Below are 54,894 nucleotides of genomic sequence, written 5' to 3'. Positions count from 1 at the left end.
GCCGCTGCAGTGGCGTCGCGGCGGCGGGAGGAGTGGAGGTCGCGGCCTGAGAGGATGGCGGTGGCATGGTGCGTGCTGGTGGTGGTGCTCCTTCTCCCCCGGTGTTCGGCAGTGGCGCGTGAGGCTCCGTGGGCTGGATGGGGGCTCCGATTGCACGAGAGCTCGTCGGAGCGGGGTACCTCGCCATTGCTGCTCTCTGTTGCTGCGACACGTGAGGATTCCCGGTCGGAGTCGGGATGGTCGGAACGCCCGGCGACATTGCCATTGACGGAGCTCCCTGAGCGTTCGACAATGGCGCGTGGGGCCTCACGGTGGACAGTACTGCTGTATGAGAGCTCCTCGGAACCATGGCCTGCGCCATTGCAGCTCGCGCTCCCCGCATCCGCTTGTGTTGCAACGGTGCGGCCGGGATGCCGGTCACAGCTATGTGGGAGCTCTGACCTGCCGGCACCATCCCAGCCGGCGAAGCTCCCTGCATTGGTGGCGCCGCCCAGGGAGCCCTGATAGCGCCTCTCATCGACGGAGCGTTCTGCACGGGCAGTGATGGCGAAGGACCCCTAGCGGTGGTAGCGGCAGCGCCGGAAGCTCCAAAGCTCGCCGGCCGCGGCACGCCGGTCATCGGTGTCGCGTTCTGCCTCTGCATTGTCGGAGAAGGCGAGGGAGCCCTTGCGGCCGTACCACGAGCAACGGGAGCCCCAAGGTTCACCGGCCGCGGCCCGCCGGTCATCTGTGGCGCGTTCTGCGTGGAAGGGGAAGGAGATGAAACCCTCGCGGCCGCGGCGCCAAAGCTCGCCGGGCGCGGCACGGCGGTCATCTGTGGCGCGTTCTGCACGGGCGGGGAAGGCGTCGCGGCCGTAGCAGCGCCAAGGCTCGCCGGCCGCGCCGCGCCGGTCATCGGCGGCGCGTTGTGCGCTTGGGAGGAAAGCGGTGGAGGCTTCGCGGCCGTTGGAGCACCGGCGCCGGGAGCAGAGAGCGCCGCCATGTTCGCCTCCGTGATCGTGGTGAAGTGGAAGGAAGGATACGTGTTGTGTCACGAAACGTCGAGGCCGTGTTGGCGACTTAAACCGAAGCCATGTCGAAACCGAGTTGATCTCGCTATGCTCCGAGTCGGATTCCAGCTTGGCACACGGAAGCCGCGAACGAAAGCGTATTTTGTGATTACGTTTAGGGTGGCTCTATTTTGATTTCTACGGAATACGTATTCCTTGTTTGAACACGGCTTTAGTTAGTAACACTCACCAATTGGGACGAACACCTCGACTCCTCGAGTCACCAATGGCGATTCCCCGTCGCCTCGCCGCCGCCGCGGCCGCCGAAACCACCAAACGCTCGGCGGCAGGTCTCGCCGCCGCCCTCGGTGGAAGCGGAGGGAAGCCCGCAACAGCCGACCTGGCCGCTGCCGCGACGGCCGCGGCGGCCGCCGGTCGCGCCTCCGAATGCCAGTCCCTCCTCCTCCGCATGTCGCGCCGCCGCGGCGCCTGCCGTCGCGAGATCGTCTCCTCCCTCCTCGGCTCCTCCCCCACCCCGCAGCCGCGGGTGTTTGACCTCCTAATCCGCACCTACACCCAGTCCCGCAAGCCCCGCGAGGCCTTCGAGGCATTCCGCCTCATCCTCGACCACCGCGTCCCCATCCCCGCCGCCGCCTCCAACGCCCTGCTCGCCGCCCTCTCCCGCGCCGGATGGCCCCATCTCGCCGCGGACGCCTACCGCCTTGTCTTCTCCTCCAACTCCGAGGTAAACACGTACACGCTTAACATAATGGTCCACAACTACTGCAAAGCCCTGGAGTTCGACAAGGTTGACGCTGTCATCTCCGAGATGGAGAAGAGATGTGTCTTTCCTGATGTGGTTACACATAATGTGATGGTTGATGCTAGATTTCGCGCTGGGGACGCGGAGGCAGCAATGGCGTTGGTTGACTCAATGGTTAGTAAAGGGCTAAAGCCTGGGATTGTGACGTATAATTCGGTTCTGAAAGGGTTATGTAGGAGTGGGATGTGGGATAAAGCATGGGAAGTGTTCAAAGAAATGGATGATTTTGGTGTTGCGCCTGATGTTCGGAGTTTTACCATTTTGATTGGGGGATTTTGTAGAGTTGGGGAGATTGAGGAGGCGTTGAAGATTTACAAGGAGATGCGGCACCGTGGTATTAAACCAGATTTGGTGAGCTTTAGTTGCTTAATTGGATTGTTTGCAAGGAGGGGGAAGATGGACCATGCGATGGCGTACTTGAGGGAGATGAGGTGCTTTGGATTGGTACCCGATGGTGTGATTTACACAATGGTAATAGGCGGATTTTGTAGGGCTGGGTTAATGTCAGATGCTCTGAGAGTTAGGGATGAGATGGTTGGCTGTGGATGTTTGCCAGATGTGGTAACTTACAATACTTTGTTGAATGGGCTCTGTAAAGAGCGCAGGTTGTTAGATGCAGAAGGGCTTTTGAATGAGATGAGGGAGAGAGGGGTTCCACCAGATTTATGTACCTTCACAACTTTGATTCACGGGTATTGCATAGAGGGTAAACTAGACAAGGCGCTGCAACTGTTTGACACAATGTTGAACCAGCGTTTGAGGCCAGACATAGTAACATATAATACTTTGATCGACGGAATGTGCAGACAAGGTGATCTTGACAAAGCCAATGATCTATGGGATGATATGCATTCTCGTGAAATCTTCCCCAATCATGTTACGTACAGTATCCTAATCGACAGTCACTGTGAGAAGGGACAAGTGGAAGATGCATTTGGTTTTTTGGATGAAATGATAAATAAGGGCATTTTGCCAAACATCATGACATATAATTCCATCATTAAGGGCTATTGCCGGTCTGGAAATGTTTCAAAGGGGCAGAAGTTCTTGCAAAAGATGATGGTCAACAAGGTGTCACCTGATTTAATTACTTACAACACCCTAATCCATGGTTATATCAAAGAAGATAAGATGCACGATGCTTTTAAGTTGCTTAACATGATGGAGAAGGAAAAGGTTCAACCAGATGTTGTCACATATAATATGCTCATAAATGGGTTTTCTGTACATGGTAATGTGCAAGAAGCTGGTTGGATTTTTGAGAAAATGTGTGCTAAAGGAATTGAACCAGATAGATATACATACATGTCTATGATAAATGGTCATGTCACAGCTGGCAACTCGAAGGAGGCATTCCAGCTTCATGATGAGATGCTTCAAAGAGGGTTTGCTCCTGACGATAAATTCTGAGGGTCCTCATTTTCTTCTTTATTGGATTCCGTAGAGCCATTGGATAATTTAGGAAAGAGAAACGCAGGGCTGCAGGCACTGTGCAGTTTGTGAATATTCAGAATTCTGCTGAAAGTCTGAAACAAATGCCTATGGATTTGAAGGTGAGAAATTTTAATATTCTGCAGTTGGCACTATAACATCTTCTAGTCTCTTCATGCCACTCTTCTACTTATTGACCTAGTGGAACCAACCATGATAAATGATACCAAGTTACTATTTTGAGTATGACTTGGTAAGATGTAATGCTATCCATTTTCTGACCAGCAAGAAGCTAAACATCTACTGAGTATTATTTTTCTCTTGACAACAGTGGTGCTTGGTTGAGTTACTTTTTTCCTTTTCTTTTTTTTTGCATTCCATCCCTCAATAATTTTGTTTGAGATTTGGTACCATCACACTGAGGCTGTGTTTAGTTCCATGCTAAAATTGGAAGTTTGAAGAAATTGGAGCGATGTGATGGAAAAGTTGGAAGTTTGTGTGTGTAGAAAAGTTCGATGTGACGGAAAAGTTGGAAGTTTGAAGAAAAAAGTTGGAATCTAAACAGGGCGTGACTGTAATTTCCATAGGCTGCTGGTTAATTTTGTGGAAGTCTCTCCCATCAGGTAACATGTTCCATATACTTCTTCGCCAAGACCCAGGAATTTGCTATCCGGGGTTGTGCTTTTGTTTTCGGGGCACTGGAGAAATCAAGTACACCTTTAAATTTTCAGGTACTCTTCAAACCAAACTCGTCTCTCTCTCTCTCTCACACACACACACACACACCAAAAAAAAAAAACTGTGCTTCCTCCCTTCTATGTTTTGTCAAGACATTGTGTAGTGGTAGTACATTGTGTAGTCCCACAGTGATCTGAACCACCGTTTGAGATCAGGAAAAGGATTCAATTTGGCAATGACTGTACAGTTTATTCTCACTTGTATTAATTACTTATCTTCACTTCAGTTGTTTGTTCCTGTTCAGGGAACCAGAAGTTTGGAAGATCACTGGAAAATCCTAGTTGGTGAGAGATATTAGTACACAAAGCATCGTGATGTCTGAGATATCTACATATAACATACAGATTCCATAATGATCTGCGAGGTTATTTGCTATTACTGGATCTTCCTTACGTCAAAGATGTTTCTTTTAGTCATGCCATGATACAGACAGACGAGTACTGCTTGCTAAGGAGTCACAATCAACAGAACGTGATTGATCAGAAGGAAACGGCAAGTGAGTTCAGGAAAAGGTAACATTCAAAACAATTATAAAAAAGATGTCATATTGAAAACAACTCTGCACAAATCAGGGCAATCAAAACTTCTGTACAAAAAGAACAAATGAATTGGCTGTGGAGGGTTAAAAGGGCTCCTTAAGAATAACCTCTAGAAGAACAGGAAAAGAACAGAAAAGAAAGAAAAAAAAAATGAATATTGTACATGTACATGTTTCAAAGCTCTCATGGTGTTTGGCATCTTCTTCCAGGATTGTTAGGATCATTGGTGCATCCAGATGCACCTGGCTTTGCTGAAGTTAAGAACACCGTGCTTCCCTGTCGTGGCTGCGATCTCGCTCCCAGCAATCTGGATGCATGACTGATGGTGATTGTGGTGCTGAAGATCAGCATGAAAATGAGAGCTAGAGGCAGAACTTGCTGTCTTCTGATCGGCATAGTTGAGCAGCTGACCTCCTGGTATGTTCTGAATTCTTGTGGAAGGCGAGTTACGAAGGCTGAAAAACTGGGGTGAATATAAAGACTGTGTCAACACGTATATGTTCATATGTTGTATAAATTTATAATGCTCTTGAGCGCGTTTGGTTCCTTGTGTGTCAAGCTTCGATGTGCCTACCCGAGGGCTCGACGCGTTGTCGCGGTCAGCTACGACTTGCAAAACCATTCATCACGTGGTTTTCATGTAATTGTAAACCTTGACCTTCGCATAAGAGAGCTTGACCTTTGGCATAAGAGAGTCTTCGTGTAGAATTCATACGAAATCCCTTTCACAGTTTCAACATTCCAGAGTTTTAAGTGCATGATCATTCAATACTATTCCGTACTCTCCAAGGCTCAGTAAGGAATGCTAAATCTCTCGTTTTCTTCATGTTAAAGAGGATGCAGCTTGAATGGTCGAATTCACAATTGACGGCTCCACCCCAAAAAAGTTCAGGATGACTCGAAGTCGAATCCGCGTAATACGCTGGCGAAAATTGAATGGGCCAAATGTAGCCCATATCCATTTTATTCATGGGTCTTTGAACAATTGAGCTCGAAAGCCCAGCTCTCTCTCGTGAAAAGCTTAACCGACCTAGCTCTCGAGGGCGCGCTCAGAACCAAAAATTTCGAAAAGGTAAGGCCGAAATCGCCGCCTCCTCCCTCCGGTTTCTCCCCCTCCCAGAGCGTAGCCTGCGCCTCCTCTCGCGATGCACCACGGCGGCGGCGGCGGCGCGATCCGCGTGCTGAATGTGGCGGAGAAGCCGTCGGTGGCGAAGTCCGTCGCGGAGATCCTGTCGCGGCCGTCGGGCGGGATGCGGTCGCGGGAGGGGCGGTCACGGTACAACCGCGTCTTCGAGTTCGATTACTCCATCGGCGGCCGCGCCTGCCACATGCTCGTCACCTCCGTCACGGGGCACCTCATGGAGCTCGAGTTCGACGACCGGTTCCGCCGCTGGCACTCGTGCGACCCCGCTGATCTCTTCCACGCCCCCGTTCGCAAGTCCGTACCCCAGGTACGGCTCTCTGTTTCCTGCTACCCATTTCTCCGAACAGTTGGTGCGCAACGCGCGGTGTCCTGTGAATTGTGCCCTCACCAGTCACGTGTCGTTTTTTGCATGGTGTGGTCTCTTAGTGTCTTGCGTCCATGGAGTTGGCTGTGTTTAACTCACGGTGAAATGTGCGGCACTGAAATTTCGTTGACTAGTTTATGTTCGTGCGTTTGGTGGTGTACTGTACCTGGATTCCAGTTCGTGGGGGCCTGAGGGTCTAATAATGAGTACCTGATTTGTACTATCAATGGATGCGTCTGCTGATTTTGTTTAGGGTACTGCACTTAAGGAACTCTATTCTAGGGTTCTTCAGGAGCTTGATCGGGGGACATCGCATGATTGCTACTCGTTTTTGAATTGGGAACCACTAGTGCTGCTGGTCATTTGCACTGTTGCGCAGCAGCAATCTGGTTCCAGTCATATACGTCTGTGTGTTGTACTATACATGTGATACATTAAGTTATTGTTATTGTGATAGGAAGAGGGATACAGTAATGCATAAACTGTCCTATTTGGTTATTTTGAAAAACTGAAGGCTATACTTGCTATTGCTGGTATAAGAGGGTAGTTGTATGCCGGGCTGGCCGACCTAGTATGATTATATGAACACCCTGGCAGATACTATTCTCAGGCCTCAGGAAGTCGGGCTTTTGTTCTGAAATTAAAGTTTATCCTACAACATCATTTATCTTGCAGAAAAATTAGTAAACTAGAGGCAGAAGTTAAACAGATATACAAGTTTCCTCTCATTCTTCCGTTCTTCCAGCATCAGGAGAACAAGATGCTACTCTTTTTGTCGGTTGCACTGCCACAACCATGCTGGAGCTTGCTTGTTGTATGTGATTTGGTGTAGCAGTATGTTTTCTCCATAGTCATCATTGATCTGATAGATTGCCTATGTATCTTTTCCTTTTGTCTTTTTAGAATCTCCTATCTTAGATGGATTTATTGGGTAACATGCAGGCATGCCTTAAATTGCTGAGAATGACCATGCTCATTTGTCTATTTGCCCAAACACGTGATCTGTTTTTGTGTTTTGATGCTAGTGGTATGGTCTGATGGTAATGAAGTTATAATTACTGCTCCAGTTTCTTTTTTTTTCAGCTGAGGTATATTCATTTTTTTAATTAATTGCAGGATAAGCAAGACATAAAAAGAACATTGGAAGAGGAAGCCAGGAAGTGTCAGTGGCTTGTGCTTTGGCTTGATTGTGATAGAGAGGGTGAGAATATCGCATATGAAGTGATTGATATATGCGCAGGTGCCAACAGCCGCCTCAACATTTGGAGAGCTCGTTTCTCAGCTTTGATTGACAGGTATTTGTTGCTACTGATGACTTTCTCTTCTTGATTGCAAAGATGGCATATCCATCTCCTGCATCGCACGGGTATCCCCATTCACTTCACATCCGGCCCGATTGGTGTTACTTTGAGTTAGTTGTATGGAGATGAACTATGGTGTTCAAGTTGACTGGATAAACCCGACCCACAGTCCCACACTCATCCCAAATCTCCTGTTAATGTCTTAAAGAAATGAAACTGCAGGGAAATCCATGAAGCTGTGCAACATCTTGACAGACCCAACAAGCTCTTTGCTGATGCTGTTGATGCAAGACAGGTAATTAAATTATCATTCCAACCTTTGTTGATGTTGCATTCTCTTGCATCACATCTACTGAGAAGTACTACAGCAACTCTAGCAAACTAAGGTCCTCGAAGAGCCTCTGCCACATGTTCTGACTATAATATTATAGCTTTTGTACTGGTATAGGAATGGAATGGGACGACGGTATATTTTCTCCTTCTTATATTATTCTTCTCAAATGAAAAGCATTTTCTTGCACCTTCTTAGTGTCTTGAAGATCTCCGATGATTATTAAGAATTTTGTACAGGAAATTGACCTTCGCATCGGTGCCTCCTTCACAAGGTTCCAGACAATGCTGCTGAAAGATGCATTTGTTCTTGATGACACTGGTGATGATAGGAATATAATTCTGAGTTATGGTCCTTGCCAGGTACTTCACTATAGAGTATGAACAGAAGATACTAAATGATGCCTACTTTCATCTTGGTGTAACATGTTCTTTGCATTGCAGTTTCCAACCCTAGGATTTATTGTTGAGCGTTTCTGGGAGATTCAAGCTCATGAACCTGAAGAGTTCTGGACAATAAATTGTTCCCACACTTCAGATGAAGGCACTGCATCTTTTGGTTGGATGTAAGATGCACTCGACATGTTGTACTGATTCTTTCATTACAAACGTCATCTGAGATTATTTCTTGTTTGGCAGACGTGGTCATTTGTTTGATTACTCATCTGCTGTTGTGATCTATGAAATGTGTGTTGAAGAACCAATGGCGACAGTGAGCCCTTGACATCTTTTATTTCAACACCAATGTTCACGAAATAATAACGATAAGTATCTTTGATGACAGAACAAAAGTACCAGTTTAGTTGTATTTTTTCCCTGCAGGTGCAAAATGTAAGGAATCAAGAGAAACTAAAATACCCCCCATATCCACTAAGTACCATAGAGCTTCAGAAACGTGCCTCTAGGTACTTCAGAATGAGTTCCGAGCACACAATGAAGGTGTTAAAAATAATTCTATTTTGGTAACCTTGTATACCTAGAACAGTTTTGCTAGCCAATTATGGCCACATATCACTGAACTGATTGTTTTGCTGAGTGCTCTCTTGTCCTGTCTATATCAGGTGGCTGAGGAACTTTATCAAGCTGGATTTATTAGTTATCCCAGGACAGAGACTGATAACTTCTCTCCAAACACTGACCTACATGTATGTTTTCAAATTTACTAGTTCCTCTTGTCCATTCTTATTTCATGGTTTGATGATTCGGATTACATGTTATTGAATATTTGCACCTATAACTTTCATTTTTACATAATTTACATGATAAAGAATATGTTCTCAAAGTCAAATACTCCCTCTGTTCCTAAATATAAGCATTTATAGCAATTCAAACTTTGTACACAAATATAAGCATTATCTTGGACACAGTTTTCAAAGTAGGGGAATCTAAGCAATTTCAGCCAGTCAGATGATTGGGAGGGAATCCAAGCAAGGGCATTTGAGTTTCGCCTAAACCCTTAATCTTTTCTAAACAACCTATAAATACTTATATCTGGGAACAGAGAGAGTAATTGGTTTGTTACTTTTTTTTTTGGTAATTGGTTCCCCTTTTCATTTTGTGTGGATATGCTAACACATGATGATCCCCGTCACGTTTAAATATTTGATTTATAAAATTCTAATCATATGTCATTCATGAAATGCCACTAGAAAATATTAAAAGCGTTTTCTACACTCTGATAAATACCTGCGATGGTTATACCATTTTAACCTTCCCTTGTTTGTTTGTTTTTTCAAAAAGAATATATCTATTTTTTCCGACATGTTTGGGTACTTTTGATGTAGTCCATCGTACATGAACAAGTGGCTCATCCAAATTGGGGAACATATGCTCAGCGTCTTTTGGATCCTGAAGCAAGACTTTGGAGAAACCCCAGCAATGGTGGTCACGATGACAAGGCACATCCTCCTATTCATCCAACAAAATTTTCAGCTGGGGAAACAAATTGGACTGATAATCACAAAGTATGTGTCTTTCCTATATAGCAGATACTATAGCATTTTTAATATTTTTTAAAGGCAGTATTTCTTATGTTCTACAAGTGTGTAATAAAACTCTTCATATTTGTCTTCTTGTGTCCAGAAATTGTATGAGCTTGTTGTTCGCCATTTCCTTGCTTGTTGCTCCCAACCTGCAGTTGGAGCTGAAACAACTGTGGAAATTGACATTGCTGGTGAACAGTTCAATGCATCAGGGCGCGTTGTTCTTGCTGTGAGCATCCTCAAACCTTGCTGGAATCGTCTATTGTTTCATAGGTGTTGCAAACGTGTAAATAGGCAGTATCCATACAGGACATGTAAATATGTTACATATCCTATACCTCTAATTCTGCTTGTTCTTTAGTTCTTTAAACACTTTGCTCCACTAATAAATCTGGTAAACAAGAGTAGGAGAAAGTGTATTTCAATCAGTAATAGAAACAACTTGATCTTATGTACAGAGGTGACATAGTCTTAACTTTTAAGCTCTGAGAAGCGTCTTCTTTGTGTTGAAGCTTCAATGTGAGTCTTGGGTTGCCATTCCTCCTTTAGTTTACATTAATTGGTTCTTTAATAGCATTGTTCTGAAAAAAAAATCATAAAACAATTAACTGTGCCAGTTGTGGTGCACTGCAATTAATATTTATTGGGAAGGGAAACATAAAGGATGATAAAATGTTTAGTCAGTAAACAAGAATGAAATGCTAGGAGAACTCATGAAAAATTTAACTTTGCCAATTTTGATGTACTTTAACTGCTTTGATATTTATTGGAAGGGAAAGAAAGGAGGAGCATTTAAATAGAAAGTGAATTACACAGCCAATATGCTTAACTGTTTACATTGCCAGGTATTTAGGTAGCATATTTAGGAAATGGACCTTCTGCTGGTACAGGTGGAAATGCTGTGCCCAGGAGTTCAGGAATGCAGTGTCTTTAATTTAATACTCCAGAATACATTTTCCTTTCTAACGTTAGTTCTAGTGCAATAGGATTATTTCATTTCTGGGTTACTTATGGCAAAATTCCTTTTCTGCATGTCCTATAAAATATGTTATATACTCTCTTCTAGAAAAATTATTTGGACGTATATCGGTTTGACTCATGGGGCGGTACATTACTTCCGACATACATCATTGGACAACAGGTTTGCTTCATTTGTACCAACACTTTCTCATTCATTTTATAGTGTCTTCTGTGCTATGTGGGTAAAAATACCTGTGTGGAATGTTCTTATAAAAGCCTGCAATTTAAGGATGACTGTAAATTTATATTCCCAATTAAAAAATTGATCCTTCTGATATGTTGTAACAGTTGGTGATTTATAGGGAAACTGTGCAATTCTGTATAGCAGTGTATTAGTCGCTACAATTTGTATGCATTGCTTGCTCAATATTTAGTAACTGCAGTATATATGAATCAGTTGTTCATTTTTTTTGAAAGAATATTCTGGTTGCTTTTTAGTTGTTTACCATGAGGAGTTGATGACCTTGCAGTTTGTTCCAACAACTTTAACGCTTGATTCTGGAATGACTCGCCCACCTCCTCTGCTTGCTGAAGCTGACCTCCTTGGTTGTATGGATAAAGTACACTTCTTGTCAATCTGCAACATAATATTTTCTTGTGGCAATATCATATGTATATTGAGTTGTGCCACTAAAATATTTGACTGATTGACTCCTTTCGCTTCCAGGCAGGAATTGGCACTGATGCAACGATGCATGATCACATAAAAAAGTTACTTGACCGTTGTTATGCAACCAAAGATGCAAATACACGGTTCTCCCCAACAAATCTAGTATGTTTCATCACAACTAAGTTTTCATTAGATCATTGCATGTAGCACAATATTCATTGTTTGCAATTATTTACATGTTAGTGTTATTATGACATGGCATCTAACAGAACTTCAGCTATCTAATCTCATCTTATGATAATACAATTTGTTTGATTACCTGGCTAGAATATTCTGAATATAAGTTTTTGCCCGCATTGAGAGAATTATATTAAGGCCCTCTTTGTTTAGGCTTAGGCTTATTGGCTTAGACTTTTAAGTCAGCTTATTGGCTTATACGATTTATAAGCCGGTGAATTTAATGTCTTAAATTTAATGGTGGAGTCATACATCTACCTCATATAAGCCAAAAAAGCTTCTCCAACCTAGCTTTTGGCTTAATAGTGTTAGAGTGGCTTATGGCTTCAAAAAAGCCAAACGAAAAAGCTGCATCTTTGTTTAGGTTTAGACTTTTCGGCTTATAAGTTGGCTTATAAGCCTAAACAAAGAGGGCCTAAGCCTGTGTGCAGATTGTCATACCTTAAGTCATAACATAAGATAAATAAACAGAATTCCCATTTCAAATATAATACTCTGTAGTAGCATGTTGCCCAGATGATTTTTTTACCACAACAACTCCATTGCTTTTCTGAAGAAATCTCTTATTATCATGTGGGCACTGCTGTTTGGTATGAAAGTAAGGATTCTATTGAGAACCAGGGCTACCAACCAGGGCTTGAACCTTGGTTCTCACAGAAAAAAAATGCCCCTTGTTGTTGTGTTCCCCTAAAGTACAGGTTAAGACACGGGCTGTGTCAACGAGTTCCCGTACGAGTAAGACCTGGCTTTTGGGGCATTTTCTCGACCTTAAATGCAATGCGTTTGGGACGTCTCTTCCCTTGTGTTGAGCTTTTCTTTTGAATGTCAGATTCATCAACATTTTTCATGCTTATAGTCATACGTAATGCATCCACACTTTTGGACAAAATAGCTGAAAGTATTACTTCTAATGACATATTCTATTTATTTCCGTTACATATACCTTCTGTGATTTCTATTGGACTAGTCCTGATAAGACAGTTTAGGGGTTTGTGCTGACCCGGCAAAAGTTTAGTGGGTTTTTTAGCCAGGCCGGCCTAAGATAGGCTGACCAAATTTACTTAAGAAAAGGAGTATTTACACACATACAAGTTTCAGACTTCGACAAGAAGCTGTCGAAGTGAAAGGATGTTGCCACAGCGGCAACTTCCTAAAAAGAAAAAATACAAGTTACAGAAGGTTGTTACTCTCCTAAAACATTGAAAACCCCAGCTTCTTTCCAGATCGCTGCTTCGTCTTTAATTGCGCCAAAAAGGAACCCCGCTGTTCGGCTCTGATTCTGGAATACTCGCGTGTTTCTCTCCTTCCAAATCATCCAACAGACCAGCAGCACCAAAGTGTCAAATGCGCTAAAAGTTTAGTGGGTTGTAAAATATATTTATCTGGTTCACAGGAAATACTGTTCTCTGTAATATATTTTTTCTCCAGTGCAGATAGTACTTGTCCATGAGATACTTTTTCTCCATTGTACTGAAAATGAAGCTCATCTGCTAATTTCACACGTGTCTTTTGTTTCTTTTTTCTCTAAATGCAGGGCGAGGCATTGGTGATGGGTTACGATGAAATGGGGTAAGTTGATTCTTAAACCTCACTTACTGAACCCATGTAATATGTTTGGTTTCTTGAAATAATTTAAGTCATTTTAGGTATGAGCTTTGGAAACCTTATTTAAGATCAATGATGGAAGCTGATATGAAATCAGTTAGCATTGGTACAAAGAGTAAATCAGAAGTACTTGAGAATTGTTTGCAGCAAATGAAGGCTTGTTTTCTTGATGTAAGTTCTTTTTTATGTATGTATAAAAGTAACAATATGGCGCAGGAAGTGAAGCATAGAAACTGTTCATCATCTATTGAATTGCTCTGACCTCTGAGTTTATATCTAGTAGTTAACCACTTATCATTGGTATAATGCAGGCAAGGGCAAACAAGGTGAAACTCTTTGATGCAATGGGAACATTCTTTGCAAGGTTTGATTGGATCCATTTGGCTTTCTTCTTTCATTGCTACAAATTTCTAGCTTCACTTTGACTTTTGATCTAGGTCAAGTAGACCGGTCAATGAGACACAGAACTCCATAGAAACTGTGAGACCATGTGCTGCATGCAATGAATCTGAAATGTTTCTGAAGCAAAGGCCGGTAAAATTATCTTCCCATACATCTTTTCTTTCTTGAAATGGTTCTGAAGCTTAGGCATATTGGAAGTGTCGCACTATGTCCATGCTTGAGCTTTGCTTTTCTTTCCTCAGACTGGCGAATTTATGGTTGGGTGTCGGGGCTTCCCTCAAGTGAGTAACATGTGTGCTTTGCTTAGTTACCAGACCTCTTGTTAGTAAAAAAGGAAATAAGAAACAATTCATTAATCTTGCCAGAAAAGAGCATATGGAACTAATAATGCAGCCAAAATAATTGAACTCCGACGAAAATTTTGATATTAATAGTCTTCCTGAACTTTCAGTGTAGAAATGTAGTTTGGCTCCCACGATCTCTTTCAGGGGCTGCTGTGACTGATCAAGTTTGTCCTACCTGTGCTCCAGGTGAATAATTTAGTTCCCCAATTATTGAAATTGTACCACTAGTATGATCAATGATTTTCACTGATGGACTGTTCCTTTGCTGATTCTCCTTTGAATATTGATAATCTGTTAAATTTACAGGTCCGGTTTATAAGATTCAATTTAAGTTTCGGCGAAGGGATATTCCACCAAATTTTGATGTCGATCACCTCGGTATACTCTCCTATTTCAATTGAAGTTCCATACTCACTTTAGTTTTTCAGTTAAAACTTATATGACCAAAAAACAAATCCTTCTTTCCTCTCAACACGTACACATCTTTTGTTTGGTTACATACTAAGGTGATTCGGACATATTTCATGCTGTTATAGGTTGTATTGGTGGATGTGATGACATACTCAAAGAGCTCATGGAATTAAGTAGATTTGGAAGTCATAGCCAGACTGCAACACCAGGTATCCGCAAAATGTTGAGTTCATCTTTTTAACCGCTACAAGTCAAGTTGTAGAGAATTAGATTCATTAGGGGTAATCGCAATCTTATGCTTATTGCAACTCAAAATATATAGAATCTAAAACAGGCTTGTTTTGTGGATTCACCTTATTTTGTCTCCCATGTTTTGCTTACTACTTCCTCCGTCTTTTAATAGATGACGCCGTTGACTTTTTCTCACATGTTTGACCATTCGTCTTATTCAAAAATTTTATGCAAATGTATAAGATATAAATCGCACTTAAAGTACTATGAGTGATAAAACAACTCATAACAAATAAATTATAATTACATAAATTTTTTGAATAAGACGAATGGTCAAACATGTGAGAAAAAATCAACGGCGTCATCTATTAAAAAAGGGAGGTAGTATATCGAAAGTAGGCCTTGTTGTCATTTGTTAAAAAACATGTATATTTTATGATCATATTTGTTGTTTCACAGCAAGAAATCAGAGCCAGACTGCAAGTGGTGTAAGGCAGGGGTCTTCAAGGCAAGATTTACATACTAGCTTTCATCCAGCCGTGCAATTTACTAACGGACAAACACCTGTTGTGAATCCTCAAGGTTTTCGTTCAACCCATACCCAAAGCTCAGGAAATGCATCAGGTGACTGTACTACTCAGTAATGTCTACAAATTGTTATGCAAGCCAATCTTCAGCTGGCCTGGCAACGAAAAAGAAGAGGTAATGCAAGCTCATGAATTGATCTTGAGCTATTTTCACACGCAGGTCAAGTACAGTGCACATCATGTCGAGAACCCTGCGTATTGCGAACTGCTAATACAGAGGCTAACAGGGGGAGGAAGTTCTATAAATGCCAGAATCTTGCATGCGGCTTTTTCGCGTATGTGAATCCTTTTAGTAACAGTGTTATTTTATCACACGATATTGATCTGCAGGGTGCATTTGCATCTGATCTATCCACTTGAAACTATCTAAGCATGCAGAGTATCACTAGTTATGCAGCTATCTCAGTTATGTTTTTCATAAATCTTATGTGCACATACTCCTATTCCGAACTAGGCAATAAACAGATTTATCTTAGCTTTCCCCCTGGTGTGATATTTTGCTCTAATCTCTATCAAGTTAAATAGCTAAAAACATAATAAGGAATATGATGCGAAAAGAGAAGCTGTCAATTATAGGGGTTTGTTTTAGCTATCTATGCATTGCGTTGCCTGATGTCTCTGTGTGCAACGCAGATGGGAAGACGATGTGGAGAACTCTGCGCCGAGGGGCCGTGGCGGGCGTGGGCGGGGCGGGCGCAGTAGCAGCAGGCAATCATCTGCATCTGCATCTGCAGGGCGGAGAGGCGGCACCCAAGGGCGAGGCAGGAGGGGCAGAGGACGGAATGCTGATGGCATGATGTTCGTTGCGGCGACGGGCGAGCCCGTTTACGGCAGCTGCTTCATCTGCGGCGACCCTACCCACTTCGCTAATGTCTGCCCCAACCTCGGGAGATAGATCTCAGGCCAATTGGTCCGCGATGCCCGTACAGATTGGCAGCGTAACGGCGTTGGCACGGTAAGTTGACCCCCCCCCCCTCTTATGCATTAGTAATAATCATGATGACTAGTTTATGGTAAACTTGTTAATGGTTTTCTGGAAATTGGGAAAAAAAATTGAGTATTTATACTGCCGCCGATTCAGAACATATGTGAAGGTACTGCTCGGAACTGTCATGTGGCTATACAGGGCACATAGCCACAATGGCAGAAGGCAATGTCAACCAGGACCTGTACCTAGACTTGCAAACACGTGATGCGAGAGGGAAAGGCACTTGCCCACGCTTCAAAGTTGAAAAATGCTGCAAACCAAAAGCTGTATGAGATGATCAAATGATGGTATCTTCGAAATGTACCCACGGTGGGCTGCGATGCACGTACGCAGCCTTGTAAAGTCTTTCCAAGCAGTACCCAATCCCCTCATTGCTCCTGAGAAATTTCGTCACTCACCAAAACTTTTTAGTCAAAAGTTCAGCGGAAAAAATGGATCATGCCGTCACTCTTTTCCTTGCCCTATTACCATCAACCCGCTGTTTGTTTCGTCTTGTCACTTTCTTGATATATGACGAGTTGTTTCTCTAAATGATATGTTTATCAACTCTTTGTTACTGTAGGTCACATCGTTGTCATAACACGGCCCTCTTTTTTCTCAGATCACACGTACAAGCATGAAGCATCACTCGCAGGAATAAAGCCAATGCTAAAAAAAGCACTGGGTTGATGAGATCGTTCAGATGCTGGTTGAACGGTTAGATCAAGGTAATTGATTAGCATATCTTTTTTCTTTTGTGTTGAATCTTTCTGGTGTGACCAATCTCAGTTTGAACTCCTTGAATAATCAACTAAGCCTCCTTTTTTTCAACCTTTGCTCTTAAAACTAAGTATTTTCTTTAGCTAGCTAATTAGAGAGAAGAGAGCATAAAAGAGGAATGATTGCATACGTGAGGGGCTTTGCATGCTTTGGTGCTTCGGCTCCACCTAACGGTGTCGGCAACGGCATGGCTTTGCAGAGATGCTTCAGTTGTCACACATGCATGTAGTCTAGTTACTCTAGTAGTCTACTGAAAATCTTGGAAGCGATCTTTCCATGATCGGAAAGATTCGTAACGAGGACGACACGAACCGATCAAGCCCTTTGTTTACCATCATTGCCCACACGCCCACCTAGCAGCTGATAGCATATATGCTGCTGCACTGGCCGTAACTTTGTTTGCTACTACTATCAGCTGCTATGATTATAGGTGCCAAAAGGGGCTTTAAGTTGCTTATCATGTCCTAGTTAATCTCTCTTCCCTCTCCAGCCTCTCTTCCCTCTATCCACATAGAGGCTTAATTAGCAAATAATGAGGGATCGGATAGACTATCTAGTGAAGCTTCATTAATTCCTTAACGGGTGAACAACTTCCCAATTAATGTATATACACTGGGAACACCAATACGCTGAGTTTCTGAACCTTTTTCAAACTCCAAGCAACCAAGAACTTAACCACCAGAAATTAGTCTACCAAGACGAAGATGACGGAAGGCCATGAGACAATTCACTGGTACTCAAACACAACCATGGAACAACATCAACTGGCACTACACATAAGTTGATCGCTTGGTCTCGGTGCATATGTACACATCCAACCGAGTCTGGGATAGAGTTATAGGAAATGGAGAGCACTTACCAGTGAGCGAGATGGAAGATATATATCGATGCATGGTGATGGTGGATGGAGCACGGACGGCTGGCTGCACGGCCAAACATCGTCCTACCTGCAGAAGCTTCACGCTGGCAGTGTCGCCCGCCGATTTGTGCCGAAGCCGAAGAACTAAACAGTTGAGTTGGGGGGAATGAAGCCTGGTCCGAAACCCCCCACCTAGCTTGCTTAGCTGCAGCTGAATCCGCCATTCCGCCCGGTGTTAGGTCTCGGACCAGACAACATTCCCCTCAACTGCCATAAAAATGAATGAATGAGAGGGAGACAGAGAGATATATATAGAGAGATTTTCATGTATAAGCTAGGAGCTTGTATATATATGGAGGGGCAGCTTGTTAGCTCACGGCAGATGACTCTGCTTTGAGCAGCTTTATGTCATACAAGTCCACATGCTTCTTTTGGCACCTTGTTGCTTTCACATTTACAGCTTGGATGAACAACGGTTCATCCAACCTAAACTGTACTGGCTACTTAGTCTTAACCACTGGCTAGTGCACTCAGTCTGACAATGCTATGTAATCCAAGTCAAACTTGCAAGACGTGACATAGCCATCTATTCCAACATGAACACGTCAGCAAATCATGAGCTCATGACCACTTGCTAGCAGCTAAGGGCAGCCACTGAATTAGTCATCTAGATTCACAGGATCATCTCAGACAAGAGATCAGCATTCAGCAAGCTATATGAGTATTATGATTAACCAAGTGGATGCAATGCATACATGAATATATAAGCTAAGCTGTTGAAATTAATTCACAACGCACAGCTGTTGCTGTGACATTTGCATGCGTAGTACATGATTTTATTCGCAAGCAAAGGATTTCTTTTGCTTTGCATGTACCGTGTTGCATAGCCAAGTTGTTTTGATTCCAATCTTAGCACTTAAGAAACTGTCCACCCCGGGCAACCTGCAGCTCTGCAACAACAAAGAGAACTTTTTATGTGGGGATGTGAAAGAGATCTAGCTTGAGCAAATGGATTTGATGGGGAGATTGTGAAAAAAGACCCAGGTGACTGAATCCAATAGTTAATTGGGATTGTGCAGGTGTAACCCGTACTGAACTACTAATCCTTTTTTCTCTTAGCTCATCATGAAGGTCAAAGATGGCCGTGTGAATCATGGAATAGTAATGCCAGGTTCTGGCAGTTTGGCTGGCTCTTTTTATGACAGAGGCTCATGGGAGAGTTTCTTGATTGATGTAGGGTAGGAATTTCTATTGGAAGATTGTAGAGAGGAACATGTTACATATGCTATATTCCTTATGGGCACGGTGATCTGTCGCATACCTATGTCTGCGAAGAATAAGCTGATTGGTTTGCAACTAACCGGACCACACAAGGTGGAGGTCCTGGAACACTGGTCTCCATGCCTGATTACTAGTTCTATTATTTAAGGATTTTCTTTTCTAAAATAATAGCACCTGTAGCTCTTACATTTTCAGAATTGCAGAATCTGATTATCAAACTTTAGTGTCTTTGGTTCATTGCCTCAAATTTTCAGGGAATTATTTGAAAATAAAATGAACCAGTCATTATTTCTTCAGTAGTTCAGTTCTTCTGGCTCCTTATCAGCTTTGATGGTTTTCTTTACCATAACGTGAGGCTATGCTTAAATCTCTCAGCCTCACATCACATGCAAAGGATTGTGTTTTGGGAAGAGATGGAGGACATCTGTTCCCCTCTTCTCTCTCCTCTCCAATCGTACAGTGTGAGGGGAGAATCGTTTTGCCTCCTGTGCAACCAAGAACCATTTTTTTTCCAAATTTCATTTGGGGATTTTTTTTTTTCATTTCTGGGCCTTTTGGTTGATCTTTACTACACGGATTTGTTCTGTTCCTCTCCAATATGCTCCAGATTTGGTGATTATGGGAATCGCAGCTTCTTGGTTGAAGATCTGCTGCATTGGTACGTTCCAGATATACTCTTTTATTCTGAACAATTTTGTTTGTACATGACACCCTGCATGTTCATCTGTGCAATTATTTGCAGGGAAGATTGGATCCTTGCTCCAATTGGTAAAAAGATTAGGTTATTGCGATCTATCCGTATGATCATTGGCATATGAAGAAAAAATGTCCCGTTCTTGGCTTAGCGCAGCTGAAGGTACTGCTGCATTGTAGCATTGTGAACTTTTCTAGGTGAAAGGCCTCATCTTCTGGAACCACACGTTGGTATGGGTGACCATGATTTTACAAGCGCTTCCTCCTCAACAATGTGGTTTGATCTGATTATCTTTGTGCCACATTAATAGGAATTTTGTGGAAAGGATTTGATTTTTAATCAACCTACATGCAAATCAGCGGTGCATTGATCTTCGATGGCAGCGAAGGCTCGTGCAAGGTCGCCGGACTTTGCACGGCAATTCTGGCCTGTGCTGTGCCATGCCTTCAGCGAATGCAGCCTGATCATAATGCTCTTTGTGACCGCCGTGGTGTCATTCACGGCCACAAGGTTTGCACGCATCTGGAGCCTACGACCACCGTGCATCCTGTGCTCAAGGTTGGATCGCCTCCTGCATGGAAACACCTGGTTCTCTGAAGATCTGATCTGTGCTGCACACAAGTTGGAAATCTCGCAATTGGAGTATTGCCAGAGTCACAACAAGCTCGCACACTCTGATGATCTGTGTGAAAGGTGCCTACTTTCATGTGCTGGTTTGGATGGTAAGCCCAATAAACTGAAGAGCATGAGAAATAAGGACAAGGTGAATTCTCAACCGAGGTCCAGGCATACACATTTATGCTCTTGTTGTTCAGAGACGTTTAAGAAGACACGGCATACACACAAGCTACCTGAGCTTGCAAATGGCATAGTTCCAGATGATGTGAGCACAGTGAAGGAGAGAAGCATAGACATGACTAGTGTAGGGCATTCTTCAGATGAAGGTTCTGAGGACTTGTCTTATGGAGGCTACAGTAAGCTGAATGTCCGCCATGATTCAGAGTCTGAGAACCGCATCTCGGATGATGATGAAGATGAAGATGGTAATTCAATGATTCACAAAGCTACGCAGAGAAGCAGAGACTTCTTATTTCATGATTCGCAACTACAACCTATGATCAGTGACACCAACAGCTTGTCCATGCATCCTTCTGAGAATGTTGTTCTTGCAGAGCCGATGAATACCGCTCCTGTGCCAGTGAGTACTGCAGCAAAAACTGACAATGTGGCCACTGGCACCAACCTTGTTAGTGCAGCGAAATCTTCAGAGCATATTGCGCAAGGTTCAAGGGAAATTAGCTTGAGCAATGTCAATGTAAGTGGAAACAATCATGACGTGCAACCGAAGATTGTGCCTGAACAAGTTTGCGCAGAGCTTCCGAAAGAGAAAAGTATGTATCTTTATCCAAAATGCTGCAATCCTTATATAATTTGAATTTATCTGAGTATGTCAAATTTGTTCTGTAGCTTTTCTGGTTGGTATTGAGGAAGTTGACGATTCAGCGGGTATTTCAGGAAGCCCTGACGAGGAAGTTGCTAAGGGTTTTGTTGCTTCTGCAAATGCAGGAATGAGTTCAGTTTTAGATGCCTGTATCAACCGCAAAAACAGTATGAAGAGTGCTTCTCGTCGTAGAAGCAACCTTCAATCTCCTCGATGGTCTGAAATAATCTCTGCTAAGGATAACAGTTCAAGAACTAACCAAGAAGTCAAGACATTCCTGTCCCAGATGTCTTCTGCGCGAGGCTTTGATGGTCCTTGGAGTGAGGTGGCCGCTAGTCCTAGAATCACACAGATTGATGATAAACAATATGATGCCACTGGGAGCAGACAATTTCTTGAGACTAACTACTCAAATATGGAACCATTTGATGTCCATGCTACTAGTGAAGATGAAGGTGATACCTCACTCGAAGGCCTGAAGCAGAAGGTTGAGCTTGGCAAGAAAAAAATGAGTATCCTTTATAAGGAGTTTGAGGCAGAGCGGAGTGCTTCAGCGGTGGCTGCGAGTGAAGCAATGGCTATGATCAATAGATTGCAGGAAGAAAAGGCTTCAATGCACATGGAGGCACTTCAGTACCTCAGGATGATGGAAGAGCAGGCTGATCATGACCAAGAAGCAATTGAAAGGCTAAATGACTTGCTTACAGAAAGGGAGAAAGAAATGCTTGACCTGGAAGCTGAACTTGACAATTATCGGAGGCTTCATGAACCATTTGGTTGCAAGTTTGATTTTACTGATGGAGATATGGCATCTGGAGTCTTGGATAGCTCAGATTTCATGAGGGATACCATGTTTGATTTTGAGGATGAAAAGGCAAATATTTTGAAATCCTTGAGCAAATTGGAGGAAACACTGGGCATGTCTTCCACAGATAGGCATAATTTTGGTGGCACATATGATAGTCTACAGAACATGTCAGTATTGCATCCGGAACACTGGAGCGGTGAGCCGGTTTCTTCTCAACAAATTGATGAAAATCAAAGTGTTGATTCCGGCTCATGTTCTCACCTAGATGATGGCAGAATCAGTTCTATGACGAGCGTTAAACATGAGATTTCACTTCTAAATACTAGATTCACGGCACTTGAAACAGATCAAAAGTTTCTCAAACAGATATTAAGCTCTCTAAAATGTAGTGATGATGGCGTACAATGTGTTCAAGAGATAACTGCACATTTGAGAGAGTTGCGAAGAATCATGACTGAGCAAAGAGAGAGGGCAGTTTTATGATCTCATAATTAATCTCTGAAGGTAACAATAGACCATAGTAGTAGTTAATATGAACATTGCTTCCATGATGTACATGCAATAGGTTACTCTTATACTCCCTCCGTCCCACAAAAAGCTAACCTATTATTGAATAGGTTTTTCCTGGTACAAACTCCTGTCTAGATTCGTTAGGAAACATTTCATTGAATACTAGGTTGGTTTTTTATGGGATGGAGGGAGTATATTGCAAATATCTGCTTTGAACTGTGCCATCAGAGTTTTTATTGACGATCCTCTACTTTCGTCAAAATTCCTTAGAATGCATGGTTAACTAAAAGGACACTAAAGTGTCTTTTGAATCTGCATTTTCAGCGCTAGCTACTCTATCAACTTCATTGACTTAGTATTATTTAATCTTCATATTTCCCCTTCTTTTAGAGAAATACTTTTCCTTGTATGCATAGAATCACGCTAGTTATGAAATGTTAGGCCTTGTTCTTTGTTCACTTATATCACCTTTTGTAATCAAGAGATCCTGATTCGGTCTCTTTTGCAGATCTGAAGTTGCTGCCACTGATTGTTACAGCACCATGATGCCTTCATGGTGGCATCTCGCTCGGAGATTTGACAGGGTCATTTGTGACCTGATCTCCCTGAACATAACATGGGAGAACACAGATTATATACACACCGATCTTGTTGGATGAGATCTTTCTTGTACAAATTGAAACGGTTGTTATTAGGATTTAGGAGTAAAGCTCTTCGCTGTAATTATAGTTTCCGGCTTCTGCCGAGATGAGGAAGGAATTCACTTAGTAAGCCAGCTACTGTTCATGTCAGATAAGTTCATACCGTCTTGAATTTATCCAACCACTTCTGGAGACAATCTATAGGCTATAGCCTAGATGAACTTGAAAATTTTTAAAGTCTAGCGGTTGCAGGAGTGCTGGTCACAGGTTACCTCTGATGCTCGGAGACTCGGACGTGTACAGACACTTGCCATTGATCAGCACAATTTTGCAGTAACGAGCAAGGGTTCAAAACTACACACGAAAGTAAACCTTGCAAAGTGTTGTCTTGGCTACAGTCAACATCGGCAAAATTTTCCGTTATCATAATAAACTCGTTGATACTTCAGAACAAAAACAAGTTTGGTTCAAGAACCAGAACAGATGGCTCCAGAAAGGGGCAAAATATCATTGGCGCAAACAGATGATCAGTCGAAGATAACTTGGTTAGTTAAAGGGACACCATGTTCCAACAAATAGTGCAAAAGTTAGGGTAAAATACGATGTTTCTAGGCGAGACCACTACTGCACATTTACTAATAGCTTCCAAAACATCTTTCCAACAAATAGCTTTCCCTGGTGGCCAGCCTCCAACTATCACTCGTCACATGAAATCAGTGTGACGGTCTGGCAAAAGAAGAATCTATATGAATGATTTAATGGCAAAAAAGGGCCCCCATATACCATTCAAGATGGGATTAAGCCTGAACTGTGCTTCGCTCCGACACTGCCTCAAGCATAGAAAGGAGGTTGGAAACCACATTGCAAGTAGGAACATGCACAAGGCGGTCACTGAAACTATTAACTGCTGTCTTAGACAGCACTGAAACTTCAGAACAGAATGAACTTGCTTCAATCAACTCGCTCCACGGCGTATCGTCCTCATTGATATTGGATTCTCTCAAGAGTTGTAATACTTTATCCAGGTGAGCAACATTCCGACCTGCCCCACAGCCAGTGGCAGTTGCAGCACCCACTGCATTTGCTAGTGTCAGTGTGCTAACTGCTGGCAAGTTGTGGAGGAACCCAAAAGCTATAGCAGCAGTAAAGCTATCTCCACATCCAACGGTGTCCACAACGTCAATCTAATGAAAGTACAGCACAGTGAATATTGACAAATGCAGTAATTACACAAAGATCCTTTATCAGCAGAATAAACATACCTTAAATGAAGGTGCACTGGAGACAGCACTCTTCGTAACCATGATTGATCCCTTTGAGCCCATTTTTATGACAACCCACTTTGTGCGAATCCCCCTCTTCAGCAACTCTTGCCCTGCCTGGATTGGGTTTCTGATGTTCGTCAGGGACTCAGCCTGTCAAACCAATAAACAGATTTATGAGTGAAATGAAGCAAGAATACAACACTAAATACACCACATTGGGTTCACTGTTCTCTAAACAGGCCAGATTCAGCAAACAGGTTTTTTTTACAAAAGCATATTAGTGTTAGGCTGTACCCTTTAATCTTATTTTGGCATAAATGGTTTATGGTTGAATTGTTAAGTTTGGAGAAAAGGCAAAGCTGCAGATGTGAAGTCAAGATCAGCCAGCTCAAATATCATTATAAAAAAACATGCCATTTATGGTTCGCTTGGCTTTTACTAATTACAATTGAAGCTCACAAAGCAAAAATAAAACTGTAAGGCATCTAACCTCGTCTGATGTTAAAAGCAGAACATCACTGAGCCTCAGAGAATGCTCAAGTGCCCTCTGTTCATCAAGGGTACCATGTAAGAGAGATTTTCCTCGAGGACCAGGATCAAAAAATACTGCTGTTCCCGCATCAATTGCGCAATCAATAGCGGACGAGATCACATCAGGGAAAAGTTCATCAAAAGCATAGCCATTACAGAACAATATTTTGGAGTGATGAATAGCTGTCTTGGTTTCAGCTGGGAGTTTACGTATCCAACTGAAAGCTGGCTCATCACTAAAGTCTGCTCGGCTGGCGTAGATGAAAATTGCAATGCAAAGCACAACAAGAATATTAGCTCATGAGAATTTGAAGCTGAAGTTGACAATATTCATGATGAAAATAATAAGAGCAGTAAGGCATGCATGAGAACATGAAGTTCTAACCTGCAAAATCCATGTCTCTGAAATGGGTCTACAAGAACCCAGCAAAGAAGGGTCTCATAGGCATTTCGGCATGCACCAGAATCAGAGTTATCAAGCATCCCAACAACACTAATGCCCTCCTCCTCAAGCACATCAAGAAGAAACTTCCCATAAATTTCCTCTCCTACATGCCCCAGTGTGGAACAGCGAAGCCCAAGCCTAGCTGCAGCAAAGGCCAAGTTGCAGTTTCCACCAGCCTCCCAAAATTTCTGTTCCAAGTGACGAAAGATAAAATGTTCAGAATAGCTAATAACCACTGATTGATTGATCATAATGTTGTTCAATTTATAACTGGGTTTCTTTTCTGGGTTCTCCATCTTCCCAAGCAGATAAAGTGCAGCAGAATAAGTAATACTAAATAACTAAATTGTCATAAAAACATTCTCATTTTCAACACAAACAGAACAAATGCAAACATTCATGAGATGTGTACATCTAAAACCTTCCGTTACTCATCGAAAGCCTCCACATTTCTTCCAATCCCCAAATTTATCAGTAGATACAATTACGATACGCTCGCTTGAATCCTTCCTATCACAACACAAGCATTTTGAACCAAACCAAAGTGACTAGAGCTATAAATCTCCCAAAATAAATCCGGCTTTGCGGCATCTAATGCTGAATTCACCTGATGAATAACCGAGCCCCTAGATTTCCAATCCCAACAGGCGAAAGCTCTCGGCCCCTTACCTGGTCAGGCGGCGACGCGGCGAGGCGCTCCATGTAAGCCTCCCGCTCCTCGCGCGGCGCCGGCGGGAGCTGGGGCACGCTGAGCACGACGTCGACGCAGAGGTTCCCGAGCGTGGCGAGGTCCGTCTCCTTCCCCTCCTCCCCTCCCCCCTCCGCCGGCGGCCACCGCCTCCTCGCCTCGTTGACAGCCACCGCCACGGCCCGCGGCCGCGCCGCCCCCTCGAGCCTCCGTCGCGGAGGCGGCGGGCGGTGGAGCACGCGGGGCCGCGGCGCGCGCCGCCGAGGCAGCGGCAGCGGCAGCACGTGCCGCGGGTTTAGGGTTTGGAGCGCCATGGGAGAGCGAGCGAGAGAGAATGGATGGATCGCGAATTCGAGATGGGTTTGCATAATAATATAATTTTATCATTATTTCTCGGAATAGATTCGATTAGAGAAGAAAAAGGAGGGTTTATTATTATTTTATTCCACGAGATTTGGAATATGTTGGGAACTTTTTGAAGTTTGTGGTTAGGATTTGGAAGTATTTTGCTACAAGTCGTCAAAAGTAAAACTGTGCTCTTGCTAAAAGCAGTGACCGAAAGAAGGGAGGAATCGCACTCAAACTCAAGGTCTCAATGACAGGTTCAAATCCTCCTTTTTGTGAGAGAATGGATGGCATCTGATCTGACTCCACGGTGCAAATCAGACGATTTGGTGGTGGGGAAGCATCAAAGAAGGCCCATGGGCCATCATGGCCTTCCACAACAAGGAAAAAGTACACCGAAGGTCCCTCAACTTGTCATCGAGATACAAAATCATCCTTGAACCACGAAAACGGATACAACGCATCCTCCAACTTACAAAACCAGTGCAAACTAGGTCCCTCGACGGTTTTGACCGACGTGGCAGCTGACTCGGCGTGGGACCCACGTGGGCCCCACACGTCAATCTGTCCACGTCATCACCCATCTCTTTTCCTTCTTCTCTTCGTTCCTTCTCTCTTCTCTCCCTGCGACGATGCGGGGCGCGGCCTTGCGGCGGCGTTGCTCTGCGGTGGCCGGCGGGGGATAGGTGGCGCCATCGACGCTGTCTTTCCCCGTTCCCCTTTTTTTCTCTTTTATTTTTGGCTTGTTTCTCTCCCCGATGCCGCCGCTTTCCATGGTAGCTGGCATGGAGGTTCGCGCTGGCGCGGCCGAGCTCATGGCGCGGCGGCTGGATGTGGCCGAATGCGACCGGAGGCTAGGACGACACCGCTCGCAGCCGTCAAGCCCCCACACCGTCAAGCGGCTCGTTGGGGATGTCCCTCGCGGATGAGCAAGGGCAAGAAGGACAACGGCGGCTGGGGCGGCGGCGACAGTGCGTTGGCCGACCAACTCCCTCCTCGCTGCCTCGTCGACTGGGGGGACTTCGACAGTGCACGCCGCGTCGTGGACGCCGTGCTCGCCGCTGTAGACCCTTTGGGTGAGCAGACAAGGAAGTCCATGGCGGCGCCCGACCGCGATGTGCTCCTCTACATGAGTCGCGGGGGAGCCCGGTGCGGCATGGCGCCATCCACGGTGGAGACGTCCGCGACGCGAAGACGGCCTCGGACGCAACGACCGCTGACGTCGCACGCCTCTTCGCCCTCTACCCGCCGGCGCTTACCTATGGCATCCACACCAACCTCCTCCTCCGCCTCCCCTTCTCCCGCGTCGCCGCCGCCGACCTCATCCTCTCCCGCCTCGCGCCCACCAGCTAGCTGCCCAGACTGGACAGAGAGGACGAAGGGAGAGAAATGGGAAGGAGAGATGATGTGGACAAACTGACATGTGGGGCCCACGTGGGTCCCACGCTGAGTCAGCTGCCACGTAGACCAAAACCGGAGTCAAAACCGCCAAAGGATTTCAGGTGACCGGTTTTGTATAGTTAAGGGACCTCGCATATCTAGTTTTGTGGTTCGAGGATGTTTTTGTATCCGATGACAAGTTGAGAGACCTTCGGTGTACTTTTTCCCCACAACAACGGGGAAGCCTCCGGGACACGCGGCCCAGCCACCGAAAGGCATCAGCACACAAGCCCAATTACCTCCTGGGCTTTGCCCAGCAACGCCGGAGTCACACGCAGAATTCGATCAAATCGACCAGTCCACGCGACCAAATCGATGGGCAGAACGAGACCGACCAAATTCGCAAACACCAGCGTCACGTCATGCGCTCGTGTGAGAACAGATACGACTCATTGTTATTGCACAAGTATACACGATAACGGTTTCAGAGTACTAGTAAATTGGTCGAACTGTCGAAGTAGTCGCAGCCGTTACGATCGAGGAATGAATTCATGTGGTCGATTTGATCGAAACGAACGAACGAACGTATAGGTACGTATATCAATTCAAGATTTCAAGGCCGCACGGTCGGAGTCAAGATCGAGTTGCTACATGGACTAATCAGAGTTTCACACACACGATGGACGCAGTCAGTAAGCTCATATAGTGATATATAGGCCGCATGACTGGCAATGTCTGTACTTACACTGCTACTGCACCTAACTAATTAATTATAATCATTCAACCTTAATTAGGATGCATGGATCGACCGAGCTGAAAACCGCGTAGTACTAGTACGTAGGAGTACGTACTTAACGCTGAACCGGAAAAAAAAAACCCCACGAATTAGTTAATCGTAGTAAACACTAACGAATAGACAATAGACCCGGTCCTTAATAATTTGCTTTTCTGATTTCTACTCCATACATACGCAGTTGAACGTACGTGTTGGCCAACGTGAGTATATACAACGAGTTGGTATAAAAGGAAGCCCTTCATGTCCCATCACCCCCAACACAAACCAATATCCTTCCTTTAATTAAGATCATTCCACGTACTTAATTAATTGTCTGCTGCATTCAGCTCACGTACGTACTCATCGATCGAGCTTAAATTAGCTAGCTAGCTAGCTAAAGTTGAAGAGCTAGAGATCTCTCACATACATGGCGTCGGCGAAGTTGGTCATGGCGTTGGTGGCGGCGGCCGTGCTGATGCAGTGCTGCGGCGTGCTCCTCGCGGCGAGGCCGTTGGAAGGGGACGTCGCCGGAGGCGGCGGGTGGCGGCCAATGCAGACCGCCGGCGGCGGCGGCGGAAAGATGCCGGTCATGCAGATCCTACAAGCTGTCCCAATACAGCCGGGGAACGGGTGCAAGCAAGCCCCCAGCCCTCCCGGCGCACCATGCTTCGGCAGCCGCCGGTAGCTTAATTAATTAACTAATTACTGCTTATATAATATTCCATCCGTTTCAAAATATTTGACACCGTTGACTTTTTAGCACATGTTTGACCGTTCATCTTATCAAAAAAAATTTTCTGAAATATCTAAAACTACATGTGTACATGAAAGTATATTTAACAATGAATCAAATGATATGAAAAGAGTAAATAATTATTTAAATTTTTTAAATAAGACGAATGGTTAAACACGTACTAAAAAGTCAATGGTGTCAAATATTTTGAAACGGAGGGAGTAGTATTAATCAATCTCCTTTCTCGCGAACACGGTCGTCCTTGATCAAGCTGGGTTCCGATCGAGACCGGTTTTACTTAATTGCGTAGATGTTGGCATGCGTGTGTGTCTGGAGATTGTACTTCGATTTATTCGTTATTATTTTGGTTTGGTCGTTTTCATGATCTGCAGTTAGGATGATCGAGCTTCTAATATTAATTCCGTGCAAAATTGGAGTGCCGGAAGATGAATGTATAGCTGATCAAAGTTAGCTAGAAGTAGTCTATAATCAGTGCATGTCGTAATGCATGGGGTATTGTAAGTTGTAATGTTGTAAGCAAGTGAAAATTGTTTAATTAATTAGCTACTAGGCTGTTCTGGCCTGTGCAATATGGTCCCAAAAATATGGTTTATCCCTGTCGCAGTGCCGCTGCAGGTAAAATAAAGAGAAAAATCCAAGAAATATCATTACAAGTACCTAAATTCAAGAAATACCATTGGCGAATGCAAGTTTTCTAAAATACCATCATACAAACGATTTTGTTCAAAAAATGTCATCACAGTTATGGTCCGTTCATCCTACGCCGTTAAATACACCGTTCATGCATCCTATAGAACTTAACGGAAGGTTGCTAACGTAACCCTAATGGCGATTGCGTTTCTGGGACAGCCGTTAAATACACCGTTCATGCATCCTATAGAACTTAACGGAAGGTTGCTAACGTAACCCTAATGGCGATGGCGTTTCTGGGACAAAATCACTTGTACGATAACATTTCATGTAACTTGTATTCGTCGATGGCATTTTTTGGATTTGAGTGTTTGTCAATGTCATTTCTTGAATTTTCTCTAAAATAATTGACATAAGTTCCATTTGACTAAAATTTAAAAATCGTATTGCGGTTTCTGTGTTGCTGTATGCCTTTATCCATTGTTTGTGTCATATATATAAAAACAAAAACGCGCGCGTCTATGTTCTCATTTTTTTTAAAAAAAAATCTACTTCCTGATAATATGCAATCTATACACCAAACATCTTTCACACCATTTTGTTTGTACTGGCCTATATTTGTTATACAACAGTGCGTAGGCTAATCATAGTTAGGTTCTTTGTGTGATACATATCCACCCGAATTCAGGTCCCCGACGATGTGCTCGTTGACAGTGAGACATCTCAAGATATGTTGACTAGTCTTTAGAAGATGTTTATAGGAGATGCATGAGCGTGCACGCGCGGGTATATGAGAATCTACTACATTTAGTCTGTGTTCGTTAGCTAAGGTTGTGAATCTTTCCTCCTAATACGTGAAACGGAGAGGCACATGATTAATTAAGTATTAGTCTTAAAAATTGAAATGAATTAATATAATTTTTCAAAATAACTTTTTATAGATTTTTTTTAAAAAAGACACACCGTTTAACAATTTAGGAAGCGTACGAGTAGAAAATGAGTGAATGAAACTTGGGAAAGTGTTAAAAAAACACAGCCTTAAGAAAAAAAAATGTTACTGTGCAAAACTGGAGCTCAAAAAAGAATAAGAAAACATCGAGGGCCCCTTACGCTGAAAATGGAAAGATCGAGGTTTTCAGCGGTGAGCTAAACATATTATTGCACAAGTGTGCCTTGCCAGTTTCAGAGGGAACTACTAGTAAATTGGTCAAGTCCCAGCCGTTTGCGAATCGAGGAATTCATCGGCCGATCGATCGAAACGAATGTGTCAATTCAAGATTTCAAGGCTAGCTAGCTGCACGGTCGACTGTCGGAGTCAAGATCGAGTTGCACATACATGGACTAATCAGATAGTCATACGCACGCAGTCAGTAAAGCTTGGTCATTATTATTGTTGACACATATGAGTATGAACATATATACGAGGTTTAATTTCTACATGGCACATGTATATATGCGGCTTTCATATATACATCCATCTGTACAATGAGGATATGCATGGACCGCGCTGAAAATCGCATACTAATTAGCTATTAGTCATGAGCTCTTTTCTCATCTTTAATAAGGTACTATGAGGTGTAATGAGGTACCAGGTACTATAAGGTAACAATCAAATCTAGCCATTGATTTTGCAGGGGTACGATCGGAAAGAAATTGGTAAGAGACTAATTGGGCCTTCCGGTCGGCGCCGCCCAAGCAGCCAATAGCGAGGCAATCTGACAAGGGCGACTCATCCGCAAAATTCGATTTCTCTCCGCCAGTTCCGCCGCCGTCGCCCATGCGTGGTGGGAAGTAATTCCTGCGCCCTCCCCCGCCGGCAGAGCAGCGGTGGAGGCCGCCGCTGGTAGAGCTACGGTGGAGGCCGCCGCCGACCACACCCGCCCAATAGCCGCCGGCAGAGCAGCGCAGGAGGCCGCCTGCTTCCATAGCCGCCCACCGCCGCAGGCAGAGCAGCGCAGGAGGCCGCCGCCGAGCACCGGCGACCACCGCAGACGACCGCCGCCCACCGCCCCAGGCAGAGAAGCGCAATCCCCTACCGCTGCCCACCGCCGTCCACCACCGCCTTTCTTCGATCCGTCGCCACGCCCTCGCCTGTGTCGCCGTAAGTCCCTGACCCGACTCGCATTATAGCATTTAGCCCGCACCAGTCGTATATCGATGAGAAGATTTTTTTAGTTTTGTTTTAGCAATTAGGCCGATACAGTATGAACGTGCATAATTATTTTTATTCTTGATATGTGTTTGACAGGTTGTTCTTGATATAAAAAATGATTGGTGATGGTTCAAGATTTGAGGATCAGGATGAGTATTGTAAGTTTATGGCTATGAAATTCAGTAGTGAGGATGAAGGTTTTGCTTTCTATAACCAGTATGCGAAAGAGAAAGGTTTTAGTGTAAGGAAGGATTATAGTAGGCGTGATCGTTTTAGTGGATTGATATTTCATAAGCGCTTCACATGCTCAAGGGAAGGATTTAGGAAGGAGGTGTATATGGATTATTCTGGCAGAACTAGGGAACCCAGAGCACTAACTCATTGTGGATGCAATGCTCATTTTGAGATTAAACTCGATGAGATAAAAGGCCATTGGTATGTAACAAGGTTTGTGGCAGATCATAATCATCCTTTGTGTAAAGCTGATGAAGTGGCATTTCTCCGTTCACATCGTAGAATTACTCCAGCACAACAGGCAAAATTGGTGGAATTGAGAGATTTAGGTTTACATCAGCACCAAGTGATGGATGTAATAGAGAGAGACCATGGTGGTTTTGAAGGTGCAGGATTTGTTACAAGGGATTTGTACAATTTTTTTGTGAAAATGAAGAAGAAACGGATTGATGGTGGAGATGCTGACCGTGTTATTAAGTACATGCAAGCTCGTCAGAAAGATGATATGGATTTCTATTATGAGTATGAGACCGACGAAGCAGGATGCTTGAAGAGGTTATTTTGGGCAGATCCACAATCAAGAATAGATTATGATGCATTTGGTGATGTTGTCGTGTTTGACAGCACCTATCGAGTGAACAAATACAATCTCCCTTTCATTCCTTTTGTTGGGGTGAACCACCATGGGTCGACTGTGATTTTTGGTTGTGCTGTAGTTTCCGATGAGAGGGTTGGTACTTATGAATGGGTACTTAAGCAGTTTTTAAGTTGCATGTGTCAGAAACATCCCAAGTCTGTTATCACAGATGGAGACAATGCAATGCGTAGAGCTATCTTACTTGTGTTTCCAAATTCTGACCATCGGTTGTGCACATGGCATATTGAGCAGAATATGGCACGTAACCTTAGTCCAACTATGCTTTCAGATTTTAGGGTCCTTGTGCATGCTCCACTTGAAGAAGATGAGTTTGAGAGAAAATGGGTTGAGTTCAAGGTTAAGCATAAAGTATCAGATGAGAACAGGTGGTTGAATAGGATGTATAATCTAAGGAAAAAGTGGGCAGCAGCATACACTAAAGGGAGGGTTTTTCTTGGCATGAAGAGCAATCAAAGAAGTGAAAGTCTTAACTCAAAACTGCATAGGTTGTTGGACAGAAAAATGAGCCTTGTCATTTTGATTGAGCACTATGAACATTGCTTGTCACGTATGCGTCATCAAGAGGCAGAGTTGGATGCAAAAGCATCTCAGTCAGTACCATTTACAAGCAATGACTCTACTCTAATAGAGAAGGATGCAGCTCGTGTTTTTACACCTAAAATTTTCAAGAAGGTTAAGGTGGAGTTATACATGGGCATGAATTGGGAGGTAATAGATACTATAGAGGAGGACAATTGTGTCAGGTATGTATTGCAAATGATTGGCAAGGATGGTGTTGTCATTTTGACCGGCATGTTTGAGGAAGCATTGTTGGTTAGCATCTGCTGCCCTTGTAGAAAAATGGAGTGCGAATACATTCCATGCAATCATTTATTTGCAGTTCTGAAATTATTTAAAGTTAGACACCATTCCGACCTTCTGCATAGCACGTAGATGGACTATGAAAGCAAAGAATGCATTTCCTTCTGATAGGTATGGTTCAATTTACACTTGGTCAGACCAAATGGAACGCTATCGGCTGTTGCGTTGTTTGGGTAGTGAAGCTTTTTTCAAATCATCCATGACAGAAGAGAGCACGGTGAAAGTAATGAAGATGTTAGAGAATCTAATGCTTGAAGAGGATAGTAGTGAAAATTATGAAAATTTTGACATTGAGTTTGGTTATGTGGTTGGGCAAAGTAGCCGGAATGATATTGAAAGTGGTGACATGGTGCTTGATCCGACACAAATTGTCCCTAAAGGAGCTCCGACAAAGAGAATGAGGGGTTTCTTGGAGAAACGTAAGAGAAGATGTGGTTTTTGCCGCATCCCAGGGCACAGTATTCGATCGTGCCCTATATACCTAAGGCAAGTTTTACCAAGTAATCTTTTTTTTTTTGTTCTGTGGTGTACTTTACAAATATATATGAGGTTTTTTTTATTTTTTTTACAGGAAAGTGAACGAAGATGTGTGATTTTGCTGTCCCAGAGGGTGGAGTACAGGATGGCTGTGGTGAACATGGATGTTTGTATGGTCCAACATGAAGTATATTGATGTTGTGTGCGTACAGTTTATATTGTTTGAACATGTTCCAAAATTGTAATGGACCTGAAGTACTTTTTTATATTTGGGTTGGATGATTAGCATCTTAATATGTTTTGCAATTGAGTCAAACTGCTGATGATGTTACTCAGTACTTGGAAAGGTTGCATGTTGGCTTCAAGTCGAGTGGATGCTGATATTGATAGCATCATGTCTCCAGGTTTAGTGGATGTGCTACTGTTACTCAGTACTTTGGATAATTGTAGTGCATACCGAAGAAGTGTCGCAATTGAGTAATCTGAAGAATAACATCGAAGCATCCAGTGACTGACACAACAACACATAGATAGTTCCTCCATCTTGACAAGCATCCATTAACAGATAGTTGACCCACATAATCAAGTCTTAACTAGCACATAATAAGATTGTACTGGAAAGGTCAACCACATAATAAGGTCTTAACTAGCTTTACATCATACGAATTTGGATGGCATTACATATTGCCAGACAAAATGGTGATTTTCATCCACCACACTACTTGAGAACATGAACCTTCAGAACAAGAACGTCGTCAACCTCCTTGAAATGGAAAAGACAAACATCACCCTCATCGAATGCTTTTGCATCAATCAGTTGGTTCCATCCAGTGGTCAGCATTGCCCTACTGTCCTTGGACCTCTTCAGCCTCATTTGATATGACTGTGTTGTTCCAGCCATAGACACCATCAGATCATCAATTGGACTCCCAATGTACTTGTTTATGTACCGCTCGCTAAACTGGACTGCAAAGGTCTGCAAGAAAAGTTGATTAGCCATAGTACAAACTACATGAAGCAACAAAGTCATTTTACATACCATTTTCGCATTGGTCATAAGGGTTCTCTTGACAGCGGCAAATTTACTGCGGCAACGTGAGCAATTTGAAGATGCATACTTTTTGTTAATGTGACATCATTTCCATACCAGCAGTACTTGTCGAATCCAGAGAAAGTACGAGGTCCATATTGTCCTGTTTTTTAGAGTTCACATACACAAGTTCATATGACTTTTGTAATCATTGAAAGCTAAAACTGAAATTAATGAGAATTAATAAACACCTGTTGTAATAGTTGAACGGCGCACGCTTTGATAAATCTTGTTTATCTCAATTTGTACTTGTTCTGCTCGTGTTTAATCCAAACTTGTTAGTAGGTGTAATGCTACGAAAAAAGGATAAAATCGGAAGATAGGCATCACCATCGTCACTATCTGATGAAATGTCAATGACCTCATTTCCGTCCCCCATTGCTACTTGTGTTTCACTCTAAGTGACAAGATAGGCATCACGATACGCATCAAAAATGGAATATAATGGGAGGAAGCAGAACCTGATATATGGTGTCGTCTCCGAAATCGGCTCTTACCACAGCTCACCTCGGCGACTCTAGTCGGCACACTGCACTGCTCGGAGCTGGCCGTCCCACCGCGAGCTCGCCTGCAGCCGTGCAACCGGCCGCAGCGCCTGCAGTGCCGAGGACAGCCTGGCCGCCTCCAGTGCCAAAGGAAGAAGAAAGAGCAGAAGAAGAAGAAGAAAGAGGAAGCAGTAGGAGGAGAATGGTTGAAGAAATAAGGGGACGAACTGAGTTGGCTGCTCACCTTCCATGGTTAATGCACAGGGGAGTGGGTGGATGGATAAGTATTAGTAATTGTTTGGTGGACTGTGTAAGTGCGTATTGGTAACCGTGTGCGCATGCAGGAATTAAGTACTGCTGTCTCAATTTAGTAACGTGACACAAATCTTGTACATCTGGGCATGTTATACACACTTTTGTACATCTCGACACGTATAGTAACGCGTAACTTTCGTGTACCAGTACTGAACAGTTGATTTTATAGTCCGATGACAAGTAATAGACTTAGGAAAACACCTGCAGAGTCTCTATGTGTTGCGCATAGGACACCCGGCATGGTCCGAACCACCGCTCCTAGTCTCGACGTCTCTAGTTAATTATAATTTCATTTTATATGATTTTTTTGTCAATTCCGTTAATTATAATTTCATTTTTTTATAATGCCAGGTCGGATAGTAGTAAATTCTTGTATTGATGGTTGGACTAGCGAACCAACCAACTACCTCATTTAGTACTCGTCCATATATGCTGCTTCGGTTGTAGCTAGTTGCTGGTCACACTAGTGCATCCATCAACCTCATCCTCACTCCACAGATAACAGCCATGGTAACAAGCAAGAAGGTACAGAACAACGAAGCTGCAATGGCGGACGGCGCTGTTAAGTTTAATGAAAATACAAGTACCTTTCAACGATTTTTCAATTTTTTTTTCTTCACCGATCTCGTGTTTGTAGGAATATCGCCATGGTCTGTGCATGGATGTCCCGATGTACATTGAAGATTCGGAGTATTGTGGAGAGGAGCTTGGCACCAGACTAACTTGCAGGCATGGCCTCACGCCGAAACGGAGGACAGCTTGGGAAGGACCTGACACAGGAAGAAGGTTCTTAGGTTGTCCGCTGGAGGTGAGCTCAAAAGTCCTTGAAAACAAAAGAAAATTCATTCGGTTGGTTTTTACGAACTGTTATTCGTTTCAGGAAGAGGATCAGTGCGATAAATTTTTTTGGGTCGACGAACCATGGCACCCAAGAGTTCAGAAGACACTTGAGCAGATGTGGCATGCAGTGGAACGTGCTACCAAGCTAACCGGTTCGAAACAATATGACTGGTGTTGTTTCGTTCGGAATACAAAGGCCGAGGAAGAAAAAATGAAGTTAGAGTTAGATACGGCTGACCATATCTCTGAACTAGAATTGGCGTATAAAAAAAATTAATGAAAAAGAAAAAAGAGCTCGACGATACTCGTGCGTGGTTAATGGGATCGTTTGTAGTAATTGTCATTATGTTAGTGAAAATTAGTGATCTCATGTACAACAAGTGATTACATTGGATGTAATATTTTCTTTAAACTTCCAACTTTTCCATCAAAATTATCCTACACACCCTAATGTTAATTTTTCGACGGAACTGCATTCATACTTAAACCGTGTAAATGCATAGTTTTGTTGACTGCTTTCATACTTGACTGCAGTGCCGTTCTTGACTGCTTTATTATACCGAGTGGAATGCACGCATGTATATCAGTTTTATGTGTGGTGTACCGAGGAGGCCATGCAACAAAAGCAGCCCATATTCGCTTTGGAAACAGAATAGACTATAATGGCATTGATTGCTACACGGCTGCATGCACCTGACACAGTGGATTGACGTATAATATATGCCGATGCACAGTGAGATGTGTACATTTAAAAATCAAACGACACAAAACCTGTACTTAAGTTCAATACAAGATTATTCCGGTGTCATTAACTCGTTTTTTTGCTACACACATATAAGTAGAGAGTTTCAGTTCAAATTTCCTACGCACATATCTGTTCTAAACATTTCTATGGCAGACAACAACACTTCCACTGCTCGTCGCCGCAACCCTGGCAAAAGAGGGCGTCATGGTAGGAAACTACCTATTCTCTCCGTGGTATGTATGTTATTTTAAAATTTATTTGCTTCTTCTCAACATACTTTTTGCTCTTCACTTCTTGTACGGTGATTTACTTGCATGCACTTTTCTCATTCTTAGAAACCAAGGGAACTGACCATTGCTAGCTCCCCACATAAATTTGTAACAATGGTGAGAAGTTTGAATCCACTCCAGACAGCGGCCATGGAAAAAATTGGATTTGGAGGCTTGTTAGCAATGCCAGAGATTAACATCAACCGGGTAATTTGTATTTGGTTAGCTGATCGGTACGACGTCAAAAGCCAAACAATATTGATCCAAGACAAGAGTTTACCGATCACACTTTGGGATGTCCAGTGTATATTGGATATTCCAGCCGAAGGACCGGTGATTTCCAAACTGCCGCCATTGATCACGGAGGATTACAAGATTTATTCTAGGCACAAGGATGGCGAGAGCAAGAATATTTCACTCATATCATTGCAAGAAGCAATTTTAGAAGAATCGAAACAATCTGAAATCAACGAGGAAGATTTCATTAGAAGGATGATGTTTTTCACCATTGGGTACATCCTTTGTCCTACTACAAAGGCCCATGTCAGCTCCAGCTATCTACCTTTACTGAGAGATGTAACAAAAATTCACACTATCAATTGGGCAAGCTTAACAAGGGAACATCTCTGCGATTGCTTGAAGGAATTCAAGGGAGGACTAAAAAATATTGAAGGCAATCTTCCATTACTGCAGGTACTATACAAACCTATCACATGCTGAATTTATTTTCTTATTGTACTCAAAATGCTTATTTTTTACATTGCATTCAGTGTTGGTATTGGGAACATGTGAAGGCAGTAAACTCTGAGTTCTGCAACATCAATTACAATGGACGTCAGATTCCCCTGATTTCATTCTGGAATGCAGCCAATGTCAGGTTGAGAAACAAATATGACTGCAGAACAGCTGAAGGGGGGGGATTGGTAAGTTACTGCACATACAGAAATACTAGTTGCAGTAGTAGATCATATGCTAATTGCTGCCATATGTTATACAGATTATTGAACAGATAGAACATCCAGACTTTTTGAATGATGAACAGAGGTATGAGCATGACACGCATGGCTTTGAAGACAGAGAAAATGACTTTTATATCAATGAACAGAGAATTGAGGAAGACACTGCCTTTGAGGAACTAGAAAATGACTATCCCATACTTTCTGACAACGAAGAAATAGATGCACAACAATCTTTTGCATATGCTAATGATCACATGCCGTACGGTACTGACAATGAGAAGGAAAAAGATGATGACAGAGAGCTAAATCAGTGTGAGGATGACCATGAAACGAAAATCAAATCTCCAGCAAAAATTGCAGCCGTAGAGGTAATACATTCTTAGCTCAGTTTTTTTGAGTGCACATTATCAACAAAAAATTACTTCCTACACATAATGTCATAACCAACTGCTTCTTTCTTGTAGCATTCAGGTCACATCAAAGTACTTGTTGACATGCTCCAACAGTTAGAAAGGTCCATTCAGTTCATGGAGAACAAATTGACAAACAAGTTACTTTCCGTGGAACAAATATGCCGGAAAAACACACTAGCCATCGAGGTAAGCATAAAGCAGCACTGGCTAAATGAACTGCATAATATATAGCTTTTGTTCATAATATATAGCTAAATGAACTGCAACTCTTACAGGACATCAAAAACACCCTGTCCAAAAAAAGGAAGTCAGTCCCTATACAAGCCGATGCATTTAGACCCAAACAAGAAGCTGATGTCAACAAAGTCGAGGATAATCGAACATTCGATTTAGGCAATGAAAGGATGCCTACCATACTGAAGAGATGCATGAAGATAATACGGTGAGTTGTACTGAACTAATTTACAAAACTATTGTTCGAGCATTCAATTTTTTATGTCTTCTTCTCTAGGATGAGACAAATTTAGCCAAAGAGATTGATGGTAATGGAACAGAGGAAGCTCCGTTCATAATCACTGGGGATGAAGCAACTGAGACAGATGACAATAACAAAACCATTGCAGAAAGACTAAGAGGTCAGTTCGGAAGGACAGTCAAGCCATCATATCAAACTCAAAGTGATTTCATATTCTACAAACATAACAAAAAAACATTCGAGCCCAAAATTCAAATATCCAATTCAGGATCAGCGAACCTTGGTTTGACATTGAAAGATAAAATAACAATCAATTACATCCTCCAGTCAGAAAAAACTAAGGTTCTTGCCAGTATACAAGACATAGAGCTATCACGTGCACATCTACTGCCACTTGTAACGCCGCTTGATAGTTCATCAAAATCAAAATGGTTGAACACCTCGTTAAGATTATTTTTATCTGTTATAATAATTTCTACCTTTCCCATACATTTCTATATTTTTTTTTATTTTGCAACAGGTCATTGAAGCTTACACAGAACTCATAAACGACAATCAACAAGGCCACACCAGGCAGTACGGTTCTGCTCTAATTGAGAAAGAAACGCAAGTCCAGGTTTGGTGTGCCGTTGGTAAGACAAGAGGAAAGCCAAGTAAAAGATACATTGAATCCAGATCAACGTTTGCCCAAAGATACATGGTCCATGATATGGTACTAAATCAGGTCATCATTTATTTTTATGCCTTTCCAAAAACTACTTTAACTTATGCTATTTCCTGAAGGTCTTCCTACCAATAAATAGGGACAAATCGCATTGGTACGTAATTGTTATTAATGCAAGATGCCAAGAAATTCAAATTCTTGACTCAATGCAGATGCAGCCACAATGGTACAATGCAAGCGAAGATATTAAAAACCTAGTAAGCTCCATCGCAATAACAGTTCCTATATGCTATAATAACATATGTTCTAAGTAATTTTAACACATAACAGATCAATGGCGTGGCCAAGTATATTGATTACACGGTGAAAGAACGTCCTGTTCCAACATCCTGGACTGACACAAATGTTGCAAAATGGCCACTGTGCCCAAAGAGTGTACCTCAACAGAAAGACAGGTGAAATATCATCAATACGCTTTTAACTAACAATTATTGCTAACTGACATTCTCAATTTCTATGGTTAGTTGGTCATGTGGGTTAAATGCTTTGAAGTTCATGGAGACCTGGGATGGAAAGGAATTAACGAGCGACTTCTTAAATATGGTACTGCTCCGAAAAGTACTAAGCTACTATGACTCACATTTTATTAGTGTTACACATCTCTTACACATATTTTTCACTCCCTCTTGACTTCAGGAACCGAATGAAGTTTTCAGACTAAAGGTCGCCGCCAACCTAATCAACACTACTCTAAATATAGTGCTTGCTGTCCACGACGACATCAGACGTCTACATTCAGAAAATTCGTCCACATCTGAAGTTACAATGAAGCTTTGAAGCCAATTAGTGGCATCTTTGAAACACTGTATTTCCATCTAAGTGTATCTATCTAAACTTTTATATTATGCAACACTGTTTTTCCATCTAGGTTATTTCCAATCAATTATCAGCCATGTATTCAAAACTACTATCTCTATTTTCCAAGCTCCAGTCAATTGCAACATTTCTTTCAAACTGAAAGGAAGAACAAGTGCTTGATGTTACCTTACCCGGCTTAGCTTTTTCCATCTGCGCGAAAGGAAATACGCCCGCAACACCTCTACCTTCGCAGGGACTCAACTCTTCGCAGTGTAGCACATTGATCTTCCGGTTCTTCTCCGTTTTCCTACGCCACGACACCCGCAGCACCTTATGCAGCCGCATCTCCCCGCCGGTGCTTGGTTCTGAACACCACACCCATCCTTCCCTCCGCCTACCACCTCCATTGCTCCAAGGGGATCATTGCGCCGGCGGAAACAACGGCACGCGCCGATCGACCGGACGAGCGGATGGAGGCGCGCTCGTTCCAGATCTGAGCGCCATCCCCCCATCCCCTGCGCCGGCGGCAGCAAAGGCACGACGCATGCGCCGATCGACCGGACCCATCTTTCCTTCCCCTGCGCTGGTTCTAGAGGGGGAAATCCCTATGCGTGGGCCAAGAAATCGTCGAGAATCAGAACAAAACAGGGAGAAAAGGAAAGAGATGGCGCTCAGAGAGAAAGGGAAGAGAAGCCCCGGTCTGATCCCGGCAGGAAATCACGGACCCCTACCTCGTTACGCGAAAATACGGTTTTACCCCAGCGGTACCGCCCCAATCTGCGCGTGCGGTACCACGCGGTACCATCCAATCTCAGCCGTCCGATGAAGCTAGATCGACGGTTCAGATTTGGTACCGCCCCCTTTCAAGGACAGTAAAAACTCTCATTAGTCATAGTAAATACTTACGAATAGACAATAGACCCGGTCCTTTGTTTGTTTTTCTGATTTTTCTGCATACTCCATATGCAGTTGAACGTGTGGCCAACGTACGTATACCTGTACGATCGAGTTATCTATAAAAGGAAACCCATCCTGTCCCATGTCGTTCAATTAAGACAGTACGTCCACGTACTTAATTAATTGGCTGCTACATTCAGATCATCACTTACTCATCGATCGATCGGCACTAGTACTCTATTAGGAATACTCTAGCTGATTACATTGTATAGGCCTGAGATTAATTGTGGATCTCTATATTCCTAATAGTTTCATAACAATCAGCTTGATCGATCTTACAGCTTAATATAGCTAGCTAGCTAAAGTTCAAGATCAGAGATCTCACAAACATGGCATCGTCGGCGTCGGCGAAGTTGGTGAGGGCGTTGGTGGTGGCGGCCGTGCTGATGCAGTGCTGCGGCGTGCTCCTCGCGGCGAGGCCGTTGGCCGCAGCCGGCGGCGGCGGCGGGGAGGAGATGTTCGTCGTCACGCCGGAGATCCTGAAGACCACCGGCGGTGGCGCCACAACGACGCCTACGGGCAATACGTGCAAGGAAGGCCCGACCCCTCCCAGCAGCCCCAGCCCACCATGCATCGGCAGTACTCCCGGCCGCCGGTAGCTAGCTAGCTTAGCTTGTTACTTAGTTTTAATTAATTTTCTTTGTCGCGAACACGACGACCTCGATCGATCAAGCTGATTCCGGCCGGTTTTTAATTGTTTTCCGTACGTAGATTTTTTTTTTCAGTTAATACAATAAAATTTCTGTCTTTGCTGCTTAGTATTAATCAGTAGTGCATGTAATTAACGATATTGGTAATGGATATGACATATTCTATTATCACAAATATGAATAGATGTTAGTTTTTTATGGGACGGAGTGAGTATGTATTGGTATATATTGTCTTGAAATAAAAAAAAAACACTGAGACTATCACTCTAGAGAGAATAAGAATGCATTTTTCAAATACAATTTGTTAATCACCATGTTACGGAGTACTCCTATGTAGCAAGGGCTTACGGCTCATTGATTTAAATGTTTACCATCGTTGGTAGGCCGAAATGTTTTAACCATATCCAACAGTCCAGCTTACACGTGAGACGTGACTTGCCTTGCGGAGGTTCACAGCCAGCCCATTAACTTTCGGAGTGGGCTAAATAACCTAATAAATCGTTCAAGGACATGGACCGTGTACTTACACGGCTGGACCGGGGGAAAAAAACAAATTATTTACTAGTAGTGCCTGCTTACGAATGGAATAGAAAATAGACTTGTTCCTTAATTTTTTTTAGTTTCCAATGCATGCAGTTGAACGTGGCTAATATACGAGTTCGAGCGTTTTTAACAGTCTTTTCAATTGATTTTGTAAACCAAATTTTAATAATTTTAGAAAAAAAAAATCCTCCTCTAACACCTCTCCATCCAGATGACCAAGATAATCCACCTGCCAAAGTTCTCCCCTCATTGGCCAAATTGGCTAATCATGGGCCCCACGTCATAGATGCTCATTTCCCTTCTCTCTATCCCCGCCCTCTCTACATCCAAGGGAGGGAGGGCGCCATTGCTAGGGCGGCTCGACGGCGAGAGAGGAGTGAGGGAGGAAGGCTCGATGGCTTGTCAGTCGAGCCTGCCTTGTGCACACGGTTGTTGAGGACGATGAGGCCAATAGGAGGGGACCCGCCATTCGCCTTGCCCTCACGGATCCATTGTCGCGTGCATGAGTCCGCCTCGCACATCCGGATATGTTGTCGCTGTTGTCTCCTGCTGTCACCGTCTCCCTTGCAAAGCGACACTGTGCGGGAACGCCGTCCCCTAGCAGAGGGAGAAAGCGAGGAGAAAAGGATGAGGGGGAGAAAGCTAACACATTCTTTATCATTTTGGAGATGTTTCATAACCGTATTGGATTGATCAACTAGTTTGACTACCTAAATCAATTAAAGAGCTAGGTATACACATATTTAAAAAGTCTAGATTTTAGGCAGGTACCTATGAAAAGAAACCAGTCATGTGTTCAGTGGCGGATCCAGAAAGAAATAGCACTAGAGTCTGAGCAAACTAGATAGAGTTACCGTTCCCCCTCCCATTTACATATGGTAAAAAATTTTAGTAAAGTCTTCGTGGGGGCGTTTTCACCTAATAGTGGAGGCTCGAAACCCTGTCGCCTTCGTGCTGGATCTGCCCCTCATGCCCCCATCTCCTCGTCCTTAAAAAAAAAGGGTAATTTAAATTATAATGAGATGGTTTCAATTTTCCCTTAAAAAAATCCCCCAGCCGCGGCCCCAAATTCTCAGCCCAGTTCCCTATCCGCACTGGACGACCGGCCTGGCCGAGCAGACGCAGAGCCTTGTGCCACGGCCTGCTCTAACGCATGCGCAGCATCAGTCTGATCCCTGCACCACGCGCGCGCGCGCGCACGCACGCAGAATTCGGCGAAAACTGCAGCATTTACACATGAATTCAACCAGTCGTCCACGCGCCGCGACTAGCTAGCGGCAGGCATCAACTTAATTAAACCGCTGAATTAGTAATCCCTCATACTCGTAAAGAAAGACGTTTAGAATAGCGACACGGTCTTCAAAACATAAATTTGACTTCTTTTTTCTATAAAAATATTTATTAAAAAGTGATATATGTATTATTTTTCAAGACAAATCTATTCATATAATTTTTATATTTTCAAACTCAACAACTTGAGAGTTATTCATGATTTATATTCCTAAGGTTTGACTTAAACGTTGTCCTAAACGATTTTTTTATGTGTACGAAGGTAGTACGTAGCTGAACAGAGCCGACCAAATCGCGTTCGATCGATCGATGGGCGATACCGAGCCGTGCGTATGTACACAACTCGTATATCATTCTTTTCTTGAAACCCACGCAATCGTATCATGAAAACGTCTACACAACTCGTCGTATACTCGTATGTGTGTAAGTAACGGTCCGGTCTTTCGGCGAGGCGTATAGTACGTGCGTGTGCGTGTGTATGTACGAGCTTACTAGTAGTAGCTACTGATCGATCGAGTTAAGTTGCTTGTTTCAGAGGGAACTAATTAATTAACTGGTCGAACCCGGCCGTTACGATCGAGGAAGATTCACTGGTCGGTCGGTCCAAACGAATGTGTCAATTCAAGGGCATGGACGCTCGATCGATCGGGGTCAAGGTCGAGTTACACACGGATTAATCAGAACGTCCGTACGGTCCTACATAGGCACATGACTAGTACTTCGTATGTTTTAACTTTGATCAAAATTAAACTGCTTTAACTCTGATCAAGTTTGTAGAGAAAAGTAGTAGTAACATTTTTAACTTAAGACAAATTTATTATGAAATATATTCAATTATTGATTCGATGCAACTAATTTAGTATTATAAATATTACTATATTTATCTAGAAACTCAGTTAAACTTAAAATAATTTGACTTTGACCAAAGTCAAAATATCTTATAACTTGAAACGGAAGGAGTATCATACACACACTACCTCTATCTCAAAATAAATGCAACCGTGGAGATTCATGTCCAACGGTTGACTATCTGTCTTATTTAAAAAATTTAGTCACACATAAAGTAATATTCATATTTTATCACCTAATAAAAATAAAAGTACTAATCATAAACTTTTTTTTTCAGATAAGACGAACAGTCAAACGTTGAATATAAATAATGTAAAACTACATTAATTTTGGGACGGAGGGGCTACTAGGTCTTTGTAGGAGTGTAACTGTATATACATGACTGATTAACTTTGCCTTAGGAGCTGTTTGGTTCGTTGCCATATTTTGTCACGCCACACTTTAGTCATACCATAGTTTTTTAGGCATGTGTTTGGTTCGCTGCCGCAATTATGTTATGCCACACTTTGGGACCCACGTGTCATGCTCTCAAATTTAGAGCTAAGCATGCCACACTTGTGGCCAACTATTTCTAAGCCATATTTGTGCCACTATGCCACAACTAGCCTAAACTTAGTTATGGCAAAGTTAGGCATCAACCAAACATCCCCTTAGCTTCCATAGTAATACTCACGCGTAGCAGCACTACAACTGCTGCTGCACGTCTTCTTGAACCTAACTAGCTATTCGTGTTCAACCTTGGACATGGACTGCGCTGAAAACCGCGTACAGTGGCATGTTATGTTGTTAATTAATTAGTAGTACTACTGGTAAACTCGTACGATTAGACCCGTTCATCTGTTAAGATTTTTACTAGTACATGCAGTTCAACGTGTGGTCAAGTCACGAACATATATGAACTGTACTACTATAAAAGGAAGCCCAGGTTGTCTGATTTCCTCCAACAAATTAAACAAGCTATTACTCTTTTCTTTAATCAAGCTAGCTACCCATTCGACGTACAGCAAACGCACTTTCTGTCTGCTATATTCAATTCACTCGTCGTCTCACTGAGCTTTACACCATTGCCGAGCACCTAGCTAGCTAGCTTAATTAAGAATTCATCAAGAAATCATATAATTAATGGCGTCAGCGTCGGCGAAGACGATGGTGAGGGCGGTGATGGTGGCGGCCGTGTTGCTGCAGTGCTGCGGCGTGCTCCTCGCGGCGAGGCCGTTGAAGGGCGACGTCGTCGCCGCCGCCGGCGGTGGCGGAGGCGGTGGCGGCGAGATGTTCGTCATGCAGATACTGAAGACCAGCACCCCAACCACGCCGGTAGGCAATGGGTGCAAACAAGGCGAGACCGGCGGCAACGGCGCACCATGCCACGGCAGCGGCTAGCTAGCTTAATTATACTACTCGATCGCCATCTGCTGCATGCGGCGATCTGACACCGGCTGCTTCTCTGTTTAGTTGTATGTAGATGTCGACATGTATGCATGTAAATATATACTAGATGATCTGTAGAGATTGTTTCATTCATTATTTGGTTTTTAATGATATATGCAGTAATTAGGAGCTTCCATATATGTAAAGATGGAGTGTACGTTGGAAGAAGTCGAATGATGTATATATAGTTCATATTATTCATAATCAGTGTAGTAGTCAATAATTAGAGCATATCATGCATGCAAGTAGTATCTCTGTTTTTAAATATAAGACTCCATTGGCTTCTTGATATACACTTAACTATTCATCTTATTTAATAATTTTGTACAAATATAAAGAACATCGGATGATAAATCAAATCACGATAAAATAAATAATAATTACATAATTTTTTAATAAAACAAATGATCAATCTATCTTAAAAAATTAACGGATCATATATTAAAAAACGGAGGGAGTATATAGGAGAGAAAATAGTCAGACAATTGTAATTAAATTGTGTAAAGTAGTTTTCGCCAGATGATAAAGATATATAGTTTTATTTGGATTAATTCAATTAATTTTGGTATTTGATGATGATCTATATATGCATTTATATTAGTTGACCGTTTCAACTTTGAACACTAATAATTATTAAATTGTTAGACTACAATGAATGAAAGTACATATATGTATTGTGTAGGACGTAATATATATATATATATATATATATATATATATATATATATATATATATATATATATATATATATATATATATATATATATATATATATATATATATATATATATATATATATATATATATATATATATATATATATATATATATATATATATATATATATATACTTTGATACGTATTTATATATTTATTTAAAAAACAATTTACAAAGTGATTGCAAACAGAATGTAACAGCAAGGAGAAGAACAAAAGGATATGGATTTTCATCTCTCAAGAGGATATCCTCTTACATGTCATCTAAATAGTTATAAAAAAATAAAAAAAAAGTTAACAACATAGATTAAATATAATATACATCACTCTACAAACATGCGAAACCAAATTCAACTTTTACAAGTTGCAAAAAAAAAACTGAAAGTTATCATTCATTCACGGTTATATTTGTTATCTTTATTAAACTTGTAGTAGTTTGAATTTTAACTTTTATGTTTGTGAAGTGATATATTTTATATTAACCTATTTTATTAATTTTTATAATTTTTTATAACTATTTAAGTGACATACATAAAACGAGGGGATGGTGAGATCTATATAATATATCCTCTTATGAGATGAAAACAATACAACATGAGGTTGTCTGGCATGTAACGTGCATGCATATATAATATATATTAATTGTTCTTACATATAGCAAAACATGCCTGCTACATCTTACACAATTTGACTTAACTATAGTTAGACTTGGTCAACATTGAAATATATAAAGGTCAACATATATATGTACTCAAGACATAGCATTTGACCGTCAGGACATGTGAGACGAGATCGAGCTAGGTAGTAACTAAACAAGCAACTATAGCATGCGTCAAATGGGAAAAATTTTCTAAACTCTCAAGGGACGTCCCCATGTTATTTACATATCACTTAAATAGTTAATTTTTTTAATAAAATAGATTAATATATGATAGATCACTTTGCAACCTGCACAGTAACTTCAACATGTTGCAATGAAAAAAATATATTTGACTTAACCAGATATAGTTTAATTTATCTTTTTATAACTTGCAAAAGTTAAATTTTAACTTGTATGTTGTAGAGTGATAACATGTTAACACTTCTTCTATTTTTCTACTATTTTTTTATAACTATTTGAGTACAATAAAACAACGAAAGGACATCTTCCAGAGAGTTTAAAATCCACTCTCTCTGCGTTAGATTAAGATCTCGATATGTGCAACGTAGAGAGTTTAAAATCCACTCTCTCTGCGTTTGATTAAGATCTCGATATGTGCAACGTAGCAGGCTAGCTAATTCAGTTTTTTTAGATCGATCGATCAATTGAGTCGGTGGTGAATTGGTGATGAGTCTGCAGCAGGTGACTCATCGATCGATCGATGCGCGTAAAATAAACCTGCCCATGAAACCAAACCAATACTAATATAATCAAAATCACCGCCACTTTCTCGGAAGTCATAAGGACTAATTTAGAGCAGATACAATAGCAGGCTCTAAGCTATTTATAAACATATTTTAAAAAGATAAAGGAAGAGAGAAGAGAAGTGGGCTACAGATCTATAGCTAGCTGCAGCATGGACTCCAAAACGTAATATGTATATGACAGGTGGGACCAAGTATTAATAGTATAGTAAGCAACTATTGTATAAATTGGCTATTACATTGGCTATAGATGATTTGGAGCGAGCAGTAGACTATATTATTAAACTTGCTCGGCAAGGCAGCCAGCAAGTCTGATAGAGCAACATGGACTGACGACAGCGGCCGGGCTAGCTTGCTTCACCATTCATATAGTCATGCATATGCATGCACCAAGTAAGTTCGCTCGTAACTGCGTACATAGCTAGTAATTAATACTGTAGATTATGTAAAGTACTACGTAGTAATCAGTCAGTCAGTTATTTGGTCATATTATATCGCGATATCCACGGTAGACTAGCTCGTCGAATACGACTAGTAGCTAACTAGTTCATCTCTTCATCGATCGATCGTACGTGTCGTCTCGGCAAAATTGTGTGTAGTTACGAGATCGACGTAAGTTATATGCAAGCCGGGAAGTATACGGCCGGGGTCGATCGGTGGATTGGTCCAACAACGAGAGCTATAGCTCGCGCAGGCAAAGTTACTATTTTATTAAACTCATTAAATTACATCTAGATGATATATTTGTTCTACATATAACTGAGATGCACACAATTAAAAAAAAAGATTACTAACGAGTACGTACGTATACATGCGTACGAACATGGACACACATGGTTTTATTTTGATCGTACGTATGAATATTATCTTGAATGAATGGTATTTGTACTTGTCAATGTCAAACATACGACGATTGAATTAAACGTGACCGCGGCTCGCTCGCTAGCTCAAAAAAACCGCGTTTTTCCGCGAGGCGAGGATGACAATAAAAAAAGGCTTAAAAGTAGCGCCTTTTACATAGCGCCGACGAATAGACCCGGTCCCTTTTGTACGTTACGTTGCACACCAAACTCTCTTCCCTCGCTCTCTATATATAGCCAGCCCATCCTGTCTCTCTTCCAACAAACCGCACTATACACTAGCTACTACCTTCTCCAATTCATCCATTTTCACGTAGTAATATATACGCAGCAAAATTAAGAGGATTTAATTCTTGTCTGCCATATCTCTGAAACAAATTAAATCTAGTAGTTAGTACACAGTAGTAATTAACTGCAGCTGAATTCGATCATGGCGTCGTCGTCGGCGATGGTGGTGAGGGTGGTGGTGGTGGGCGTGCTGCTGATGCAATGCTGCAACGCGATCATGGCGGCGAGGCTGCTGGAAGGCGACTTGTTTGGCAGCAGCTGGCTGCAGGGCGAGGACGGCGTCGCCGCCGGCGAGCTCATCTTGCAGGTGCTCAAGGTAGTGCCATCGGGACCACCAGGCAATGATTGCCACCAAGGTGGCGCCGGCTCCGGAGGCCAGTGCTACCAGCCGCCTAAGTAGCCGCGCCGGCCACCGGCGCACCGGCCGGCGCCGCCATGGACGATATGGATCGTGGCCCGGTTTTGCTCGTAGAGTAGATCGATCGATCAACTGTTCATTTGATACGATTTATTTGTTCTATATATACGCCTGCACACGTAGAGCTAGTTAGCTTCCATGCATATGCAGAAAATGGAGCTTTGCAAAGCTGTTCATAGTTGTAGTTAGGTTAGTCAATTTAGGCGTATTGATTTGTGTAATAGCGTACTAGTCCGTGACATATAGCTAGCTAGGTTGATCCTCAATGTATATATGAATCATACACACTTGTCAATACAAGAAGAGATTTACACAGTGATCGTTTCACACATGCTGATTAATTTATAAATAAACTATATAAGCTGCAAATTACTCATCAACAACCCAAAAAACAATTTGTCAATAAAAACTTTTGTATATGTGTTCTTAAGCAATTTAGAAGCAAAGGCTAAAAAATAAACTATAATAAAAGAACCCTTTAATCAACTCCAAAATTAAGTTTTCAAATTCAAATTTGTGTTGCTGCTTATAAGCTGGAATGTACCTTACTTTCCTTTTGGTTTTCCCTTTTAACACAATATATATATATATATATATATATATATATATATATATATATATATATATATATATATATATATATATATATATATATATATATATATATATATATATATATATATATATATATATATATATATATATATATATATATATATATATATATATATATATATATATATATATATATATATATATATATATTGTGGTATTGTTGGAAGAAATGCTATCTTGACATGGTACTAAGGGAAGGTATATATGGAAACTTTGTGGTATTATTTGATACCTGTGAATTTTTTATAATATCACCGAAGTTTAATCTTAAATGAGGATGGATTGAGAAAAGGCGTAAGATTAGTTGAAAAATAAATGAGAGGTGATTGTATAGTAGCATTGCTACCGTTGTTCCAAATAGTTTATAAGGCAACAAGGTGGCAAAGAGTTCCCTCCCTACAAGAGAGAACCGAAGCTTGAAGACATAGGAGAGGAGATGAGTTGGGTGGGACAGGAAAAGAGGGCAAGTTGAGTCGGCTGACTCGTGATAGAAAATGAGAGGGCAAGGAAAGACAGGCGAGCACGGCCTGGTGGATGTTGAACTCAATTCCTAGATCTAGCATGGCAAAACCTATGCACCAAAGAACGTGGCGCTAACATGTTGGACCCAAGGTTTACAAAACCGTATGGTTACCACACGATTATCACGTGCAGTAATCTTCTCAGTTTTTGAAACCACGGTACATCTTACGGTAACCGCACGTTTACCGTGGCCAGTAACGGCCAAACCGTGGGGTGGCGGTAACCACGGCCAAACCGTGGGGTGGCGGTAACCACCGCAAAAACGGTTTGGGGGAACCCTGGTTGGACCTGCGCCATACTCGATGAAACCAATGTCGCGTGTTTTTGGTTGAAGATATATTTTGGCATGATCTATTCTTGTTATAATAAGTTTTTGCAACTAGCTAAATGGTCAAAAATGCTATAATTACACGTAGTTATATGCAAACCGTGAAGACGCCGGTCGGTAGTCCAGTAACGGGAGCTATCGCAGGCAAGGACCGGAGTCCGGAGGTCATATATTTGGTTGATGGGAATGTAGCTGGGCACGGTACGTAGCTAACAAGCAACAACGTATGTGCGTACGAGCCTGGCTTTGGTTGATCGTATCAATGATCTTGAATACTTACTAGACTTGTCAATGTCAAACGTAGGAAATTGAATTAATTAAGCGTACGTGACCGCGGCCCGCTCGCTCAAACAAACCGCGTTTTTCCGCGCGCGAGCTGAGACAAATATCAATCAAATTAAAGCCTAAAAGTAGCACTAGTTCGTTGTTTTACATGGCGCTGAAGAATAGACCGACCTGGACAGTCACTTCTGTTGCACGTATATACACAGCCACCAAAACTCTATATATAACCAGCCAATCGATCCTGCCTCCCCACAACCACACAAACAACTATAGTTTCAGTTCTTCAGCCATTTTCTCGTACGTACGTACGCAGCCAGCTTGGATTCTTGTCTGCCACTCCGAATTAATTAATTTAAACAATCTAGCCGATTGATCGAATCAACAGCCGAATTAATCAAGCTCTAGTTAGGTTGCTACTACTAGTACAGTAGTACGTACGTACTGCAGCTGAATATATATACATGGCGTGGTCGTCGTCGTCGTCGGCGACGGTGAGGGTGGTGGTGGTGGCCGTGCTGCTGATGCAGTGCTGCAACGCGATCATGGCGGCGAGGCTGCTGGAAGGTGACTTATTTGGTAGCAGCAGCTGGCTGCAGGGCCAGGTCGGCGCCGCCGGCGAGCTCATCTTGCAGGTCCTTGACAATGGAGGGTCGCCGCCGGGAGGCAATGATTGCCACCAAGGTCCCAATCCAGGCGGCTCCGGATCCGGAAAATGCTGGACGCCGTAACTAGCCTCGCCGCGCCGGCGGCCGGCCGGCGAGCGGCAGCTTATGTGCGCGCCGGTCGGCCGCCATGGATGGATTCCCGGACCGGTTTTGCTCGTTCGCTGCAGGCGCGCGGGACGTTAATTAACATGTACATGAAGATCTAATTAAGTTCGACATATATATATACTCAGCTCCTGCATACGTAGAGATTGTTCATCTGATTCAGTTCTTGCATTCTTTTTTTCCCTGTAACTGTAAGAGCTTCCATGTAAAAGTGGAGCTTTGCAAAGCTGTTCATAGTTGTAGACAGTAGACTTGTAGTTTAGTCTAGTCAATTTAGGCGTACTGATTTGGAACAAGGTAAGTCAGGGACATATATAGCTAGCTGGGTCCTGAAAGTGTGTAATCTGAGGATCATGTGCATGGATACTGTCCGACACATTAGAAGAAATTTACTTTCCTTTTGGTTTTCCCTTTAATACAATAGCGTGATTCGCTTTTATATTTGTGAAGTTTGCGGTATTGTTGGAAGAAATTAATGCTGTCATGATGTTGTAGTGAAGGGTAAATTTTATGGTATTATATATGGCTGCACCGCAGGCATATTGTTGGAAGTTACGTTAGTCGGAAATGGTTAGTATGATATCATTATTTTATTATTTTTCGGAAACTGGCAAAAATGATTGGAAAATTTTTATATTTATGAATTGAACTATTTAGTGTCAACTTCAATGCCACGCTTATAGAAATTGGGAAAAATAAAATTTGAAAATGGTAACCGTCGATAAAAATATTATTAGTTTTTCGGAATATGGTATCGGTACTGTCGGAAAACTTCCATACCACACATATAAAACACACACACACACACACACTACCCTTACTATTGACTTTATTTGTCTTAAAATACAAAAGATTTAGGAGCTAATAAGCACTACTATGGCATGTGTCATATTAAAAGTCTGTGCAATGAACAATAGCTTTGGGCATGTTTAGATTCCCGGGTAAAAATTTTTAGCATGTCACATTGAATGTTTAGACACATGCATGAAGTATTAAACATAGGAAAAAAACTAATTACACAGATCACGTGTAAATTGCGAGACAAATATTTTAATCCTAATTGCTCCATGATCTGACAATGTGGTGCTACAATAAATATTTGCTAATGACGGATTAATTAGGCTTAATAAGTTCGTCTCACAGTTTATCGGCGGAATCTGTAATTTGTTTTGTTATTAGTCTATATTTAATACTTCAAATATGTATCCATATATCCGATGTGACACGCTAAAACTTTTCACCCCTAAATCTAAACACAGCCTTTATCGGTTGGCTAAGAACCAATTATATATCAAAGCGACTTATCAAGGAAAAGATTATGGCTAAAGCTTTTATATGTTGTTAACAACTTAAAAGACGATCTTAAAAAATATATCCTAAAATGAACTCTATAATTAAAGTTTAAAGTTTAAAATTTAGCATCAGTTGAAGCGTACGATGAGGCCCTAATTCAATTTGAGATCGATGGGTGAGTCTGGTGGTGAATTGGTGATGTGGATTGAAGTCAGCAGGTGACTGATGCATGCGCGTAAACTAATTAAACCTGCCGGTACTATACGCACGCACTGCACGTCCGGCCGTAGACGGTGTGA

The 54,894-nt window shown here is 42.4% G+C and overlaps 6 protein-coding genes and 3 long non-coding RNA genes across 15 annotated transcripts; 5 read left to right on the top strand and 4 right to left on the bottom strand.

Annotated features, from left to right (window-relative positions):
* Positions 1 to 1,207: 1,207 nt before the first annotated feature.
* On the top strand, positions 1,208 to 5,257 carry LOC4331727 (pentatricopeptide repeat-containing protein At5g01110). Of its 4 annotated transcripts, none has more exons than XM_066308870.1 (4): positions 1,208 to 3,365; positions 3,750 to 3,974; positions 4,226 to 4,493; positions 4,730 to 5,257. In XM_066308870.1, the coding sequence occupies exon 1, from the start codon at positions 1,276 to 1,278 to the stop codon at positions 3,220 to 3,222; it is 1,947 nt and encodes a 648-aa protein (XP_066164967.1). In that variant the 5' UTR covers positions 1,208 to 1,275; the 3' UTR covers positions 3,223 to 3,365; positions 3,750 to 3,974; positions 4,226 to 4,493; positions 4,730 to 5,257. The 4 variants fall into 4 exon arrangements, with proteins under 4 accessions (XP_066164967.1, XP_066164968.1, XP_015630991.1 ...); XM_066308871.1 differs by having other exon boundaries at positions 4,208 to 4,493; XM_015775505.3 differs by having other exon boundaries at positions 1,208 to 3,974.
* Positions 5,258 to 5,565: 308 nt separating this feature from the next.
* Positions 5,566 to 18,952, top strand: LOC9269718 (DNA topoisomerase 3-alpha). 4 transcript variants are annotated; one of them, XM_066308866.1, is made up of 27 exons: positions 5,566 to 5,971; positions 7,145 to 7,323; positions 7,552 to 7,624; positions 7,900 to 8,022; positions 8,104 to 8,225; positions 8,299 to 8,371; positions 8,482 to 8,598; positions 8,721 to 8,804; positions 9,444 to 9,623; positions 9,742 to 9,870; positions 10,708 to 10,782; positions 11,132 to 11,221; positions 11,329 to 11,433; positions 13,043 to 13,077; positions 13,155 to 13,284; positions 13,425 to 13,477; positions 13,551 to 13,647; positions 13,758 to 13,796; positions 13,967 to 14,045; positions 14,166 to 14,237; positions 14,396 to 14,479; positions 14,961 to 15,125; positions 15,249 to 15,363; positions 15,722 to 16,043; positions 16,678 to 16,783; positions 18,643 to 18,738; positions 18,814 to 18,952. In XM_066308866.1, the coding sequence occupies exons 1-24, from the start codon at positions 5,666 to 5,668 to the stop codon at positions 15,981 to 15,983; spliced, it is 2,787 nt and encodes a 928-aa protein (XP_066164963.1). In that variant the 5' UTR covers positions 5,566 to 5,665; the 3' UTR covers positions 15,984 to 16,043; positions 16,678 to 16,783; positions 18,643 to 18,738; positions 18,814 to 18,952. The 4 variants fall into 4 exon arrangements, with proteins under 4 accessions (XP_066164963.1, XP_015631265.1, XP_066164964.1 ...); XM_015775779.3 differs by lacking the exons at positions 18,643 to 18,738; positions 18,814 to 18,952 and having other exon boundaries at positions 16,678 to 16,886; XM_066308867.1 differs by lacking the exons at positions 18,643 to 18,738; positions 18,814 to 18,952 and having other exon boundaries at positions 16,639 to 16,886.
* LOC107278303 (uncharacterized) lies at positions 13,275 to 17,994 on the bottom strand. The gene is made up of 2 exons (XR_010740226.1): positions 17,695 to 17,994; positions 13,275 to 13,833 (listed from the first exon to the last, which is right to left on the bottom strand). It is a non-coding gene; the product is annotated as an uncharacterized lncRNA (long non-coding RNA).
* Positions 18,937 to 23,298, top strand: LOC112936089 (probable myosin-binding protein 4). Its single transcript, XM_026023825.2, has 5 exons — positions 18,937 to 19,633; positions 19,718 to 19,899; positions 19,980 to 21,060; positions 21,137 to 22,422; positions 22,937 to 23,298. The coding sequence occupies exons 3-4, from the start codon at positions 20,046 to 20,048 to the stop codon at positions 22,399 to 22,401; spliced, it is 2,280 nt and encodes a 759-aa protein (XP_025879610.1). The 5' UTR covers positions 18,937 to 19,633; positions 19,718 to 19,899; positions 19,980 to 20,045; the 3' UTR covers positions 22,402 to 22,422; positions 22,937 to 23,298.
* A 295-nt stretch (positions 23,299 to 23,593) lies between these two features.
* LOC4331726 (probable fructokinase-4) lies at positions 23,594 to 26,345 on the bottom strand. The gene is made up of 5 exons (XM_015775789.3): positions 25,980 to 26,345; positions 25,251 to 25,498; positions 24,825 to 25,116; positions 24,332 to 24,484; positions 23,594 to 24,253 (listed from the first exon to the last, which is right to left on the bottom strand). Exons 1-5 carry the CDS (start codon positions 26,310 to 26,312, stop codon positions 23,867 to 23,869), a joined length of 1,413 nt encoding a protein of 470 aa, XP_015631275.3. The 5' UTR covers positions 26,313 to 26,345; the 3' UTR covers positions 23,594 to 23,866.
* Positions 26,346 to 31,652: 5,307 nt separating this feature from the next.
* Positions 31,653 to 34,629, top strand: LOC4331725 (protein FAR1-RELATED SEQUENCE 5). The gene is made up of 3 exons (XM_015777484.3): positions 31,653 to 31,983; positions 32,131 to 34,273; positions 34,359 to 34,629. Exon 2 carries the CDS (start codon positions 32,150 to 32,152, stop codon positions 33,857 to 33,859), a length of 1,710 nt encoding a protein of 569 aa, XP_015632970.1. The 5' UTR covers positions 31,653 to 31,983; positions 32,131 to 32,149; the 3' UTR covers positions 33,860 to 34,273; positions 34,359 to 34,629.
* Positions 34,630 to 35,310: 681 nt separating this feature from the next.
* LOC4331724 (uncharacterized) lies at positions 35,311 to 36,024 on the bottom strand. Its single transcript, XR_010740118.1, has 4 exons — positions 35,852 to 36,024; positions 35,685 to 35,751; positions 35,546 to 35,608; positions 35,311 to 35,457 (listed from the first exon to the last, which is right to left on the bottom strand). It is a non-coding gene; the product is annotated as an uncharacterized lncRNA (long non-coding RNA).
* A 586-nt stretch (positions 36,025 to 36,610) lies between these two features.
* LOC4331723 (uncharacterized) lies at positions 36,611 to 37,519 on the top strand. The gene is made up of 3 exons (XM_015774512.3): positions 36,611 to 36,721; positions 36,792 to 36,962; positions 37,035 to 37,519. The coding sequence occupies exons 1-3, from the start codon at positions 36,662 to 36,664 to the stop codon at positions 37,269 to 37,271; spliced, it is 468 nt and encodes a 155-aa protein (XP_015629998.1). The 5' UTR covers positions 36,611 to 36,661; the 3' UTR covers positions 37,272 to 37,519.
* Positions 37,520 to 38,469: 950 nt separating this feature from the next.
* LOC107280489 (uncharacterized) lies at positions 38,470 to 42,023 on the bottom strand. The gene is made up of 2 exons (XR_010740170.1): positions 41,569 to 42,023; positions 38,470 to 38,914 (listed from the first exon to the last, which is right to left on the bottom strand). It is a non-coding gene; the product is annotated as an uncharacterized lncRNA (long non-coding RNA).
* Between the last annotated feature and the right edge of the window lie 12,871 nt (positions 42,024 to 54,894).

This window comes from Oryza sativa, chromosome 3 (genome assembly GCF_034140825.1).
Source record: "Oryza sativa Japonica Group chromosome 3, ASM3414082v1".
NCBI classification, from domain to species: domain Eukaryota; kingdom Viridiplantae; phylum Streptophyta; class Magnoliopsida; order Poales; family Poaceae; genus Oryza; species Oryza sativa.
Note: the sequence above shows the minus strand (reverse complement) of the source record. Positions and strands in the feature narration are given on the sequence as shown.

Excerpts from the sequence above, each read along its gene's own strand:
- LOC4331727 (XM_066308870.1), top strand. The coding sequence starts at position 1,276 with ATGGCGATTCCCCGTCGCCTCGCCGCCGCCGCGGCCGCCGAAACCACC.
- LOC112936089 (XM_026023825.2), top strand. The coding sequence starts at position 20,046 with ATGGCAGCGAAGGCTCGTGCAAGGTCGCCGGACTTTGCACGGCAATTC. Across the intron at positions 21,061-21,136 it reads AGAGCTTCCGAAAGAGAAAA|CTTTTCTGGTTGGTATTGAG; the intron begins GTATGTATCTTT and ends TTTGTTCTGTAG.
- LOC4331725 (XM_015777484.3), top strand. The coding sequence starts at position 32,150 with ATGATTGGTGATGGTTCAAGATTTGAGGATCAGGATGAGTATTGTAAG.
- LOC4331726 (XM_015775789.3), bottom strand. The coding sequence starts at position 26,312 with ATGGCGCTCCAAACCCTAAACCCGCGGCACGTGCTGCCGCTGCCGCTG. Across the intron at positions 25,117-25,250 it reads CAGAGACATGGATTTTGCAG|CCGAGCAGACTTTAGTGATG; the intron begins GTTAGAACTTCA and ends CATCTACGCCAG. Across the intron at positions 24,254-24,331 it reads CCAGTGCACCTTCATTTAAG|ATTGACGTTGTGGACACCGT; the intron begins GTATGTTTATTC and ends TACTTTCATTAG.
- LOC9269718 (XM_066308866.1), top strand. The coding sequence starts at position 5,666 with ATGCACCACGGCGGCGGCGGCGGCGCGATCCGCGTGCTGAATGTGGCG. Across the intron at positions 7,324-7,551 it reads TTCTCAGCTTTGATTGACAG|GGAAATCCATGAAGCTGTGC; the intron begins GTATTTGTTGCT and ends ATGAAACTGCAG. Across the intron at positions 13,078-13,154 it reads ATGGGTTACGATGAAATGGG|GTATGAGCTTTGGAAACCTT; the intron begins GTAAGTTGATTC and ends AAGTCATTTTAG.
- LOC4331723 (XM_015774512.3), top strand. The coding sequence starts at position 36,662 with ATGGTAACAAGCAAGAAGGTACAGAACAACGAAGCTGCAATGGCGGAC. Across the intron at positions 36,722-36,791 it reads TGGCGGACGGCGCTGTTAAG|GAATATCGCCATGGTCTGTG; the intron begins TTTAATGAAAAT and ends TCGTGTTTGTAG. Across the intron at positions 36,963-37,034 it reads TCTTAGGTTGTCCGCTGGAG|GAAGAGGATCAGTGCGATAA; the intron begins GTGAGCTCAAAA and ends TATTCGTTTCAG.